At 41.1% G+C, this 72,089-nt stretch overlaps 2 protein-coding genes across 2 annotated transcripts; both read left to right on the top strand.

Moving 5' to 3' along the window:
- Nucleotides 1-24,035: 24,035 nt before the first annotated feature.
- LOC147906035 (E3 ubiquitin-protein ligase RGLG3-like) lies at nucleotides 24,036-29,273 on the top strand. Its single transcript, XM_087376131.1, has 11 exons — nucleotides 24,036-24,719; nucleotides 25,046-25,130; nucleotides 25,268-25,411; nucleotides 25,536-25,649; nucleotides 25,785-25,882; nucleotides 25,993-26,072; nucleotides 26,695-26,800; nucleotides 27,431-27,558; nucleotides 27,670-27,874; nucleotides 28,375-28,431; nucleotides 28,536-29,273. Exons 1-11 carry the CDS (start codon nucleotides 24,570-24,572, stop codon nucleotides 28,614-28,616), a joined length of 1,248 nt encoding a protein of 415 aa, XP_087232257.1. The 5' UTR covers nucleotides 24,036-24,569; the 3' UTR covers nucleotides 28,617-29,273.
- A 15,687-nt stretch (nucleotides 29,274-44,960) lies between these two features.
- Nucleotides 44,961-68,799, top strand: LOC147906034 (uncharacterized). The gene is made up of 2 exons (XM_087376123.1): nucleotides 44,961-44,984; nucleotides 65,168-68,799. Exon 2 carries the CDS (start codon nucleotides 65,185-65,187, stop codon nucleotides 67,831-67,833), a length of 2,649 nt encoding a protein of 882 aa, XP_087232249.1. The 5' UTR covers nucleotides 44,961-44,984; nucleotides 65,168-65,184; the 3' UTR covers nucleotides 67,834-68,799.
- Nucleotides 68,800-72,089: the final 3,290 nt, after the last annotated feature.

The following is a 72,089-nucleotide window of genomic DNA, read 5'->3' as shown; positions in this document are numbered from 1 at the left end:
GCATCAAACTTCTGATACCATTCTCTAGGTGCTTGCTTAAGACCATAGAGACTCTTCTTCAGCTTGCAAACTAAATGCTCTTTGCCCTTTTCTTCAAAGCCTTCCGGTTGAACCATGTAAATTTCCTCATGCAAATCCCCATGCAAGAAAGCTGTCTTGACATCCATCTGCATAAGCTCCATATCCTCTATTGCCACTAGTCCAAGCATGCATCTAAGTGTGGTCATCTTCACAACTGGAGAGAATATCTCATCAAAGTCCACACCCTTCTCTTGCTTGAACCCTTTAGCAACCAAACGGGCCTTGTACCTAGGCACATCATCACCTGTGACCTTCATTTTGTAGACCCATTTACATGGCAATGCTTTCTTTCCATGTGGCAAAGAAACCAAGTCCCAAGTCTTATTCTTCATAAGTGAACTCATCTCTGATTGCATAGCATACTCCCACTTGCGTTGATCCTCACGCATCATAGCCTCTCTATAGCAAGAAGGCTCCCCGCAATCAGTAAGCATCACATAGTCTACCCCTAGAACAAACCTATCAGGCGGTCTAGACACTTTAGATGATCTTCTCAAGGGCATTTCAGCTTGCTGTCCCACTTGCATATCAGCCACATTTGGCTCATCATTTCCACCAATAGATGATCCATCATTTACCCTTGATTGTATACCTGTGGGAGTACTTGGTTGTACCATTTCTTGCACATTTGGTGCATGGACAGCTTGCTGTCTATCAACATATGCAGGTGGATTCACATCCTGGAAAGTGATTCTCCTCATTTCCACATCCCTCATGGGTGCCTTATGCATCTTCTTCTCATTGAAGACCACATCATGGCTGCGTATGATCTTCTTTACTTCTGGATCCCAGAGACGATAGCCCATCTCTCCACTTTCACCATAACCTAGAAAGATGCATTTCCTAGACTTAGGATCTAGCTTCTTTCGAAGCTCTTTTGGCACATGTGCATATGCCTCACACCCAAATATACGCAAATGAGAGTAAGAGGGCTTCTTGCCACTCCATGCCTCTTCAGGAATACCACCATCCAAACTCTTACTAGGTGATCCAATGATCACATGCACTGTAGTCTTCATTGCCTCAGCCCAAAAACCACCAGAAAGACTTGCATTGGAAAGCATGCATTGCAACCTTTCTTGAATGGTACGGTTCATCTTTTCTGCAACTGGATTTTGCTCTGGAGTACGAGGGGATGTAAGCTCCCTCTTAATCCCACGAGTATCACAGAAATGCTGAAAGTCATGAGAGAGATACTCTCCACCATTGTCAGTCCGTAGGCATTTAAGCATTCTACCTGACTGATTCTCAACCAAGGCCAGCCATTTCTGAAATACCTGGAACACATCACTCTTCCGAGCTATAGCATAAGCCCACACTTTCCTAGTTGCATCATCAATGAATGTCACATAGTATTCAGCCCCGCCTAATGACCGTGTAGGCATGGGACCACATACATCTGAATGCACCAAATCAAGCATTTCAAACTCTTTCTTTCCCCTTCTTTTATGGGCTGATTTAGTCTGCTTCCCATAGAGACAATGCTCACAAAATTCAAAATCAAAGAAACTCAAATGCGGTACATAACCCAAACGGCATAAGAGTTTCATTCCATTCTGGCTCATGTGCCCCAACCTGCAATGCCACAAAGAAGTGCTTGGCTTCTCGGTTATTGCAACAACATGATCAAATACCCCTGATACATGTAAGGGATACAAAGTCCCACACTTGGCACCCCTGGCCAAAAGCATAGAGCCCTTCTGAATTTTCCAACTTTGAAAGCCAAAAGTGGTGTGAAAACTAGCATCATCTAGCTGACCCATTGAAATAAGACTCTTGGTCAGCTTAGGCACATGTCTCACATGTTTCAAAACAAATGCAGACCCATTTGCAAAAGAAAACTTTATGTCACTTGCTCCCACTATGTCACATGCATAGTCATTTCCAAGATGCACACAACCTGTCTTTCCACTATCATAAGTGGAGAACCATTCCCTATGGGGAGTAACATGGAATGAAGCACCAGAATCCAAAATCCAATCCTGGGAATATGCATCATCTGAAGTGGTAAGCAACTCTGCAGATAAAGTAGACATGAAGAGAACATCATTGTCACTATCATGTGTGACTGCATTGATCTCCTCGATCTTCACTTTTCCTTTGTCCTCCCTTGGACTCTCTTCCTTTTGATTTGCACCCCAATTTGCATTCTTTTTCTTATCCTTTTGCTCTCTTTTCAGCTTGTAGCAATCCTTTTTCATATGGCCCTTCTTGCCACAGTGGTAACACTCAATGTTTCGTGCCCTGGATTTGCTATGAGACTTCCCTCTTTCTTGGGACGTACCCCTGAATTGTGATCTGCCCCTTTCCACATTTAAGGCTGCATCCTGCTTGTTGCCATCCATAGACTTCCGTCTAATCTCCTCGGCCAACAAGCTACCCACAACATCATCAAATTTTAGTACTCCACCAGGTGCAGAGTTACTGACAGCTCTACGAAAGGTATCCCATGAGGATGGCAATGAACATAAGAGAAATATTGCCTTAGTCTCCGCATCAAAATTCATCTTTTGAGCCTGAAGCTGGCTGAAAATAATATTGAATTCATTCAAGTGAGAAGCAATGGAGACCCCTTCCTTCATCTGCAGCTCAAACAACCTCTTCATGAGGTAAACTTTATTAGAGGCAGTTTCCTTCTCATAAGTGGCACACAGTTTCTTCCACAAATCTTCCGTAGTCTGCTCATTTACTACTGTGAAATAAACTGACTCTGCAAGATGAAGTCTGATAGTAGACTTTGCTAATGCATCCAACTCATTCCAATCATCCTCAGACATATTTGCAGGCTTAACTTCAATCCCTGCCAAGGGTTTAATCTACTTCTTTTGAATAAGCACATCCCTTATTTGTTCTTTCCACAAAGAAAAGTTTGTCCCATCAAACTTTTTAATGCTGAAAAACTCCTTTTCAGGCATGGAAGAGGATGCCATGATGCAAATAAAGCAAAATCCCAAATGCTAGTGCCTGCAAGAGAGAATCACACCAAATACCAGGTGCACCCAAATGTGTATGCCACAATAGAGTGAAATATCACCAAAACTCAAAGCTCAAAGCATCAAAAGATGCATCTGACTCATGTGCATATACTATGCATCCATATGAGCAAATCTGACCCAAAAGAAAATGCCAATAAGTGCCAAATGACTCAAGCATAGCCACTGTCCACTGGCATATGCATTAATAATATCTCATCCAAGAGAGCATAGCACTATCAGTGCATCACCAGTAATGTGTCAAAGCTGTCCCTCAGCATAAAATAGCATCCATGTGCAAAGCGTCCATAAAAAATAGCATCCCACAAGGCAATTTGGGCCTATCACGCATCCAACAAGGACCGCAATGCATCCAAATGGCCTATAAATCATCCACTGCAACCCAATGCATACCACGAATGAGCGCACACTGCAACCAGAGTGATCTGCATAAGGTATGCTCAAGAAATCATAGTCCCACGGTAATGAGCGCTACTGAAAATAGAACATGAGATGCCTCAAAACATGGGTGCCATTGCATAATCGGACTCAATAAGAAAATTTGCAAATATCTCTCTTCTGCCAGAACTCCAAAATCCCAACTCATGAGTGAGAAATGGGAGTCAACACTTATCCACTGCCATGTGGCATAAATCTAAGGTTTCAAAACCTTAGAATGAAAAATGCATAACAGAGAGACAAAATCGAATACACAGAGATTTATAACTCTGAAAATCCTCCACCGAATCACGCAAGAACTTATAGGCAGGGGTTTTTGGGCATCCGAAACGCAATGGGACAGACGGTTTTGGAAACCGTGGTCTCAATCACTGGGTCCAACACACGGACTGAAAAACGTTTTTTGAAACAGAGCTGTTTGTAAACTCCACCGGAGTGTGAATGATGAGCAACATAGAAGTTTTAGGACCTCCTGAGTCCACCGGAACTGACAGATCTGCAAATGGTTGCTCTAAACTTGAGTTCCAACACCCAGGCAAAAAACGCACGAACTGACATAGTGAGTCAGAAATCCAATGAAATGATCCCAGATTCAATAATGAAGGTGTTTCCAAGCTTCTGAAGTGAAGTGGACACCAAAAGCAAGCAATAGTTGCCTCTACAAGTCAATATGGAGCCTCTGTCATCGAACGGAACAGGGAAAAGCTCAAAAAACGACTTTTTCTTTGAAAGCTCTTAATAGGCTCTCAAAACCACTTCGCAAAGCCAAAGTGACTTTTCCAAAGGTTTCTCCAAGGTCTCTGCACACTCGGATGCAAGTAAAGTCACCCACAAAGCTTCCCACAGAGCTTCTCCTTCCTCCCACAGAGCTGCTAAGCTTCCAGCATTCACGCACGCTCAGCTAGATCGCTCGGGCTCTGATACCAGTTGAGAGTGCTCTCAACGGAAGCAAGAACGGAAGAAGGAGAGAGAGAGACAGAGAGCCACACAAGTTTTGGTGGGTGCAGAACCACCCTAATCTTCTTTTTCATTCATTTATATATGTGTTTGAGTATTGTACATAACCGGGGTTAAGGCACAGTGACCTTTAACCCCCACATGAAGCTCCTTTGTTTATCTCCGACAAGTCAAAGGTAATGGATAAGAAAAAGTTGACGGCAAGGATGTGGAGGCCTGTAAAGTACTTACTTGATAAGTATGCATCCCTGGCAGCATAAAAAATTTTAAAGAAAGAATGGTTTTTTGGAAAAAAAGACAAAGACCACTACATGGAAGAATGCATCAATGTACAGGTGAGGCGTGATGCAGTGCATAGTGCCATCAAGTATTTGCTATCAGAGAAACAAATTCCACTTACTCATTGTAACATTGACTATAATGTGGTGAAGCATATAGCTTCTTTGTCAACAACCAAGGTAAAGCTATGGGCAAACAGGTGGATTAAAAAGGATGAAGATGGGTCGGAAATAGTAACCTCTTATATGAGAAAAGAGATCCCACAACAGGTGGCTGCATATGTGGAAAGATTAATCAGCGAGATAAGAATGCCGACAGATATGCACCAAAGCTTTCAATTCAATGTAGAGGTTACGGCAGAGTCTGGAAAGCTTATCAACTTCAGGGGAGTCTCAGAAGATGACTTCTTCAAGAATGAGTCAGCATGGGATAAGCCACAACTATTCTTTATCAATGAAGTTTCTAGCGATGATATCCATAACTTCATTGATAGAATAGTATATACCACCATTAGCAAAGTGGCGATTTGCAACATTGTCATATTTGTTGATAAAAAAGACAAAGAAGCCATGCAGGTTACTCTAGAGCGAGCATATTCATCAGATTTGAAGATCTATAGTGGTGTTTATGCAGCAAAGAGAGGCAAGAGAGAATGTGGCATAGCGATTCAAACTCTTGAATCATTCTTTCTGTGTATGCGGAGTCCCAACCCTGATCACTCCTTACAAAAGAACATAAGAGGAAATTCAAATAATTTGAGATTGATGCTAGAAGAGCAAGATATTCCCAGGTCCATACATTATCAAAAAAACAACTATGGAAGTCCTACAAAAAGTGGGAGTCTCTTGCTTACCATGATGGAGAATTTGCTGCCGGCAGGTTGGGAGGTCACCTTGTGCAGGATGGGATATTTATTTGAGGATCTCCTAAGAAAAGGCAACTCCACAAATATTATTGAAAATAAGCATTTCATGGCCTATTTCCAACTTCAAGCATATCTAACCACAGGCTATGAAAAAGAGATAGACCACAAGGACACCAATGACATGGATGATTACCTTGAAGATCATAATGTCCCAGTTGTTGATGATGAAAAGATGGACTTACATGACCCGTTCACAGAGAGGTTGGTGGATGAAGACAAACATGATGATGCCTTCTTTGATAATTATGGCTCGCAGGGTTATGAAAAAAGGCCACTATGACAATACTTAGCAATATGAACTCTCTATTTCTCAACTAAATACAATTTTTTAAATAAGATTTAAATTTAAAGATAATGAATCTAATCTCTCATATTTATTTACAGGCGATAGAGGGAGAAGAAATGGATGAAGTCAATACGGAGGCACTCCCTTCTACTTCAACAATGCAACCACATTTAAATTTGATTGAAAAATCAAATTTAGCTGCATTGGATAAAATGGAGAGCTCATTTGAAGTTAGGATCGTTTTGAAACGAGAACCTCAGTATTTAAGCTTTGGTAGAGAGGAGGTTTCAATCCTCTCCAATCCTTTAAAAGAGGTTAATGACAATGTTATCTTGGCCATTCTCAGGTAATGTTTATTTATTTATTGCTGCTTCAATAAGCTAACATTTGTTTAATTATTCACAGTTCAGTTATATATCAGTTTCCTAGTGCCAAATGCAAATCAATTCTATGAGCTAATGTTTGTTTATTTCTTGGTGCAGTGTAGTTATTTCTCAGCTTCCTAGTACAGTGCAGCATCGTGTCTACATGCTCGATGCTCTCCTTTCTTCTATTCTTAGCTCTCCTCAAAAGACTATAGAAGATGTTTGTACCTGGTTAAGCCCTTTGAATTTAGATGGGGTGCGAGTCATCTTAATGCCTTATCATGAGGCGTAAGTATCAACTCTAACCTTATTTTTACTATTTCTTTGGCAAGTTTGTGTAAAACAATAATCATTTTTATTTTGGTCGTGTAGCTCACATTGGAGTCTGATCTTCTGGGACCTTGAACTCAACCATTTATGGTTTGTGAATTCAATAGAAGGCTATCATGCCAACTCAACTCCCCAAGGTAATTATTCTCTTAATATTTTTTATACTTTCTTATTTTGTATCTTATGATCATGACATATTAATATATTTCATATGTCATGCTAGACAGTGCTGCATATCGGCTAGTATCTGCTGTCAGAACAACCACGGAGCAACAAGATCAAGTAGAATTCAAAAGACATCTGCCAGTGGAGCAAAAAGATGGACACAACTGTGGGTGGAGAGTTGCCTACAACTGCATGTTGTTTCTTAGAGAGATTTTTGATTTGGAGTTACCAGTCAAAATGGAATCATATACAGAAGCTGATCTGCTAGCATTTCGGGCTGAGAGTATTCAGCATCTAATTACTACGATTGGGAAACAACATGAAAATATGACTACATTGCAGCATGTATAAAACCTTATCTTTATACTTGTATGCTTGTTCCAGCCTTTAATTGGGCCTTTAATTGGGATGTGTAAATCTCATAACTTTTTTATATTTTCTTCCAAGAGGAGAAGAGACTGAGTCTAATGAAAGCATGCTATCTTTATACTTTTATGATTATTTAAACCATTAATTTTATTTGGGATGTGTAAATCTCATAACTTGTCTAATGAAAGCATGCTATCTTTATACTTCTATGATTATTTAAACCATTATTTTTATTTGGGATGTGTAAATCTCATAACTTTTTAAATTTTTCATCCAAGAGGAGGAGAGACTCACTCTAATGAAAGCGTGTATGAAACCTTTTTAAATTTTTGCTCCAAGCAGAGGAGAGACTTACACTAATGAAAGCATGTATGAAACCTTATCTACTTGTTTAAGCCTTTATTTGGGATGTGTACATCGCATAACTTTTTTATATTTTTATGGCAGAAGGAGGATGTGGAGGACATAGCAAGTGAAGAAGAATACGATGTAGACTACTCCCTCAATAAGATGAGTCATAAAAATATGAATCTATTGGAGTAGATTGGAAGTTCATTCACTGCTATGTTGTTAATTCGACAACAACCTCATTTTTTTGAATTTGGTGAAGAAGAGATTTCAATCCTCTTGAATCCTAAGAATGAGGTTAATGTCAAAGTCATTACAACCATCCTCAGGTTTGATGCAGCCTTTTCCTTGGCTTTATACTTTGCTTATTTTGATTAAACCCAAGAAGCTAATACTTTTTTTTTTAATATAGTAATGTTATAGCAAATTTTCAGCAAAATATATAAAGCGTTTCATATATGCTCGATCCTCGTATTTCGGAAGTGCTTAGCAACAAAGAAGAAACCATAGAGAATGTTTGCAAGTGGTTGAAGCACGTTCCTATGAATGACGCACGAGTTATTTTTACAGCATATTATGAGAAGTAAGCATCAAACCCTACTTGTTTTTTCTATTGCATTGCTAGAATTGTCTCAAACATAGTAATTATTCTTTATTGATAATGCAGCTCACATTGGAGTCTGGTAGTCGTGGACATCCTTGCGAAGAAGTGCTTCTTTGCCAACTCAATGACATCCGTCCATGGCAATGTGTTAGAGTAAGTATAGACTACACTTGTTGTCACTTCTTGACATGTAGATTGATATGCAATGCACATATTCACTATTGTTATATGTTTTGATATGCAGATCAGCTCAAAAATTAGTAGATGCTATCGACATAGTAATGCGGCAATGTGACTTGGCACAACAAATAGAGTATATAACATGTCAGGTATCACATCATGAGAATAGCCACATCTATAATTGCGGATGGAGGGTGGGCTACAATTGCTTTTTGGTACTTGGTCAAATTTTTGAGATACAAAATGACACCACACTATCAACATATACGGATTTGCATCTCTATGCATTTATAACATGTACCATTCGAGCAATCATTGATTACGAAATGAATGCCATCAAAGAGTCAAAGAGGATAGAAGACCTCAACTCTACAAACATGGCTTCATTAAAAGAATTGGGAAGCTCTTTTAATGTTAGGGTTATGATTTAACATAGACCTCAGTATCTTGAATTTGGGGGAGAGGAGATTTCAATTCTCTCTAGAGCTTCAAATGAGGTTAATAACAACGTTATGATGGCCATTCTCAGGTTTGATACAAACTTTTTCTCTACTTGATAATTCAATATTTTGATTAAATCTAATAAGCTAATATTCATTTATTTGTTGGTGCAGTATAGTTATCTCATGATTTGGTAGAGTCGTACAAAATCGTGTGTATATGTTGGATTCCCTCCTTTCTCCTATACTTAGCGATAGCAGAAAGACAATAGCTGATGTTTGTAAATTATTACAGCCTTTACATTTACATGGCGTGCGAGTCCTATTTATGGCATATCATGAGATGTAAGTATCATGGCAACCTTTATTTTCATCTTATACTGGCAACATTGTGTAAAATAATAATGGTTCTTAATTATTCGCGTAGGGAACATTGGAGTCTGGTGGTTTGGAACCTTGAAGAGAACTATTGTTAGTTTGTTAACTCGATTGCAGGCTTTCATGGCTCAGTGCAAACGTAAGTATTCTATTAATCTGTTGTTACTTCTATATTATGTACCTTATATGTGATAGACACACTAATTTTTTTTAATATGTCACGATGAGCAGGTCGATTGAGAAGTTGGTATCTGCTATCAGAGAAACATGACAGTACAAAGACTCGGTAGACTTCCAAAAGCGTTTAATAGTAGATTTTCAAAGAGTTGTGGGTGAAGAGTTGCCTACAACTGCATGTTGATTTTCAAAGAAATTTTCTCACTTAAGCCACAGATCTCATCGGAAGACTCTTTGGAGCTCAAATATTCAGAGGAGGATATACAATTGTTTAGGGCTGAAATCATTCGAGACCTAATTGCTGCCATTAGAATACAACGTGCAACTGAAGCAATATCAGAGCTTCCCTTTAAGAAAGAGGAGACTGAGTCTACTATGAAAGCACTGCACACTACAGAAGAAGTAGAGACCCAATGTACACCTACAGCACACAGCCTCCACTGGAAGCATCAGAAGAGTTGCCACTGCCTCCGCTTGCATTTAAGGAAGAGGATGCTGAGTCTACTCCGAAAGCACTACATACTACAGAAGAAGTAGAGACCGAGTGTACATCTATAGCACCACAGCCTCCATTGGAAGCATCCAAAGAGTTGCCACAGTCTCCACTAGAAGCATCACAAGAGTTGTGATGCATGTATGATGTTGTGTTTGTAGTTTTTGTTGATTATACACCAATTTGTGACTTATTACTTAAGTGGCATAATCACGATATTTATATAATTTCTTTATGCACACAATTTTATGATATGAATGTGTGATGATGTGATTATTTGGAAATAAATCCTTGTGTGATGAGAATTTTCATATGAATATGTGATGATGTAATATTTGTAATATATTTCTTCATGCACACAATTTTATGATATGAATGTGTGATGATGTGATTATTTGGAAATAAATCCTTGTGTGATGAGAATTTTGATATGAATATGTGATGATGTAATATTTGTAATATATTTCTTCATGCACACAATTTTATGATATGAATGTGTGATGATGTGATTATTTGGAAATAAATCCTTGTGTGATGAGAATTTTATTCAGTTGGACAGTCTCCACTCACTTAAAGTAGAGCATTCGCAATGCTTCTCTCACTTTATTCCAACCCTTATCCTTATCATCTCCACTCACTTAAAGTAGAGCATTCAATCTCCACTCGCTTTATTCCAACCCTTATCCTTATCATAGTGAACACATCGTGCCTCTCACTTTATTCCAACCCTTATCGTAGTGAACACATCGTGCCTTAGTGCACTTGTATTCTTCATCCTAGTCCTTCCACAAACACTCTCTTATTTCTTACATCCTAGTCCTTCTGAGTAACTTGTATTCTTCTATCCTAGTCCTTCCGCAAACACTCTCAGAGTCTTCTTTCATCCATCCTGATAACCAAGTATTCTTCTATCCTAGTTCTTCCACAAACACTCTCTTCTTTCATCCATCCTAGTGCTTCTCATTAACTTGTATTCTTCTTGTATTCTTCTATCCTAGTCCTTCCGCAAACACTCTCAGAGTCTTCTTTCATCCATCCTGATAACCAAGTATTCTTCTATCCTAGTTCTTCCACAAACACTCTCTTCTTTCATCCATCCTAGTGCTTCTCATTAACTTGTATTCTTCTTGTATTCTTCTATCCTAGTCCTTCCGCGAACACTCTCAGAGTCTTCTTTCATCCATCCTGATAACCAAGTATTCTTCTATCCTAGTTCTTCCGCAGACACTCTCTTCTTTCTTGCATCGTAGTCCATCTCCCTTTCTTTATCATCTCCCCACCCATGGATGTCCTTGGCATTGTCGAAGACATGGAGTTCGGAATTAACAATCTCAAAGAATGGATTGCTGACCAAGGAGCACAGAGAGAGGCCAGAATTCGACAAGGTTCTCCTTTGACACACATGGAGAGAGAGGAATTTGCTGCACAAAGGCACGTAGAGAGGGAGGAGACTCTCAAGATAGCAGACAGTGAAAGACTTCTAAGACGTATGATAAAAGCACGACAAGATCTATTAGACTTCTTAAGTAACCTGCGTTATCACAGCTCTCGTCATGGGTGATTTGATGCGGATGCTGAGAGAACAATAAGAGCCTCTCAGAGAAATTATAAAGAAACAATTAGTGATTGCTTAAATTTCTTCTTCGCATGTAATTATGTTGAGGATACAGCTATGGAGGCAGTGAAAGATTGGGTTGTTGAGAAGATAAGAGAGACCAATGGTGAGATCTTCTAGACTTAGATAAGAGAGACTGTATTAAGGTGTTTTTTGACACCATATGGCTTTGTATTAAGGTGTTTTTTGACACCATATGGCTTTGAGTAATATGATCTACTTCTTGTACAAATGTGATGTTAAGATGATGTTAAGAGAGACTGTATTAAGGTGTTTTTTGACACCATATGGCTTTGAGTAATATGATCTACTTCTTTACAAATGTGATGTGCTCTTTTTGAAATGTACTCTAGTTTTCATAACATGTCACACCATTTTTTCTAATTTGATTTTTTAAAATCTTACTTTTTTGTCTCTTTTAACAATGTGATGTACTCTATTTTTAACATCTCACGTCATTTTTTCTAATTTGATTTTTTAAAATCTTCCTTTTTGACTCAATGTTTTGTTTTATAAGAGCCTCTTTTTTTGAAATGTTTTATCCAAAATTATCTCACAAAATGAATTTGGACAGTGCAAGAGTCCAAAATTAATGAAATAGTTGTTTCATGTATTTTTCGCCAAAGCTGGATACTCCCTCCACTTATGCTAAAAACATCCGTGGATCAAGGCTCCCTCACTCAACAGCAATGCCAATAGGCTGTCGTGAGCTTCCACAAGCTCCTTCAGATATCCACAAACCCTCTCTCACCCATCAGCCTGGTAGGTTGATGCACACACAACTTTATGAACCGAAAACAAAGATCTCTCGAGAATATTGGCCACCCACAAAACTGATGGCACAACTAGGAACTTCACGATCTCCTCACAAACACATAGCTGAAATGAGCCAGAAGCTCATGAAAGCCTGATCAACTGCCCTCTACCTCGTGAGACGAGCAAGAAGATGGATCTGAACCAATCCCACCACCCTTCTTAATAGAGATCTAACTAATAGTTCCGTTAACCCACCTCCTTCCTTTTCCATGCAAAACCTTGGCCATTGATTGGCTCTTTCCATCAACCAATGAGAACTTATCCTTTTATCTCACTTTTCCACCCTTCTTGTATGATCCTTTACTTTTTGTTGTGGCCATTGAAAGTATACCTTACCTGTAGTCTCTTTAGGAAAGCACTAGTCCTTCTTCAATGCCTTGGTGACCACTCCCTCCATCATCCATTCCATGTGCCAATCCAAGGTCCACATCCAAAGTCCATAGGTCATCTAATCATCAACTTGGTCTCAAAGTTCTTGTCATCATCTTCTGCAATCAGGGTTCTTCATACAAGCACATAGTTATTTTCAAAATATATGTTTAATACAAAAATCATCCCAAAAAATAGCGAGGGCCAATGTCATGATATTCTCTAGCTACTATCTTCTATCCTATCCATGCTAGCTTCATGTGCACCCATCAGTGCTACTGCCTCTACACGTGAGTGCTTTTATATGTGATTTACATAGCATATTTCATATGATACAAAAAGATACTAGTCACACAAAAAAAGCCTATCACCGCATTCAACGCTGGGTTGGCGTGTGGATAATGAATCACTTCTAGTATGATCCAAGGGGTGATCATTGCCTCTTAGTGTTCCTACAGGGTGATAATATCCAATGTGCTATGTTTGTTGTACCACTAAGGAAGAAAAATCTTAGAGTTCAAAGCTAGTGAAACCAAATCTCTAGTGCGTGTTCCAGGTTTATTTTGGATGGCTAACAAGCTACTTCACTCTCAAGAGGCTGGTGGGTATTTGGCTCCATGATGGCACATTCGGTCATGAACGTGTGGTGTTGGCTAGTGAGCCAATCACCACAGTGCCCTGTTGCTACCTCCTGGTCGTTTCAGGTCAAGGGTTGGATAATCCAGTGCTCATCAAGTTTTGTCCTCAATTACCGTGCATACGACCTTTGTACCCAAGGCTATTTTCGCTCTGAACTTTCATGTAAAGTGGTACTCCAGGATCCTTCTTGAGGACTAGGCACCAAATGGGGATCTACGTTTCATGCTCCAATTGTAGCCCTTCATTCCTTAATCTCCCACCCATCCTATTACTTTCAATATTACAAATTACTTGAATTATTCAAATAATTAACATAATTCAAATAGCTTGTCCCCTGCCTTATTATTTCTCATGTGATCTACATACTTAATGTTATTGTGGATAGTATATTTAGCAGCTCCAATTATCATGGTGCTAAAGGGGGTTTAGAGTAAAAGGTCATGTATATAGATGACATATATAGCTTCCCATAGCAATGGGTTAATATCATCATTAATAACTAAGTCTTTACTTTTCTAAGTGTATAAAGTGCCACATTAGGGTATTTGCATCCAAGGCTTGTTATCTCAATATATCAACTATTGTCATATGTATACTTGCCTACCTCCATGCTTTGTTGCTCCGAACAAAAAATCCCTACATAAGGAAATAAATATACGTGCGTGTGTACCATGTTCATACACAACTTGAAATAAGAATAATAATCTTTCTAGAGACTGTTAGTGTTTTTGCTAAAGAACCCCATGCAAAGGGGGGGGGGGGGGGGTGTATGTGTGTGTGTGTGTGTGTGTGTGTGTGTGTGTGTGTGTGTGTGTTGTCTAAGTTTATCACCTTTCCAAATGATAGGTTAAGTAAAAGCTCCAAAGGCCTTGTCTTGGTCCCTTGTTTCTAAGCTACTATAGTGGATACGTGCAGTACTCACATTTTGCTATATATGCCCATGTCTTCCCTTTTTATTTTATTAACTCTTGAAATACATAAGTCGTTATATTTATCTTCCCAGGGTAAATACCCTCTATTCCTTTAGTACCTCAAGTGGGTTTCACTAGTGGTAAATACCAAACCTTGAGCAATGTCATGCATGATTATTTCTATGGATGTATTCCTTTTTTCTTTTCACATCCATATATAGTTATTTTTTAAAGGGGTCCATGTGTTTATATCAATCAAAAGCTCAAATGTTAGCATATTTCAAAGGATCAATTGCCATGTCTTCTTCTCTATACTCTAGGGTGCAATAGTAGAAAATGGTAATATTTACATCTCTCCTCTCTATCATGGGATGAGATGGGGTCCTTCCCCTTCTTGTTTCTAAACAAAGTTATTTCACATATTCCATCTTTACACAAATCAATATTGGATATTAAACCTTCCACTGTCTTGCCATATAGGCTACTTTGATAAATATAGTGTATCTCACTTAAGTAAACCCATGCAAGATAATCCGTGAAGTTCAATTTCCATTATTATTTCTAAGGTATTCCCATTAAGGGGTGATCAAACAGAGCGTAACCCCCTTTTTTTTTGTATAAAGATCCATAAGTCTTTAATAGGCTCTTAAATACCTTCACCATATAGTATCCCAAGATGACTCCTTTCTCCATATTATCGGGTATTTTTTCTATTTAATAAATCATGAAATATAAAATATAAACTTCCACGCCTCTCCAAAGCATTCAAAACAACCACATATCCTTCTTCCTCATACAGCCCACTTAATATTGCCAACCATATGATACACAAGGCATTAGTATGCATGTGTTACTAAGTGTTAGTGTATTTCAAAGGGTCAATTGCCATTCCTCCTTACTTTCGAGTCATATGGAAAAAAAGGTGTCCTTACCGTAAACATTCCCACCAATTAATAGTAATGTATTACTTCCTCCAAAGAACCATAAGGGAAAAAGTGTGTGTGCATGTGTGTGTACTATGTCCATGTAATTAATTTGAGGTATCATAAATTCTCTCCAAAGACACCTTAGTTCTAATGGAAAACCCCATGTAGGGGGGGGGGGGTGGATACACCTTACAACCTAGCACAATGCATTGAATACAACCAAGACACTCTTCATGAACTCTTTAGGCTTCTCTCCCTCTCTTTAGGTCTGGCCCACACCAAGTTGTCATTGCCCCTTATATAGGGTTCATTTGTGTGTAGTGTTCCCTGCCCATGATTAGCCTATCATTGCCCCCACGTGTTTCTTGGACTTTTCGTTGTTGTGTTAATGGTTTTTGCTCACTCCCACTTGCCACTCATTTACCAGTGTGCCCACATTGCCATGCCCTGATGTGAGTCTCTTTGTGTAGTTGTCAGGGGTCAACAATGCTCATTAATCTTTGATCTCTTTTGAGGTTTTTCTTCCATAGCAAGTGGATTGATGATAAAGTGTTTTTCATTTAAGAGAGCCATACATGATGGCCTTCTTTAAAAGTAGAAACTTGAATGACGTGGCAAATAAAAATTGTAGACTACTTTTTGAACCATGAAAAGCATCTAATGAGAAGTTGCTACCTAATTACAAGAATCCCAACCTCAATTGAGATAATGAGACTAGTGGTAAGTACAATTGTTTATCCATGTTTCAACAATTGAATATCCCCCCCTTTAGTACTCTAATTCTATCACATTATGGTATCCACTATTTGATAAGAGCCATATTGTATTGCTAAAATATGGATTGTAAAAAATGAAATATATTCAGATTCAGCTGTTCTAATAATATTATTTTTCTGTAAGAGGCACATTCAAAAATCATCACTCAAAATGTGAGAATCATATGTTTAACAAGTAGCCATGTGAACCATATCTACTTTTGATAGATTCTATTCACAAGTCAAGTTAGACATTAATTTTTAGATAAACATAAATTGAATCTTGGATTATCTCATAGGATCATAGGCAATTCGAAAGGTTTATAGGGATAAAGGGCCCATGGGGCATAAGGACTCACTTTTTTTGAAATGACAAAGACCCAACAAAGATGGCCCATGGGTTGTAAGGACTCGCTTTATTGAAGTGAGAGAGATTTCACAAAGATGAGGTCCTTGCTTCTTACTTAACAATCTATATGAAAAGAAATTATTAATAACTCTATCATAGATTTGTTTGGATCTATTGTGGAACTATTATTCAATATCTACATCATAGGCAATAATTACTAAGTCAACCATAGACTCAAGTTAGATATATGCACAATTGTTATGCAATACTATTCTATTCCATATTATTTTTTAATAATTTAAAAGCTATTTAGAAAAGTAGGGTCTCACATAAGATCCTCATCACCCAAATAAATATCCATTTTTAAGAAAGTAAAAATTGTGTGGAAAAGTTGACTATCACACAAGATGCTCATCACATATATGGAAACATGATTTTAAAATCAAGATTCACTACTATATGCTCATAGATTGCTCAAAATTATGAAGATAAAGCCGATGCTATACTAACCACATTAAAAGCTATACTCAATACTAACATAACACATTAATAAGGTATATATAACCTTGCCAAAATGCTATTAACACCTTGTCTATAGCACATTAATGCAATAAGAGACCAATATGCATCATAGGTTGTGTTGTTCATTTTTTACATTTGAAAATATACTTAGCAACATAAATCAAAGGCAAACAAAGATGGGTTCCATTATTTTAAGGCGGAGTCCATTAGGCATGTGGTTACATAAGTTCAATCGTAATGAAAGCTTATAATTATTAAATTTGAACAAAAGTTAGAAGGGTATCTACAGCATATATGTTTTGGTTATCCTTAGCCTAAAGATAAATCTAAGGTTAAAGATAGTGATCTTATGATGCCTAGGAATGCAATCATAAGCCTTGTGGAAGCCTTGTTAGTTTACATGACTTGTAGAAAGTGCTGAGAAAATGGTAGATAGAAATGCCAGAAGCCGTTTGCCCATGAGAGAAGATGGACTATTTATTGATTCCCCTCCATCGAAATAGAATGGACATACAACCACATGGCAATCATGAAAATGGCTTATGGGTGCTAGGTGAGACAACTCAACTTCTTACGGAACACATGGGACACAAAATGTAAAGGGGATGTGATTTAGTTGTGAAAGATTGTCTAAATCCAATGGCAATTACATCACGTGGGCAGACAAACAAAATTGATAGGTAAAGACAAACAACATTGATACTAAGTAGTTTAAGTAGGTGAATATAGTTTTCGTTACATGTCCCATCTCATGAATGGAGATGAGAGAGAGAGAAAGAGAGAGAACAAAAACCAGTTTATTCCAAAGCATGTCAAACACAAAGAGTTATGAAGATGAGAGCATCGACAAAATTTCTAGCAATGATACAGAGAGGATAGACACCCTAGGACATCACTCATGCATAATCTCAATTGCCCATCAGAAAAAACGTTTCAAATTCTAGAGCGCGGTCTTAGGTTAAGTTTATAATTTTACTTGCTAATCAAAATGCTCCACCTATTTTGCCAAAAAGACTTGAAATTTTAAGGAAAAAGCGTTGGCACGTGGTGCGAACATGGTTCGTTGCAAAATCTAGGCAAGAAGAGCCTAAACCTTTGCCGAGATCTTTGACAGCAGAACGTGATATCGTGACCGTGTCCAATCAATGACAAGATTAAATACAGCTTTCGAAGGGACTTAGCTATCCTGAATGGAGTTTTGCGCCAAATCAAGCTGCTTTCTTTAAACCGTTTGTGATCTTGACTACAAAAGAACTGTAAGTATGACTGATATCTTTGCTATTTAGTGTTTGAGAAGCGATTGATCGTGCGTCGTGACGCAAGCCGCGGTTTCAACTTTCCAGTTTTCAGTTCCAAAAATCTAAAGAAGCCCAAGTCCCTTCACTATCAAGCATCTGCAGTGGAGAATGTGAACGGCGGTGCAAAGAAAATCCGTAATCGCTCTTGACGAACATCAACCGTGACGTATCGTGAAGGTCTCCACTTCAGTAATCTCGCATCAGTAAAGAAGCCCAATAATTATAACTACTTTCGTTTTCCTTTTGGTTGACAGTCGACTTCTAGGTAGTCCCTCAGCATTCGTTTCTTATAATAAACTGCCATGTAAGGAGGGGTTAAAGTGATTGCAGCATTTTAATGGCCATAGTAAAGCAAAGCTTGTAGTGCTTTTGTTTTTTAATTAGCATAGGAATGCTATACTTGAGAATCGGATACTCCTTCATGAATTTCCAAATCAACTTTTGCATTTCAAGCTACCCCGTATTTTGCCTTTTTGCATTCCACATTACCCTTGCATTACCTCTTCACTTCCTCTCCGCATTCTGTATTTTGCATTTTCATTCCTCCCTTTTCCATATTTTGTGTTCGGTATTCCTCTCTTTTCATTGCGCTGTGTTAATTTGTTTGTTTATTCAATTTCTTACAATTGTCTGTTAATTCAATTTTGTTAATTTAGTTTTGTTTTTTTATTTTTTGTGTCTTTCCATTATAATAGCTATGTCTTCACATCGTTCTTTGGCATCAGAGTCAAGTCGACATGCATCTCCAAGATGATCCTTGACAAGATTGTGGGGATAGTATAGGTCCAGCTAGAGGCATTACAAGGGACTCTCTAGTCTCACATAACCTCGTCTCATGCCTCTCCAGTCTCTCCTTATAGTAGGCCTCCTCTCCCTAGTGGAGAGAGGTCACCACTCCCTAGTGGAGAGAGGTCACCTCTCCATAGTGAGGCATCATTGACTACATGGGGGGTCGAGTCGGGGAGTGTCATGGGGGGTCAACTAATGTACATGACTTGACAACGCATTCCAACCGAGACATAGTTCTTGAGACACAAGCTACCACTGGCCCCATCCCCCCACCCCAGCTACAGACTCCACCCCTCGACACTCCTCCCATCGACGTATGATCTCCACCCCTCCCAACGGCACAACTACCCCTTCTCGTAGTACACCAAGCCCATCTAGACACTTTTGAAATCCCCCCAATGAAAATGTATACTATAATATCAATAACTTAAAGGAAATCATCAAATGATAAAAGAGTTATGGTTTTGGGTTGCATGAGATAGTTTTTGCATATAACATTAGAGGGGGACCTTTATTATGATTGGCGCAAGGAATATGAAATTTAAAAAAAGTATATCCTAGACCAACTAAAGGGACAGTACCCAAACCCACCTGAGTCTGTGTTTGATGATACATTCATACTTTGATGCATGGGTGATGTACTCAAACATCATAGGTTAGACATCTGCAAGGCCGCCGCATGTACATAGGTTGGATTGGAAGACGGGAGTAGGAGTTGCTTATTTTAGCCAACCTTAGGGCATTTTGTAATTTTATATCTCTCATTCATTCTTGCACTACCCTCTTTGGAAGGGAGCTTTTGTGTACATAATAATACATGATCAGAGAGTTTTAGGCAATTTTGTGGCTCGAATGGCATGTATTCATTTTTGTACTACCTTGTAATAAAATATATATAGTGGGGTAGAAAGCCCCATTCTGTCCCCCTATTGTTCTTTTTTAAACCACATTGCTGTTGGTATTTCCGTCAGGTGTGTCAATGAAATACCAATGCTAGAACTATTATCGACCGACAAAAATAAGAACAGATTTTTTTTTATAAATATACCAATGGAAATACCGACACTTCTCCACAACCCAAAAATAAAATATTAGTGTAGTTTTTTCGTTGGAACTTGCGTCGAAAAGCGGTCAATACCTTGTAGTAAAGAACCATAGTCCAGTTAAAGTACTTTTGCAAGTTTCTTAGGTTCATATTCAATGCAAGGATGATGCTTATCAATGCAAATCAATTGCCTAACTAAGCTAGGTGGACCACAAATAAGTTGTGATATGAAGAGGGTGAGTGAGTGAGTGTTCATTGTGGTTGCAAAATTGGTAGATTGATCCAATATCTAGGGTATTAGGGTAAGGGTCAACCACAATTGCAAGCCAATGAATGTGATAAGGATTATGGGAGGCAATGAGAAATCTAAGAGGTTATACTTGCCCAATTTTTCTTTGAGATTATGGGAGGTGACAGAGATTTCCAAGAGGAGATCAAGCATGTGGCACCTAAAAGAGTGAGTAGAAGATTGAGCAATAGTTTGTGGCCTTAGGAAGTGGAGTTTTGTGCCAAGTGTGTAAGAGTGTAGTAGCACTAGTGCAAGGGTAGGTGGAGGGTGAGATGTCTCATTTTTGGGAGAGTGTGAATGAGGGAGAGCATGAGTTTGAATATGTAAGTTTGAGGTAACTAGGACATGATACTTACCTAATCTTACAAAATTGAATACTTATGCCTCTTTGCCCCTAACTCCTAAAATTAATCTTGTCATCTCTTGTAGCTAGCTCAAACCTTGTAATGTACATGACTAAGACATGGTGTAGCTATTACTAAGATGTGATGTGATGGGTATCTAAGCCACATTATATATTTGCACCAGATAATGTATGTGAGTTAGCAATTCCTCTAGCTCCCACTTCATGGGACCTCTTAGGTAAAATGCAAGCAGTAGTGCATCATCGATATGTCATCACTTAAACGGCATATCATCTTAATTTTAGGCATCCCATTCTAAATGGTGAGCCTACAAAGGGGTGCTTAGAAACTATATGCTATGAATTTTAAGTGATGGAATATCGATTGTCTATTGCTAGCATTCCACACAAGAGGTCCCATGAATTGGGAGTTATAAGAATTGCTAACTCAAATACGTAATCATATAATGGGGATTCAATATACATCACACCACATTCTAGTATAGCTACACCACGTCCTAATAATGTCAATGTTACATCTGTCCTGTCGCACCCTTACACATTATGCACAATACTCGACCTACTACAAACACAAATTATTGTTCAATCTTCTACTTAACGATTACACACTTGCCACTGCTCTTATGGTTGGAAAGAACTTTCATGCAAGTGCTTGTAGATAACTCAAGAACTTCCATGACACCATAAATGATGACTCAGATAAGGTATTTTGTAACAGAGTCTTTGGACTCACTTAGTTTTGGTTTTGCAGGTGTTCCATGGAGACAAAAATCAATAAGGTATTTTGTAAGCTTTTGTTATCCCTTTTTGTTCGGGTCTTTTCTTTTTCTATTAGGTAGGAATTACTGACCTGCAACTAAGTCTTTGGACTCACTTGCGCATTGGAAGGCCTTTTGGTTTTGGTTTTGTAGGTGTTCGATGTGCTGCTTGAGCTAGTGTAATAATATGCTACCATGTGCTTTTCGTGCTTTAAGAATGGTGCTCATTGAACTAGAAAATGAAAATGGAGACAAACCACTCATAGACCTTTGCCCCATTTTTAGTGAGAGAGACATTAAGAGGTGGAGGTAGAAGCGTAAGTGAGACATGATTTAGTTTGTATGTTTACATTAAATATCAAGAGAGAATTAGATGAGAGAGAGAGTATGACATTGATTTTCTCAAATTGCATCCCATGTCCCCGTTCCAAAATCAAACTCATATCTCCCTCCTCGCCCCCCCTCCCACACACACACACACACATGCGCAGGCACACGTGCACGCATAATTTTTAGGGTAGATAGGAGCTAATTTAGCCCAATCTGTAACCTTCGATATATTACCATGTCAGTGTTTATATAGACAGTTATAAAGATAGTTATTATTACTCTTCCTTATCGATACTTACATTCATGGTTATTTAAACGCTTTTTATCTTTTGCACCAAAAAAAAATCTATGTTGTTTCCGTCAAAATAACTATCACTAATGATGAAAATGGCTGTAGTTTCGAGTCCATTTCTTCTACTATGTATCATTAAAGAAGAACAGTACATAATAGAAACCTCATTGTTTTAACTACATTATAAAAGACATCAACCATCTAGTGAGGAAGTATAAAATTACAAACATCATTGGTGTAAAAGTAGATTAATGAAGAAGAACACACATATGATATTGACAATAACAGACATGGGCATGCTAGCTGAAGAGGCCTATGATAAAAACGAAGAAAAAAGAGATGAAATGGTCATTGTCAACATTTTTTACCAAAGTAGTGCAAAGCAAGAGGTTCATTTTAGAAAATCAGAAAAAATACATTTCTTCTTCTATTATTCAAGATCTCTCTACAATTTTTTTAAAACTAATAACTTTTTTAATTAGTGTCCTTATCTCCAACTTGTCTCCATCGTCTCTTTTTCCTTGTTTTTTGTAATGGGCCCCTTCCTCTAGACCTTCTTCCTTCTATTATTCATTATCTCTCTACATTTTTGTGGATGGAGCTGAATTTGAAGATGAGGATGATAATGCCTTCAAGGACAAGTGCTTGAGTAGAAAAAACTCCTAGTAATTTTGAATAGATTAGAATAATAAATCAAACCAAAATCCAAGAAAAGACTATAGATGAAGTATGCTACTAACAATAATAGAGATTTAGATTTAGATGGAGATGGAGATAGAGATGGCTTGGAGGCTGATAGAATAATGAAAATGGCGATTAGCTTGATAAAATATTTAAAAAATCAAGAATAAGAGAAGGAAGAAGATAAAGATCTTGGTGACCTCAAGAGACAAAAAATGGAGACAAACATTGGGAGGAGAGGGTAGGACATTGGAAATTGGAACTAAGATCTACTATTAGTGTTACATCATTGTCACTGTATTGAAACACTTTGATTCCATTTTTCATTTTCTTGGGATATCACCTTATGGCATACTATAGGCATAACTCCAAGTCCTATATAATATTAGAGAAAATGAAATTTGAATCTAATTAAAACATTTAACTATTTACAAATTTACAAGTATTAAAGGGGGTCATGATGCGTTTAATCCTCATAAATTTTAGAAATTTTCTTGGAAGGTCATTTTAGAGTTGGACCTTCTTTTGATAAAGCAAAAAGACTTGGTTTCTAGTTGGATTGCAAGTCAAATTTGCCGGTTTTCTCATTGAACGACAATCAAACATTCAAGCTAACGTGTGATAATTGATAGACTGATAGATGATACAATTTACAAAGACTAACACTTGTCTGAAGCAGTTGTATAGAGAAGCATCCGGCGAAGGTTCACACCATCCAGGAATAGGGAGTCTGTACGAGAAAGCAACCCTTGTGATAGAGACGAACCGACTAGGATCGTGCGAGGTTGGGGCGTTGCGTGAATCCTGAACAAGAAGAGGAACCACGAGGAAAAAGCTGCAGAGCGAAGGGGGAAGGAAGGACCGTGCCCCGTGATGAGCTGGTACTTATAGGAAGGTGGCTAAAGCATAGTCTGTCTCTTTCACAGCCACAGAGAGAGACAGAGAGAGAGAGAAAGAGAGAGAGAGAGAGAAATTGTTCTGCTGCTGGCACACAGAGCTTAGTTGTTGATACGTCTTTGTTGTCGAGCACAAGGTAATTATATACACACGAGAGAGAGAGAGAGAGAGACTGCTGGCACATAGAGCTGGGTTGTTCATTCGTCTTTGTTGTCGGGCCTCACAAGGAAATTAGATACACAGGAAGGGGAGAGAGAGAGAGAGAGAGAGAGACGGGGGGCGGATAAGCCTGAACATACGTCCTGGTTGACGAAACAGGGAAAGTATCCGCAAGGGCAGGAACAGGAGAGAGAGAATTGGGTTCTACTTCGGCTGGACGTCGGGGGTGGGAAACGAGGGCGAGAGAGAGAGAGAGCAGAGCGAGGGCGAGAGAGAGCGGGCTTGAAAAAGTCGTTTGATGAGTGTGCGAGAGAGGGAGGGAGGGACGGAGAAGGTTCAACGGAGGCTGGCGAGTCGCCGGAAACAACCCACCTCAGGTAGTTTCCACCTCCATCTCTCTCTCTCTCTCTCTCTCTCTCTCTCTCGAAATCATCAACTCTCGACATCATCACCAGCTTTACGTAATCTCCCCTACGACCCTAACCCGGATTCCTCACATCTTCCTCTCCAATCCCAATCGCGAACTCAAGAGCTCGCATCTTTCACGACACCAGAATCCCCTTTCCTTTGCTTTTTCACATGTTCTCTTTACCCCCAGATTGCCTTTTCTCACTTCACCTCATCTCCCCTTTGGGTCCCCCGGTTTCCTCCAGCTCCTGCCTTCCTTCCTTCTCCTTTCCGCCATCCACCTCCTCCTAGCGGATTAATTCTCCCCTTTGACCCTCTTGCCGAACCCAGATCTTTCCTGGCACTGCACATTTGACTAGCGCCTCCGACTTGCGTTTTCTTGTTCTGAACCCTCCTTCTCTCCATATAAAACCGTTTCAGCCTCCCGCACCTTTGTGTTTCTTTCGTTTTGTCCTTACCCTGATATTAGGAGTATGTATGCTGGGCAGGCTGCTCTCTCTGTGAAAGCAACGTCTACGGAATTCTCTCCAGTACCAGATACTAGATAACATGGGAACCAAGTTTTCTCGATCATCTTCATTTTCTGCGCCTTCCACCGGGGGATCATATAATGCTCGAGATGTGAGGCGTCCTGCAATTCAGAAGACCTTTTCCAGACAGTACTCGTATATCAGTGACGACTACTCCAGCATCGAACAGGTATACAAAGATATCTAGTGCATGTGCACTTGCGGATCACTCTTCTTATCTCCGACTTAGGAATGAAGGCGTGTTAAAATTTAGGACTGAAGGATATTTTGTGCAGCGCCAGTGCATTGGTTTGTGAGAGGCTGGTCAAATGCCTTTACTTGTAAAGACTGCCTCTTTTGCAAGGTCCTAGTTGCCAAGCCTGTGAATATGCTTGACAAATTAGATACATTCCTATGATTTTCTTTATTGGCGTCGATTAAAATGTATGAGTGTTTTAGCAAAAGTTCAAGCAAGCTTGCGAAGACATAGCAGCAGTAATCTCTGCAAACAAACAGGTGACAAGTGCTCTGAGGGAAGCTGGCCTTGAATCATCAAATCTCATTGTAGGCATTGATTTTACGAAAAGCAACGAGTGGACAGGTTTGTCACATTTCTCAATTGCTTCTTGCCTTAGACCAATTGCTGTCCACTTTCAGACTCCATTTTTAGAGTTCTGAATTAAGGTTATGAATCGCTGCTATATATTGGATTGTTAAAGGTGAAGATGGTTTGTGCAGGAAAAAGGTCTTTCAATGGCAAGAGCCTGCATGCAACGGGTCCAAATTTTTCTAATCCTTACGAGCAGGCCATCTCAATCATCGGCAGAACACTTTCTCCTTTTGATGAAGACAACTTGATTCCTTGTTTTGGATTTGGAGATGGTATATGGCTTCATTTTAATTGGATAATTCAAGGTTGTCTAAGAATGGTTTTACGGCGGATGCTTCACAAGCAAGTTGATGGTGGAAAAAGCATGAACTAATTTTGATCAGTGTGATTATGCAGTATCCACACACGATCGAAATGTTTTTAGCTTCTTCCCTGGTCATCGACCATGTCAGGGCTTTGAAGAGGCTCTAGCGCGATACAAGGAAATAGTTCCTCATTTGCGATTGGCTGGTGTGTATGAGTGCTTTGCCTAATGTCTGTAATGCCCATTGGGAGTACTTTTGAAACACGGAAATCATTGCCTTTTTTGTCTTCTTTTTTTGGGGAACTCCTATTAATTCTGTGACTCTTTTCAATAATGTGCAGGACCAACATCATTTGCTCCTATCATAGAAGCTGCAATGGATATTGTTGCAGAAAGTCAGTGCCAATACCATGTGTTACTAATCATAGCAGATGGACAGGTGAATGCCTTTGTTTGCTGGATTGGTGAAATTTCTGATAGGCATTCAATAGGGAAGAAGCAACTTTGTAGACCTGTGGAAAGATGATGTGCTCCTCCTGCTGCCACCAGGTTACAAGAAGTTGTGAAACTGAATCTGGACGATTAAGCCCGCAAGAACAAAGCACTATCGATGCAATTGTTGCCGCAAGGTATTTCACTTTTAACATTATATCCCAAATTCCATTAATGAGTTGTGTAGAAAAGAAGAGGGGTGAAAAGGAAGAGGGCAAGGCCATAATTAATCTAAGGGATAAAGGGGGAGGGGAGGAGTTTCAATGAAAGAATAATGGAGGGTGCATTAAAGAGGGAGCTACGTGAGATTGGGGAGGGGGGAGAGGGACCACTTATGAAGGGGGCATTAAACTGTAAGGGACATTCCAAAGTTGGGGGGGGGGGAGGGACAATTTATAATATTATAGTTATCTTTCGAAATGTTATACTACTCTATAGCTTATGGTAGAGCTCACGAGTGTAAATACAATTTCACATGTAATGTGCACCCCTCTTAGACATAGGCTTAAAAGATTAACCTATGCATAACCCATGGACAAACATAGCTTAATTAGCCTCCATGTGCCCAAAACAAAAGTTGAGTCAAGTGAGTATGTCCCCATAACATTGATAAATGTATACATACATTTATTAAGATTAAGGTGGGAAGGGATTAGGGGCACATGAGCATGAGTATAGTGACATCGAATTATTATGTTTACTTTCCTTCTCATTTCTCAATAATGGGGATTCTGACAATTGACGTTTCTTTTAATGCAGTGAATTCCCCCTCTCGATTGTACTAGTGGGTGTTGGTGATGGCCCCTGGGACATGATGAAACAGTTTGATGATAATATTCCAGAACGTGCATTTGACAACTTTCAGGTAAGTGTGGTCAAGTTGGTTGATTGTATATAGAGAATTAAAATTTTAATTTTAGTGATACTCCCCTCAATAGGTGGTGGCACGTCATTCCATCTGCTTTTCAGTGTGTGACAGTGGTAACTGTGTTGATGCAACGCTTTCCATGGAACGTATTTGTGTTGTCATCTTGTTTGAGGGACACATTTTTGCTTTGTAGTGATTCTGCACTACTTGCCTGTTTTACTTTGATGAGCAGGGGTGGCACAATATTTCAGGGTAGCGTGCATCCTGGCTGTTCATGCAATTTTTCTGTCATCTTGTTTGAGCAACCCATTTGCATTGTATTATCTCTGCAGTACTCATGTCTGTGAAAAAGTCTTTAACGTCTCTCTCTCTCTCTCTCTCTCTCTCTCTCTCTCTCTCTCTGTCCCCCTGCCCACCTGTTACTGTACCACACACAGTCAATGTTCATTGTCATCTCTCTCCTCCTGCTATTATTCGGTCTTTGCTTGCTTTTTTAGCTGCTTTTGATTTTTTTGTTGGAAACTTTGTCTCTTTTAGTATTGTTTTATCCACTTTCATGTGGAAGGCTGTGCATTGTAGTCAAATATGTACATAATTACTTATTTTCTTGGGGATGATTTGTTGCAGTTCGTGAACTTTACAGAGATCATGTCAAAGAACATAGCGACAGAGCAAAAAGAGGCTGCATTTGCTCTTGGGGCACTAATGGAGATTCCAAGCCAGTTTAAAGCATGCTGTAGTTTAAAGCTCCTAAAGTAAGGCTACATTGGAACATTGAACTTAAATGCATGCACATTGACGACAATTCTAAGCAAAGTTTTCTCTACATGTATACTGATGTTCACTCTTGCTCGTATTGCAATCAGTCGTCAGACAGAAAGAGTAACCACATTGGAACCTGCCCCACCACCAGATGGGGTCCGGCGGCATGACAATGCAAGGTCCAGATATCCACACTCCACCAGTTTCAACGAGCCCAGTTACCAACAGTCGGCTAGCAACAGATCCACTTCTGGAGCTTATTCATATGCAGCTGCTCAATCTAGGGGAGAAATTGGATCAGATCTTCAGGTATTTGCTGCTTATATTTTGGGAAAGTTTAGAATGCCATGTGTGAATGTGTGTGATATGGTCTAGTCTCTGCTGATGAACTGGTCGGAAGTATGAGTTTTATGGTAAAGGGATCTCTGTATGATTTGAGTTTTATGGTAAAGGGATCTCTGTTAATCATACGCACAATCTGTGAGACTGAAAAATTGAGGAACGGTTAGGATAATTGGCTTTGCTCTAGTGCTGGTCTGAAAATTTACTTCTATCCTCTGTTTTAGACAAGTGAGAAATAGAGGTATAAATGTGCGGATGAGTATGGATGCTATAACTTTTTGTGGAGTTGAGAGTGCCTAGAGACATGTGAGATGGAAACCTGAAACAAGGTTACATCATGAAACCTAGAATGCCTGATGATGCTTGCAATTCAATTTTAAATGAGATCATGAAAATTAGCAGTTCCGTTGACTCAACGGGGTGCTTGCAAATACTTATGTACTTGTATGTCTCTCTATTCATTACAGGTCTGCCCTATTTGTTTGATGAACCCAAAAAATTTGGCATTCAATTGTGGTCATCAGGTGCAATATCTATTTGATGCTTCAAAGTTCAATTGTTCTTAGAGAGAGAGAGAGAGAGAGAGAGAGAGGATATCATTTAGAATAAAATTTATGGTCTTTTGCAGACTTGTCAAGACTGTGGGGAGGACTTAATCACGTGTCCCATGTGTCGGACGGAGATAAAATCAAGGCTAAAGTTGTATTGACGCTGCTTGAACCTCTTTCACATAGAATAAGATTGTTGGGCACTGCATAATCTCCATGGCTGTCCTACTGTTTGCTATTGTCCTTGTATATCGGATCGTGTTCTGTTTTCATTCAGAAAACATTCCTGGCATATTCAGGTTTATCCTGGAGTTGTAAAGTCTTGCAGAAATATTGGACCTTGTTTTGCTGAGTGAATGTCAAAAAAATTGATGTATGCTTCTGGGTACCCATATGAAGGGGTCAGGGACTAATATTCTCAGACTGTAAAGGTTTGGTCCAACAGCAAGGTCAGATATTATTATCCTTCAATCTCCCCTTCCAGTGTTTATTCATTATGTAAAAGACTTGGTTGAGGTTACAAACAAGCTTCCAGTACAAGGCCTTGAATTTTTGACGCATGAGGGCATGTGAAAGCAATACTTCAAAACTGCCACATTCTTTTCTCCCTTGCAATAAGACCAGGTCGTGGTTGCCCGTTTGCGTATACCCAGGAGATTGAGAACATACTACTCTGCTTGGGTTTTTGACGGACCAAAAGTTTTCATGGGTTATGTCCTGGAGGAGATTTTATCTGAGCACTTGGCGTTGTGAGACTGCATACCGATTCATTAATTGGAAAAATGATATGATTATCTTTTGAAATTAGGAAGATTAGATTACTGTGTTTATGTGGCCACTCATATGGTATTTGATTTAGGCCATTTAAATTCAGGACTGCCATGGTTATGTTGAGACTGTATTGTTATAATAGCGATAATCATCATGGCTTTAGCATCTTATTGTTTGATATTTAAAACTCTCTATACATGCTTTGATATGATGAAAGTTGTATCAGTGTTTATGTGGCCTTTCATAGGGCATCTCTATTCAACCCATCCTATGTTAACTAGTTCCTTAGAGCTTTAAAAAGGTAGGACTCATTGTAGTCAATCACCACATGCATACAAATGGAAGTACCTATCATATACATGTATATTGAACATAAAGCACATAATAAACATGGAAACTAATCACAAAAGTAACATTGAGTAGCATTCAAACCAAATCGACATATTTTGTGCTAGAGTAGCACATTATTGGATTGCGCCACGGTTTTGAACGAGCAAAATGTTGATCGTCATGGTATTGGATTGTGTAGCATAGCGGAATTTTGGAAGCAATTATGATGCAAGGAGCAATATTTAGGATAAGGGCTAGTGTCTACGAAACTAGCATTGTCTTACATGGACAAGGGGTTTTCGCTCTTGTGAGGATGTGAGTGGGCTTTTTTTGAAAGCAGCACAATATTGGATTGTGCAACGGTTTTGAACGAGCATAGCCGAATTTGATATTTGGGGTACATTATTCAGCTTCTATGAGGCAACTGGGCTTGTTATTTTAGTGAAGTAGCAAAGTTGATGGGAGACGGAGAAAGCATAAGCAGGGATTCTTTGAAGTTGCTATCCTCCATTGAGATGTAGTTATGATCTCAATTTAACATTTGATTCATGTTAGGTACCTAAAGAATCAAGATAGAATCCTAATATTGAAGATAGCCTTGGTTTGGTACATAGCAATGCCTTCAAAATGAGCGCTCGGAAGGAGGAGGTACATTGCTTAGCACATTGGCTAAGGAGATTTGGTGGAGTTCAATGTGCATATACGAGCTTCTCTCCCAAATGCTATGTATCCTTTCCTAGACGAAACTTGCCTCATCCATTGGAATCAAGCTGGGCCAAAGGTTTCTTCCCATTTTGTAGACAAGAATGCATGCGTGCAAGTGCAATCCTAAGCATTACACCATTTTTCATCAAGCACCCCTAGTCTTGCGTGGTGGGATCCACCAGCTTGTAAGTGAAGAGGGGCACTCTTTTCAAGAATGTTCACTCTCTCCCCCTTCCCTTCTCCAAGAAGATAAGGCTTAGGAGTGGCAATGTCTAGACTCATGATCAGGATGGCTGTCGACCAAGGATACTATTCTCGTATATTTTGAGCTTACTACTAAAGAAATTGGATTTCTGGATTCTAGGCTAAGATGCCCTCAGAGCTAGTAGGATAGAAAGTGGATGAACGCCATCGGTATGTCACAATTGCAGTTTGCTCTATAGCCCTTGCATTTCTCTTCTCCATGTTTCTGCATAGAAATTGCACGGTCTCGTCCCTCACTAATAGGAACATTAGTGTAAGAGATTGTGAATTGGGCCTATGCTTTTGTTGAAGGTCTTACAACTTACATTCTTGTGACTTGCATGTGAAAGTCCGAAGGCATGATATGCTAAACAAGCTCTTGTAGTTGTTGGCTTGTAGTCCCCTCTTGCATTAGTTCCTAAGAAGTGAGGTTGCAAGAGAGAAGATGTTTTGTTGCTAATAGCTCTCGTGAAAAATTGAGAGCCTAGATAGGGCAATCGTTTGCATGCCCATGGATGAATCTTTGACAAAAGGACGATGTGATAGCTATCAACAAAAGACGCATAGAAGCACACCATTACAAGTAAACTTTCAAGATCTGAACTCAGTAAAGCGGTATAGAAGTTGAGCGAAAACAAAGCATAATCTTACAAGAGAGGGACACACTCTCATATTATAAATAATTAGAGGACGTGTGCTACCTCTCCCCATTATTTATTTTCCTCATTTTTTTACGTTTTAAATTTTCATTATTTTGGGTTTGCTTTAAAGGGGAAGAGCTTCCTATTCATCGATTGAATATGTAGAGTTCGATCTTACAACACATTCAAACTTAAATCATGATTATAGTTAACGAGCCCTCTCTTTTTTAATGCATGTCCTTGATGGTGAGCGAGCGCTAGGAAATTGAAAGAAACAACCATGGCGCACGCAAAATCAATGGATGATAACACCAATATTCATGTGATTGTAGTCCAACTTATAATATCTTAAGGGTCACAATGACTACTACTCCCATATTATTGAAGAAAGAACTCACAAGCTCATGAGAGCAATCCCTTGTTCATGTATTTGTTATGCTAAGTTTCCAACAAAGCACTAATCTTTGTCCATCACAAATAATAAAAGCACTACCCCTTATATGCATAAGGGACATCAGGGATGATGGACCTTCTGTCGCGCCTCATCTCTAAATTTTTGCTACCTCCCTTTTAAAAATGTTGAAATTATATAATCATGATTAAAAACCAAATTAGGGATTATGTGCATTAGGGGAGAATTGGGGTCTCAAAAGGGCCTCATAAGGAATGGATTAGGGAATGCTTAGTGGGCTAATGCAAGGGGCTTGGAGGGTCCCAAGGAGGCCTAACCAGCCCAACCTAGGTGGGTTAAGCCTCCCTCCTCTCTCTCCACCTCCCTCCCTCCTCCTCCCTCCCTCTCTCTCCCTCTCCCTCCCTCCCCCTCCCTCTCCCTCCATCCTCCTCCTCCTTCCTCTTCCCTCCTTCTCCAGCCGCCCTACTCCCTCTCTCCACCTCCAGCCACCTTGCTCCCCCTCCCTCCTTCCTCTCCCCTCCTCCTTCCTACAGTAACTCTCCCTCCTCCTCCCTCCTGCAATAGTTTCTTCCCTCCCTTCTGCACCAGCCACCCTACTGTCCTCTTCCTCTTCCACTTCCTCTTGCCCTGACTTGCTTCTCCTCCTCCCTCTTCCTTGCTACTCCCTCCCTCTCACTGCTCCCTCTTTGCCAGCTTCTCTCAGCCTGTAGCACTGATACCTCTCTTTGAGTACTCATGGCACCATTCAAGGACATCCAACAAGTACCATGTGAACTTACAAAATTGGAGGCTGAATATGCAAGCACACGCCATTTGGGATTTAGGGGAACTCCTCAAAATGTACTCCATAGTTTTCAATTGTAAATGAAGAAGCATCTTGACCTTTGGTTGGATGGAGCCTTGTATCCTTTAGACCTTGCCACCCACAAGATTCCTCCTTTTCATACAGTGCATGATGTTGTTCGGTTTGTTGGTGACGGACATGCTGGATTGCTTAGTTATTGCAATCGATTGAACCATGCTCAGACATTGGAAATGCAAGCAATGAGGTACAGAGAGCCCAAGCAGAAGAACTAGCACATTTGGGAAATATTACTATTGTGGCAATGCATAGTAGTATGTAGGATCTCGAATTGCAAAATAAGGGACTCAATGATAAAGCCCATGCACTGGACTTGGAGTGATAGGAATTGGAAGAATCAATACATAGCTCACTGAAAGCAAACAAGCTTTGAAAAGGTCTATCTATGGCCAAGTTCAAAGTGCTATGGAGATGGAATGGGAGAAGATAGAATGAGTATAAAAGTTGAAGTGAACACCTTTGGGATTTAAGGAGAGGAAAAGACAATTGCAATCTATGGATTCATTGTCGGCCAATAGTAGTGCCTGAAAGAGAGTACGAGCGGCAAGGTTACCAACGTTTCAATGAAATTTCTTATTATTCGTGGTGTTTCATTGTTTCAACTAAGACTCATTTGTACTCTAGTTTACGAATTTCATGGAGGATGTGATGGGAATAATGGAAATGGATGATATTGACCCTTTATATGTTTTGAGAAGCTTAATAAAGCCAAGTGATGTCATTGAAGTGTTGAAGGACCCTAGACAAAAAGGGTTGCATGAACAAGTTGCTAGAGAGGTGATGAAGGACTTCGAGGGCCTTATGCAAGCAAAGGAGGTTCTTGGAGCTTGTGATGCTATTGGTGTAAGTCGTGAAGCTTACAACTCTATTTTTTAAAATTTCAAGTCTGCTATGGAGGAAAAGTATAACATATCTGCAATGCCATTGCCAACACCCCGGTCTGTTAGGTGATAAGTACAAGGCAACATCAACATCGCAAATAATAGTCATGTAATTTTCAACAAACACACGTGCATGTGCGTGCATATAACATTGTTTATCACTATGTTGTTTGTGTAAATTAACCAACATACCTCATTAAATTATTTCCATGCTAAGAGAGTATTATTCTCCTTGGCTTCTCATGAAGCCACATGGAGGCATTTCCAATATGTGGATCAACTCAAGCTTCCTTGTGCAATTTTTACCAATGTCCTTTAGCATTTGGCCCATTATAATGGACATCTATCCAAACGAGTTCCAACAATAAGAAAAACTTGCATTCATAGTTTGCCTTCAAGCATGATTAAAGGTTCTATACTCCCTAGCTCCATGTCAACAATCTTGAGGACAGTTCTATACTACATAGCCCAATGACAACAATCTTGCATTCTCAAGCTAGGAGACAATGTGAACATTTGACTTAAAAGAAGCATTTGTGACACATATTTGTGGGTAAGTATTCTTTGAGCTCCTAGTTGGTGCACGCATGCTCATAGAAGAGAGCAATCATCATAGGGACCTTGCAGTTTTGTAAATGATAAGTACTTCCCAAGTTTCTTTGCAAAAAGGTACATGCATATAGATGCACTCATGACCATGTGGAGACTTTTCTAAGAGAGAGTTTGATTTTTCATCATGGGTGTTTTTTTTCACATGGAATTGGAGATAAAAACATGATGGATGTTGTAGTTAAAAGTCATTGTTATGCAATTTTCATAGTTTGAAAAGGTGCAAAATGTTATTTCCACAGAAAGCATTCACCAATACCATACCAAAAAAGTAAATGTTAGTGTAAAAGGCAGAGTGAAAGTGGCCAAGAATACTACTTGGTTATGTTATTCAGCTTCATACACTTGGTGAAAACCTCAAGAGGACAAGGGTGCAATGTTCAAAAAACAAATTATGCACCAAGATTGACATGCCCTTTTTTATAAAGCTAAAAGTCTTGATAATTGTGGACATTTCTAGCACACTATGGAAAAGCATAACTCTTGCAATAGGTTCAACCACTAATTGCAACATTTATCCTATATCATCGCTTACTTTTATCAATTTCAAGATATATCTTTGCCATCCTCTTTTGTTCAATGAAACTATCAGCCTTTGACAATTACAATCCTACAATCATCAATTTGACATCAAACATGGAAAAATCACATGATGACATAATATTCTTGGATCAAAACTGCAAAGCAGATGATGACAATTATAATGATTGGAAGTTCAAAGTTGTGAATAATTTCCAATTGAAGAACTATGGAACATTTTCATAGAATCTAAGAAAAGCTGAGAACCTCCTTCAACAATGTCAACAACATCCGCGATAGCTAATGAAACTAAAGATCTTAGTGAACAATAAGTAAAATAGGCATCAACTTCAATGTCAAGAACAACATGATTTCAATCATCAGAGAAATGCCATTAGTTTTGAATGCATCGAAAATATTGTACAATAGATTCAGTGCTAGGAACATGACCATAACTATCATACTTGAAAATCACCTAAGCAACACCATGAAATTAGAGTCGCAGAGACAAATCTATCTTACTGTAGAGAACTCAATCTCATCAACTTCAACCTCAAGAACACCATGATTTCAATCATCAAAGAAAAGACATTGGCTGTGAATGCATGGAAAGCATTAGAGAATAGATTTAGTTCTAGGAACATGCCCATAACTATCATACTTTAATGCCAAGAAATGAGGGTCATAGTCAAATCTAGTTTTTCAAAGATAGAAGCATGAGGGCTTGGTCATCCACCAAATCTTTAGAGAGACTACTCGTTCGATGAGTCCATCGAGTCTCCTTGTGCAAAATCCTGACCATGGGACGATTCAAAGTTTGTCAAATGGTGGCTCACAAAACTAGGAGTTTTGAGGCACTTTTTGCCTTGAGGAGAAGCCAAGCAATGATCTCCCTAAAGTGAAAAGTAAAATGAGTCCCAACATGACCATCACACTTTTGAAATGCATAAAGACTAGATTGCCTACCTAGTCTAGAGCCAAATAAAGCTATGAGTTGAGGAAGAAAGTTAAAGGCTATTTTAGAATGAATTTAGGCCTAAGGTTGCCTTTATGTAATGACATGGGCACATTGTGTGGAGACAAGGGCTTGCAATAAAGAAATCTAGCAAGTATCTTGAGTTATTTCCACGACGATTAAACCCATTTAGTGTTCTACAAGTCATGTGAATCGAGACTTTTCATAGTTAGTTCCTCTTCCACTTTTTGTCAAGGGTTCCCTCATGGTGGAGAAGTGTAGTCGTTGCTCCAATGATAATGGTGGTGTGACAATAATGCATTGAGTCAAAAGTAGACAAGTTTCCTCTTTATCTTCATGCATGAGAAAACTATGATAGAGAAAGGACTAATTGGAAGTTTCAATTCAACAATCTTTTGTTTCACTTATTGAATCACTAGCGTTTAGCAACCACAAATAAAACAAACCATTGAAATTGAGTATTGATGCTTGAATATGTCACCTCAAACCCTCATGAATAAACAAAAATAGATTAGTAGAGTTTAGCCAAAACAAAAGCTTGTTCTCCAATATGAACATGATCAACAAAGATTTTGCATGGCATTAGAATGTAGTGAAGGCTATTTCAAGTGATGTTCAATCATGTCAACCTACAAATTGAAACACAAAGTTGAATTGAACTAGAATTCACTTAGCCAAGTGCATAACTGAATATAAAGGTTCAATAGAAAAGCAAAGTGTTATGTGCTATGGTTTTATAACAATACCTTTAACCCAAAATAAGGGTTAAGGTATCCTTATAGGTGGAATTCATAAGCAACCTTGACCATGGTCAAGGTAGTTATAATTCAAATTTCATTAGGCATCTTTAGTCCATTGATTTTTTGATATGATAGGACCATATGAAACTAGCATGGGCATCTATATGTCCAATGGGAATGTTTCTATGACGTGTCATGATGGGTGTTGGACATAGCCCATGAGGAAGTTGTAACCATGATATGTAGGCTAAGGGGTATTGGATAGATTATTTAAAGCTTATATATTCTCTAAAGAGATAAATTGAATGAGACGAGTGACATATAAGTTTTAGTTCATCATATTGCATACGTAAGGCACAATCCATGCTAGGGAGTGTGATGGCCATATCCTAGGGAAAGGTAGATAATGGCCATAGCCCTAGTAAGGGAAAGTAATGGATATTAAGAGCTATATCATAGGGAAAGGTAGATAATGGCCATATCCCTAGTAAGGGAAAGGATCGATATTAAGAACTATATGCTTGCAAAGGTTCTAAATCCCCAATCCTAGACAAAGGGTATAAGGAAAAACATGTGTTAATGTTGCACTAAACATGTGCTAAGGCTTTGGGGGACAACTCTTGCCAAGAAAGGTAGATAATGGATATAGCCCTAGTAAGGGGAAAGATTTGATATTAAGAGTTATGTGCTTGCAAAGTTTGTTACACCACATCCTAGCCAAAGGATCCTAGCCAAAGGTTAGAAGTAAAAGCATTTGTTTACTACTACACTAAACGTGTGCCAAGGCTTTGGGAGACACGAACTTACATGAAAAAAGACTTGAGCTAATCTTGCTTCAATCTTACCTTGATCAAACACAATGTGCATTGTTGATTCATATCCACACATTTGAGATCAAATACATGATGCTGATTTTCAGGAATAAAAAAGGCCTCAAAATCCAAAGTTGCTCACTCCCCCCTCTTCCAAAGGGAAAACTTCCTCCCTTGGTGTGGAGGGGAATGGTCAAATCCCTTTCAAACAATATCCCAATCATCTTGAAACCACTACTTCAAATCATCACGTCCATCATGCATGGTGTGAAGAAACAAGAAAAGTGGTTGATATAAAATATTCTTCAATGGTTTAAGTATTAATCTGCTCTTCATTCTCATCATCAACCTCATTGAATATTGTGGCACTCAGGTCTCTCACTTAAGCCATTACGACCAAAACACTTTTTCCATACCTTAGCACATCCATATTTTCCATGAAGGGGGATCTCAAGGGGGCCCTCACAACACGGAATAAATAGTTGTTTGGTACAAAGGGTGAGCTCCTCACATACTTTTCCACATACATCTACCAAGTAGAATCTTTAAACTAGTGTCTTTCAATACATATGTATCTTTCACAAACACATCAGGGTAGGAGGCTATCACTATCAATTTTAGAGTTGAGGCACACTGGGACTATCAAGAGCATCAACCACCAGCACTTCGATCTTTGCAACAGTTTCTCAGGAAACAACTCATACAAAGCTTCTACATCTACAATTTCCAAAAGAGAGAAAGGGAACATGAAGGAATCAAAGTGTAGACAAACTTACCAATGTATGTTGCCTATGCATGGGACAAATGAGACATATCAGTAATTTTATGACTCCCCGCATTTTGAAGATGCATTGAGGGTAGGGGAGTCATAGTTTTGAAGCTCTTTATAGTGGAAGGAGGGTCTCTATCATTGACCTTGTAAAATCTAATTCTTTTATTTCTAGGTCAAATGTCTCTGAGAGATGTACATGTGGAGGTTAAATCACTCTAAGCAATAATGTGCGATAGGCTATCCTTGACTTATCACATGTGAAACTCTTGTATCCTTGATTTTCAAATTCATTAACCCAAGTTAAACCTCTTGATCTCCTTTGCAAGATATAAAGTTGAAGTATTAGAGAAAATAAAAACACATTTATTGGGGAAAAGGAGGCTAAGTTGAGATCGGTTAGTTTTTCATACATAGGGAGAAGGGGGAGGATGTCTAAATACATAGTCCTTTGAGATCCTCTCAAACTTCATGGAAATTACCCTTGCTCATTCCATGGTAACTGGTTATAGGTCCCTTCCACTTCATTTTGACAAAAGCTCATCAATAGCTTCATTGATGATCTGTCTCAACACATATTGATCGATTCTAAAGGAAAACCCCTTGTTGTCAAGCTATATACCCTTACAAGAACAATCACTCAATCTACATATTGACATGTTGTCTCTTCTACCTCATACCTTAATTGGGCCACCTAACATGGGGTCTTCCTTCTTGCCAAAATTCGCAAGAAGTGCTGTAGTTAATAATTACCTTAGTTTGGTTTTCATACCATAGAAGAAACATGGGTAAGATCACCAACAAGTTAAATTTGCTTAAAAAGTTCAAGGACATTCATCGTCACTTCAAGAGAATCGGGGTTCTCATCCATCCTTCCATAGAAAATTCATACCGTAGTCATACAATAAAGAGAAGAAGGTGTAAGGGATGGTATACTTAGTATCAAAAGAGAGGGAGAGGTATCTTTCACTACCAAGGTTTGTCTCTTATAATGCCATTGCTAGGACAAGGAGGTGGAAGTCTTGCTCCTTCTACTTCTCAAGCCCCTAAAGCATCTATTCTATCTCTTCCAAAGGCATTTGATTTAAAATCTTGCCTTTTCTAGGCCACATGCTTGAGGGCCTTTTGAATGATTCTCAAAGTCTCACCACTTGCTCAAGGCAAGCTAGGCATTACAGCTAAGAAGAGATCCAAAAAGCATAGACACTAAAAATTTCCCTTTCTAGAAAAAGTCATGGCAAATATATATGGACAATCACAAAAAGAGGCCTTTGTTATATAACCTAATATTGGCTAATTAAACCATCCAATCTACGAGGCACTATTTTAGGGAGAAAAATAAGCATCCTTATTATTATTCGCAATCATGGAAAAGAGAATAGAGTAGGCTAAATGTTGTTGTCCTTCAATCTTGTTTTAAAAAAAGAAAAAAAGTATAGGTATATGGTCTTGCTATTATTTTAAGCAACACACAATATGCATAAAGATAAGCCACTATTAATATGATGATGGGAGATTAACAGTCCAAAGTAACTTAGTTTGCTAAAGGATACTCATGTGTGCAAATCTTAACGTGGGGTCAAGGGATGCAAGTTGTTTGACATGATATCATGTATTTGCACTATGTGCAAGTTAGAAAAGCTCATCAATTGGGTGGACACTTATGCATGGACAAGGTAATTTAGCCTTTTGGGTGGTGGGAAGGATGAGCATTCATGTGGAAGTGTAGTTGTGTGGCAGTTAGAAGGAACTTGTCACAAGGCTTTAAAAAACATGATTTGCAGGAACAAGGAAGATGTTCCTTTAGAAAAAAAAAGAAGATTTTCTAAGGTTGTATGTTGGAGTTAGGAAAAAGAAGGGTAAGGGGTAGGGTTGTTAATGAGAGGTTCATGGCAACAACCAGACTAAAGTAATAGTGTATTACAAAGGTGTATAGTGGCTTATACACATATAGACTCAAATGATAGTTGGATTTGCTCATTGCAATAACTACTCTTCTAGTCGCTAAATAACATTTCAAGATCCCGCTAAATGTTTAAACTTCAAGTTGTCATATCCAAAGTAGCTATTGACAACCTAACAAATTAAAGGGGCATTCCAACAATAAAGGAATCTTGCCCCTTTTAAATAGTATAACTCTTGGTTGGACATCCATGTCAACGGTATTTATATATGGATTACATAGGTTAAAGAGTCTTGCTGCTAACCTATGCACATGGCCAAAACGAAGGCCGAGTCAACACTTTTGAGTTAATAGGAAAAAGGCCCATTAGAGTGTTTAAACATTGGATACGATGACTCATAAGGAAAGGCTACATTAATGGTGCATTTTTAAAAGCTCTCTTCTTAAATATGAACATCTTTGTAAATATGATGATAGTTGCCATAGAGAATTCTTGCGTGGCATTGGTGTACCTTGGCTAGATTTAGAAGGTGAGGTGAGTTATATATCGGCACACCTATGCCTCACTGTCCAAATCTAGAGGGTGGAATGGTTTGACGATTCACCTAACGTGTGTTACAATTTGCATGGACACTTGTAGGTTGCTAGGCCTTCATGGCTTCATCTTATCCAACCTCGATTTTCGCCTACAGGCTGATGACTTCCAAGCTTCGTAATCCTTCAACCAGAGTCGAAGAGGTGCCAAGGGATACGGAGGTTTGCCATCAAACATAGTGAGGAGTGGGCGCATAACTAACTTGTTGAGCAAAGTATTATGAGAGACATTGTTGGGACGATAGCTTTAAATATATTGAACCGAAGTGTATGATGAAGATCTAAATAGGAGCACAATTTAAATATTTATAGTATTAAAATGGGATTTAAAAAAAAGGCAGGTTTTTCTCTCTCTGGATTTCAGCTTCAAAGTTTCTCTCTCTTTCTGAGAGAGCATATCTGGGCTTTCTTCAGCTTTTCTTGTTCGTCTATCGCCCTCTCTTCTCATCTCCTCCCTCCAGCATTCTGCCTCCCTCTTTCTTTCCATCCTTCCTCTTACATCCTTCATGATCCCTCACTCTAGCTCTCTGCACCTCGCAGCATTGCGCATTTGAATTTTGAGATCTGTTCGCCTTCTTCTTCCCTCATACTTTGCACCACTCCGCTTCATTGGATCTAACATCTTCCGAAACCCAACAGCGCGGGTATCTTTCTTTCGACCTTTCCTCTTCATCTTTCCAATTTGCATGTGTCTCTCTGTTCGCTGCTCTGTCCCAACAGTTCGTGGATCTCACAAGCCACTGAAGATTGAACAAGCATTGAGTAATATTAATACGTGTATACACATAGCACGCGCGCAATGTTTTCAGTTATCACTCAGTAAATGCATTTGGTCCAATCCTTTAAGTCCAGGCCTTAAATTAGTTACCTGAGGGCAGGGGAGAAGTTGCGTTTTTGACAGCGAAGCTTGATACCCAGAAAGAGAACAATGCACATGAGATGCGACCTGGTCTTGCTTTAGCACTTGCGACATCCAGTAATGTATCCAATCTCAACGTTGAATGAATGTCTTTCTGATCTTCTATCTACGCTGAGAGGATATATTACTTGTTTCGTGGGCGTGCAAATTCAGAACAAACAACGACTAGTTACTAACAAATTAAAAAGGGTTAGTTTTGACTGTTGCTTACTGTGAATTCGTGCTCATTTCATCTCGTTCGTGTAGAAAATAGATAGCCGCTAAGTTACTATGAACAACACCTGCATGAACACCTACACTGGCTTGCCTGCGTAGAAATTAGAAAGCCGCTAAGTTACTCTTCAGATGCCGTAACGAAAACCGCCCTCCATTGACATAACCGATCTAGATCTACTGGCATTAAGGTATATGTACGAGTGGCAGGAAACACGACTCGGCACATTGGGTCAAATGTCACATCGATGGTGAGGACGAGCTCTTAGTCTTGCCCCGTCCATATGTGCAAGTGCCATACGGATGGCTCCCTCCGCAGCATTAGTCTGAGGACAGCGGTCATGATGTGAGGCCAGTGTTGCTGTGGTGGCCTGGAAAGACTAACCATGTAGGTTTGAAAGTCAAAACGCATCCAGAGTTTTCTGGGGAAAAGATCTTAAAGAAGTTGAATAGGATTCATCAGGCATGCCCGAATTGAAAGCTGTGAGAGAGAGAGAGAGAGAGAGAGAGAGAGAGAGAGAGTAAAGGGCTTATGTCATGAAGGGGAAAAAGGGGGGAAATAATGATGGCTATTTTGGATGCTTTTCCCTTGGAAGAGCCTAAATCTGATGTTTTTCCTATGATGCATGACATAATGATCCAAGGGAAAATGAGACATGCTATAAAGGAAATGTCACATCAATGGTTCTCAAGAGTGGGGGAAATAGCACCTTGAGGTCTAGAGCATGGAGTGCTATTTCCCATGGTCCCACCCTATTTCCCACCTATTTCCCTTCTATTTCCCACGGTGCATTTGCACAGCATAACAGAAATAGCTAACAGGAATAGCTATTTCTTACGTATTTCCCTTCCATGACATAAGGCCCTAAGAGAGAATAAGAAGAAGTAGAAGAAGAGAGAGAGAGAAAGGGGGAGAAAATGATGAGGCCATAAATGAAAATTTAGCTTCAAGCTGTGAGAGAGAGAGACACAGAGAGAGAGAGAGAGAAGAAGAAGAAGAAGAAGAAGAAGAGAGAAAGGGGGAGAAAATGATGGGGCCATAAATAGAAATTTAGCTGCCTAGAGAAAATGCCATCAATCAGGCCAATGCCCTAGGGGCAGGCCAAAAAGCTAACAAGTTGAATAAATTCGAAAGGCCTGCCCGGAAGCTGAGAGAGAGAAGAAGAAGAAGAAGAAGAAGAAGAAGAAGAAGAGAGAGAGAGAGAGAGGGGGAGAAAAAAATGGGGATAAAAATAGCAATAATAAAAAAGTTAAAAATAGTAGCTCTTACGCGGCCAATCACGAATTGTGAAATATATTTGTGAAAAATACACAATTTTCCTTTTCCTAAATGCAAACACCTTAACTTAAGCCTACCCTCCAGGGCAGGCCAAAAAGAATACATTGGAGATGGTGTGTAGGAAGATAGCAGGAGATAAAGGAAGGAGAGAGAGAGAGAGAGAGGGGGGGGGGGGGTTGAGAGAGAGTAGAGAAAAAGGTGGAGGATTTCAAGGGAAAGAAATAGAAAGTAGGGAGGTGGACCAATCATAAAATTTAGGACTTTCAAAAAAGAAAATTCTGAATTTTGGCTTTCACTGAACACACATAGGTCAGTATACCCTTCCCCCCTGGTGGAGGCTAATGAAGAGCGTGTGGATGCTCGCAAAAGATGGACCATCTTATGCTCAAATTGCCGAGAATCAACAAGTCAAGGGCCCAACAATTCATTCAACATTGGATGCATGTGCTTCTTGACTTATAATTGGTTTACTTCATTGCACTTTGATGAAATACATGCATCAAGTCTGCTCCAAGTGCTGCTGTCCATCATCTGCCCCGGTTGCTAAATGACTTGATCCCACAGGGTGCTATTAGGCTCCAGATCTGTCCTGAGTCTTCACTGTTCACTGTTCACATGCTAAACTTTTAACAACTTTTCCTTAAGAAATGATGTGATACCTTCCATCAATTCTAAGGACTTCAACTATACTTAGAAGAATAAATTCTAAGGACTTCAAGTACCAATGCAAGCATAAATGGAATTCATCCTAGTGGTCCATTTTTTATCAAGAGACACTGCTATCCCATGGTTACGTTTTCTCAAATTTCGATTGAGTGATCTTTTTATCTCCACCCACAACAAGAATTCAAGAGTCTATTTTCATGAATGATTGGTCAGACCGGCTAAGTCTTTATTAACAAAATGGCTTCGATCCTAGCATCTCTCTTCACATAAATGAAATTCTAAGAATCAATAAGATTCCTGTTTGGACCTGCCCATAAATTCATGTCATTGCTCTTAGGGATAGGAATTGACTTATTTCATTGCTCTTAGGGATAGGAATTGATTCTCATGTGGCCAATATCTTTCAATTCCTGTACTGAAAAGTATCTTTCAATTCCTATACTTAAAAGTAAACCTTGTGTTGTGGTTTTTTTGGAGAGGTTTTGTGACTGCAGCAGGGCTAAATCCACAACCAAGTTAATACATAATTTTTAAAAGGCGGATCTAAAGCCGGGTTTTCATTTCAGGATCTACAATTGCCAACGTGCACTATACTACGAAAGACTTGATCTTGCTCTTGTAGGCTCTGCACCTCTGTATAGGTTCTGCCAAATTGCCAGTGCTCATACTAACAACACGTTCCCATCTAGTACGTGTTGCTACTGTATGTAACCAATTGCTCAGGCCTTTTAGCTGCCTATGCTCACCTGTGCATTGTGCATGTTTACCTATGCCTTCTAGCACAGATGCAAGTCTTGTGTGCATGTGCAAGTGCTACGGGATCTAACTCTATGTTTTTGTTGTGCACAGTCTGTGAATCCCAATTAAGTTAGGTTGTTTGCAACTATAACCATGAAACTAAGCACCGTCCATGGTGTCACACGCATGTCAAGCCCCACACGGTCTATAGTTTCCTCTTCGAAATTCGTGGCTCCCTCACCTTTCAAACTTGCACTGGACTGCCAATCTAAAACCACCTTACAAGGGGCCTGACCATCATTTGGGCTCTGTCAAGAAGTCTGCCACGTTGCCTCGACTGTTGCATAGTCCAGAGATCTCACAGGCTACTCTGTGGGATTCCTGAATCATGGAGCATCTGAAAAGGATCTCCCGTGTGGTTCCTGGTCTACCCTGACTGATCCCCGCAGACTGATCCGTGACTGCTCTACATCTATGCTTGGCCTACAATTGCCTTTTGGCCTGCTTTCAAGCCCCCCTTGCAGGTGTAGTCCTAGGTCACGACATAATTAGCTCTATAAATCAATGCACTGGTGGCTGTCCACAGTGGGCTGCATGATCCACAGTTTGCCCCAGATTGCTCATTCTAGGAATTCACACATCTCTTCAAAGTCCTCTGTAAACCCAGGCCCCGGGAACCTTAGCTGAATTTGGATTTGTGCGACTGCACATGTGTGTACATTTTGGACTCACTGTTTGTTTGTGCAGGAATTTACCCCTGTATGTGCAGCTCCCAGAAGCTTCAATCTCCCTCGTCATCACACAAATCAGCAATAAGCACTGAGCAGTGCCCTTCAGAATCTGATTTCCTGTTTTCCTCCCACGGGTCTGCCGCAGGATTTTCTGGTCTGTCTGCGACTTCAGATATACCTGGTCCCTCCTTGGGCCTTACAGCCCCTACTGCTCTGGTACGACTGGAGATAACTTCTGGAGCAGACATTAGGCAGCCTGCAGCAGAGTACTATTTTGAGTCTCAACTAAAGCAAAAAAAGCATAGACCCTTGATTCATGGCTGTCGTCCTCCGTTTACATGCAATGCCAAGGTCTACCATCTAGTCTGATGCCCCTCCTTCACATCTATGCAACACATCTACTTGCAGGATCCAAGGACTTGCGGGCCCAATAGGCTAAAGCTGTGGTCCTCTTTGCCAGTTTTGATGTTGACAACACATATATTTTTATATATGGCCATTGTCTTTCACGCTTGGCAAGTGTGACCTGCATAGGTTTTGGAAGTTGGGATTATGCAGTCCACTGCCTGCTTTCGTTGTGTCTGCACATGGATCTCATAAGGTCCTTACAAACGCCCCAACTTATGGGAATACCCATAATTTATGGCATTTTAATCTTCATCACCTAGTAGCCCAAAAGCTCTCTATTGCACACTCATAGCCTGCGATCTCAGGGTTTGCAAACAAGGTCAGGAGTACTCGCTTTGGATCCTGTGCCAGACCATAAAACTCACAGAGTCCTCCATTGCTTCGAGGCCAAGTCTACTGATAGGTCTTACAAAACGAGACTATGTAATGGAAAAACATAGCTTACAAAGTTTCTTAATCGAACAACCAAGAAAGACACGACCACTCACATCCAGAAAGCTTTGTCCGCTCTACTCCAGTTCTCATGCTGAAGACTTGCTCTGAGACATTGAAATGACTCCTCAAGTCAGCTACCCTAATCATCTTTTTCGAACCTGACACTAGGAACCAAACCACAAGAATCACCATTTGAAACACAGCACTAAACTCTCATGCCAATATATAGCTTAGGCCATGGCTAAATATATCATGAAGGCTTTTTACCCTTTAAATTTCTTTTAAATTTCTTTGTTTGTAGAATTTTGGACTTTAGAACAACAAAAAATCTTCGATTGGATATATTCTAGTCTTACAAAGGTATATTTTTCTATCACCTTAGCAAACATGCAAATTCTTTGAATTTTCGTCCAAGTGGTGATCAACTGTTCAACTTACGCGGGTGTAGAAGCCCCAACAACTAAAGATTCTCATTATTTAATATGGATTATTCTTTTCATTTTGTTTAATCTTTTATTGTTATTTTTATTTCTTCTTGTTATTTCTATTATTTTTTAAAAATTTCTTTCTTTGTAGAATTTTGGATTGTAGAACAACAACTCTAAATTTGTGCGACTGGATATATTCTAGTCTTACAAAGGTATATTTTTCTATCACCTTAGTGGACATGCAAATTGTTTGAATTTATGTCCAAGTGGTGATCAACTGTTCACCTATATCGAATTATCTTACACGGGTGCAGAAGCCCCAACAAGTAAAAATTCTCATTATTTTATATTTTTTTCTTTTCATTAAAAAAAAAACTGTTCTTCCTTTTTTTTATATTTTTTAAAAATTTCTTTCTTTGTAGAATTTTGGACTTTAGAACAACAAAAAATCTAAATTTGTACGGTTGGATATATTCTAGTCTTACAAAGGTATATAATGTTTTTGACCCTTTAGACCTCTAATGCAGATGATATTTCTTAACCTTAGCCCTAGGACCTTCCACCCTAGGCTAATAGCCCCACCCTCTAGGGGTCTTCCCTAATGGTCGGGCTATATACTGGGAATCCATCGTTAGTGAAGGATGTAATAGCTTCCCTCTGTGCAGCCAGTCTACCTCCCCCATGTGACGTGTCCTCCTCATTTGGGGGCTCACGATGGGGATGACCCCAATAATCCCAACACCCCCTCTCACCAACCCATTGGTCGATGCAAATGCGCCATCAGCTCCCATGAAGTTGGCTACAAAGGTTTTGAAGCTCTTTGGCAACATCTTGAGCACAAGCGTTGGCGATTGAACCAGGTCCACCTTATGACCGATTGCTCCGAGTGATCTCTCAACACTTTCGCTTTCGTGAAATAGTCACGTATGGTATTCCCCTCCATCCTCATGGTGAAACAGTTGATTCTGGAGGTTGAGAATCCTTGACACATTGTCTGTTTCATTTTGCTGGTTTTGGATGCTCCATGCTTCATTCGAAGTATCTTCCGACTAGATTACAGAATTACTTCGTCTATTGTCATCGTGATGATCATTGACAGGGCTTTGGCATCCTTTTCTTCCACTCTTTTACCTTGTCTGCACCAGCTAGTTTTGTCACCTTTCCTACCGCATCTTTTCATCTTCAGGTTCCAGATCCTCTCTGTCGTTATCTTCCACAACTTCTTGACAACAGGTGGCTTTCCGAAGTTTCAGCTTCCAGATAGGGCAGCTATCCCCAACTTGCCGGCTTCTCCAAAGTTTGCAAAGGATTGAAGTTCCTGAAATAGACTCAACAGGCACGCCTGTTTGAATCGTGGTCACCTTTCTTTTCGTAAAGGTACCTGACCTTTAGACGTAGGAGATGATTTCCACAAGTCTGACCTTTAGACGTAGGAGATGATTTTCACGAGTCTGAACTGAGATCTCCTTTCACAGGTTCTCACCTCCAAGCTCCAGGTACTTGTGAAACTTCCTCAGGGCTCTGATACCATGTTAGAAAACAGAGATGTAGGTCGCTTGCCATATAAAGCCAACACTCCCGCAGTAGAAGAATGTATAAAAATGTAACCCAAGAAACACAAAGTGCTATAGACACAGATCTGGAACACAGCATGGTAGAGAAGTACATCAAATCTTCTATGTAGATTGCTCCAACATGAACAAAACCTGATAAAAAGGTGTGCTCAATGTGGCACCATCTAGCAGATAGGTTACTGCCTAGATGTGGACCCTTGGCACCTTAAAACTGTCGTCTACCTCCTCTTGCCAGAGCTTCAGTAGGCTGCTTGGATACCGCATAAACAGGTCTCCTTGCTGCTCTGTGGTGAGACTTTGTACACCTCTCCTTGAACTCTATGCTGCTGTGGATGCAGCCCAAGTGTGAGGCACAAGGTGAGCTTGATTCCTGGCCTTCTTGCTGTTCTAGTATGCAGCCAGTGAATAAGTGACTGCCCCCTCATGGGGCCTATTTGTAGGGCTTATAGCCCTCTGACCTGACCGACTTGCCGCAGACTGGCCAACCATTTATCATCCAACCACAGACTGGCCAACCCAATCTGCCCTTCCTGTGATTAGCTGACCTGTTCAAGTGCCTATTTAGGGCCCTGCTCCAGGCTCTCTTGCTGGGGCCTTCTGCAATCTTCTCAAGCCTTGTACCCGCCTAGCATGCCTGCAGTACTTTGTTGCACCAGTCGACTGTTCTTACTACTGTCGACCATTGCCACATGCATGCAACTGGCAGTCTGTACTGTATATTCACTGTACTGCCGACTGGTCCTGTGTGGGCCTGATCAGTCCTTCCTTTGTACTGCTCACTCCAGGCTCTGTCTGCAGCCTTACACGTAGGCCCTTCTGCCCACCACTTTAGGCCTACCAACGGCCTTCCATGAGCATTCAGAGATTGCCCATGTGGAAACTCTCTCTTCTCTCTCAGTTTTGCCCCTGTGGCAGCTTTCTCATCTGCCCATGTGGCTTCCCTCTTAGTCCAACCATGCTTATGGTCTAACTCCCCCATGCCCTCCTCGTTTGGGGGTGACCCCAATAATCTCAACACTATTCCTATCAGGTTCACTTGATTCAGGCTGAATAGTTATCCACAGAAGAAAAGACTTCATTCGAGTTGTCTTCAAATAAACAATTGTCATTCCTCAACTAAGAGTTTTTGGTTTTGGAGATTATGTGCATGTCATCAAGGAAATCAAGACCACAGTTGCCAAGGAAGCACATCTTTATTGGGCACAGATAAGCCCTGTCATGTGCATGGTGTACGTAGGGTTGGATAGCAGGTTAACGTGGGTTACGGGATAGCATAGGGCTGGATGGCTATTTTTAGCCGAGATTGCTATATATAGAGATTGATTCATATATAGTGCTCGCTTTATATGGAGGGAGCTATTCATAGCATTGTGCTATCTATAGTAGGTTTCCTTCTATATAGAGGGAGGGCCAGTGCTATTGTGCAGATGAGTTGAGTGCTCCTCAACTGATGGATGGGGCTTGGACCCAGGCCGGGACTCTGGCCATCTACATGGCGGATCATAGGGGGTGTATCGAAGGTCCTTTGGACGGGCTCAGGTGGTATGGGACGCCTGGGTTAGATACGGGTCTATGGATGAGTCGAGCTATAGCCCACGTGCTCGGGGGTGGTCGGGAGGATCAAGGCGCCTGCGCTATGATTCTAGTTGGATTGAGGACGAGATTCTAGGTCAGTGATAGGGTCAGATCCTGCGAGGTCGTGTCATTTGGTATCAGAGCTGTCCTATCACAATTGAATTCAATGCGAGGTATGGAGAAAAGATGTCTTCTAGGTACGCTTTTTGAGATTGCTCTTGCAAATCTAAATTTCCGCTCATGTATGGGATGAATTGTTGGCTGATGATGTGCGCTCATGATTGGGAGAGTTGTGGAAGAAATAGAAGTCCATAGGCTGTGTGCTCTCATTCGGTTGCTACGTTTTTGGAAATCGTGATTCCCTGAGAAGAGTAGGCGATGAGAAGACTTGATGCTCGTTTCTAACCTATAACTTCCCACGCTTGGGTTGTTGATGTGATTGGCTGTGTGGGGACACGTGAGAGTGGGCTGGTTAGGGAAAGAATTCGCTCTAGGTTCTCAAGGATGAGATTCCTACCTTAGAGACCTAGATTTGCTGCAGTTGAGAAGTAGGAGGAAAGAGAGAGCGTTCATAAGCCTAGAAAGCGGCTTGTTTGGGAGATTCGGGCATCAGAGATAGGGGCGATATGATTGGGGCAGGTGCTTCTTTGGGAAGGAGCGTATGGCCTGATTTTAGCGCATTTTGGCTATTTTTGGCTGACTGGAGAAAAGTGGGATAGGATCTATTAAAAGCGAGACTGCTTTTTTTTGTTAAAAAGCAGGTTGCTTTTTTGTTTTTCTCTAGCAAGGAAAGCACTTGTTCTAAATTTAGCGCGTTTTGGCTATTTTTGGATGGCTGGAGAAAAGCGGGACCAGATCTATGAAAAGCGAGACTGTTTTTTGGTTAAAAAGCAGGTTGCTTTTTTGTTTTTCTCTAGCAAGGAAAGCACTTTCTCTAAATCAAGCACCCATCCTAAATTCGCCTAGCTTTTGATGGCCCTTCCTGGCTATTTATATACCCGGGATTTCTCTCTCTTTCTCACTCCAGCACTTCAGCGCATGAAGGTGAATTTCCCACCCTCTTTTTGTCTGAGATCAGCCTATCAGATTCCGCCATCTTTCTTGCTGTCCTCTACTCGCCTTCTTCCTTGATTCCACGTAGCACCAGATTCTCTTGTGGGAAGAGCACGTGTTTGGACGCAGCTGTTTTTCTTCTAGTCCCTCTCCCGTGTGAGATATTTTCCAGCCATGGAAGGACATCAAAGTAATGAGACACCTATGTTGGATTACTGTTTTATTGAGATGGAGGATGAGGCTACATCGGAGGTTATTCCTTGTAGACATCATGACCTGCTACGAGAGATGGATTCCTTGATGGATGAACTCTGGGCAGCTCTTCACTACTATAAAACCCCTCAGTACAAGAAATATATTGAAGAAGGCTCATGCTGTTCTAAATGTAGACAGCTTGTTTTAGAGTCTTTATACCGCTTCCGTGCTATTGAGAAGCGATGAAGAGGTTGAAATCCTCAGTTTTAACCGACACCCAATTATTTTTGGCTCGACTGGATCTTCTGAGTCACTTTTGGTTCAAGATGTTCCCCAATTTTGTATGAATTGTAAACTGTCTTGTTATTAAATTGACCAGGTTTTGGTTAACTTGGGTTTGATTTGTAACTAGTGGCATCTATAGTTTGATGGTTTTTTTCCAAATTATACTTTTCTTGCATATATCTTGAAGTTTTTTAGATATATGGTACATTGATGGTGCCCGAGTATTTGTTACATATTAGACCGGATTTAACAAAGGCAATTGGATTTCCCTTTCTCGAATCTTGGTGCATAGGTTTCAATTTGAAGTTTTGATCTCGATGTGATTGTGAGTTATGGTGTTTCTTCGAGTCACCGTTTGGACATATGAAGGTTCTTATTGATTAGACCAGGATGAGTCTTGATGAATACCTTCTTTGAATCATGTCCCAAGGCTGGGTCATTCTAATTCTCACTCTTTTAGCCTGAGGTCATGGATAGTCAGGATTCAAGAGTTCTTAGGGATACTACCTACTGGGTTTTCTTCTTTGACCTATTGGTTGCGGTATTGTAACACAAGGGGGTCATATAATCACATTAAGAAAAGGATTGAGAACGGATTCGCCACCCTGACTCAATCTGGGATGGTCTGAGTAAAGAGGGATTGGCTAGCCTGATTCACTCATATTGTCCACTGAGTTTTTTATTTGCAGTATACATTGGTGGTATGGGACACTAAGGTATGTTACACTTAAGATTCTCTGAGGTGGTGGTATAATCCAGCGTGAAATAATACCCAAGGACCTCTAGGGTGAAGTACAAGTAGGCTGAATTGAATTGGGAGCAACCTGATTAGATTTTTTACGAGGCCTGACTAAGATTCTTTACCCTAAGAGAAGCCATGTATTTTTTTTGGGTTCAACCCTGAGCTCCATAATCTAGACTCAATCTCGGGGAGGGTTACCACATCTCTTCTGATGATGGTCTGTCAGTGCCTTGTTTGGAACTTGATGTTCCTAGATAAGAGATCCTAAGAACTGGATGATCCTGTGATAGGAGCGGTTTATTGTGCACAAGTTTATACAGGATATTCGGTAGTGGATCTTATTTTTAGAGATTTCAGATTGTATGTTTCCGTAGTCTTTGGATCACATAGGATGCTATTCCTATGATGGTTGACGATATACATGTCTAGAACAGTACCATTGATTGGATATAGCCAACTGAATTTTTACTGATTATCCTCATTTAGCGGCATTTCGAGGATAGATCAAGGGGACCATATCTTTGGTCAAGATTTTGCCCATTGATACTTCCATGAAGATTCTTCCATCATGAGTTATGAACGGATACCTAATTGTTTTGCGATGGAAAGTCTGTCATGTATTTCAACCCAAGAATTTGAATTACAAGGGTATTCCGTTGAGGGATTTTCAGAATACTAAGTAATTCAAGAATTAGGGTTGATAGAAATTGCAACCCAGAAATTGACCTCAAGGGGCTCAATTGATGGGGTTGTTCGAACAATGATTCCTCGATCTCAATCTAAGATTTTTGAGTTCAAGGATATTCAGCATGATGAATATTTTTTCGTGAATTCCCAGTTAGAACTCAATAGATAAGGTTGATAGAATCATTTACCTTCATGTACGGATTTTACCATGCTTGTGTACGGATATGTCAACGGAATTAACTCTGTGGATTCAGGCGTTACTTGATTTCTCGAGGAGACTACTCGACAATATGTAACCTTGTTTAGATTGAGAGATTTACTTTCCTTGGGTTGGTTATCAAAGCTTGTGGCTTTGGCCTTAGATTTTCTTTGATTTGAATCTCATGGAAAGTATAGCACACTCAAATTGATAGTTAGAGTATAGTTATTGGCATTGACTCATCTTCACAGAGAGTTTTCGGGCTTTCTAGTGAACTCAGGAGTGAGTTCTTAGAGGAAGGGGAGTATGTCATGTGCATGGTGTACCTAGGGTTGGATAGCAGGTTAACGTGGGTTACGGGATAGCATAGGGCTGGATGGCTATTTTTAGCCAAGATTGCTATATATAGAGGTTGATTCATATATAGTGCTCGCTTTATATGGAGGGAGCTATTCATAGCATTGTGCTATCTATAGTAGGTTTCCTTCTATATAGAGGGAGGGCCAGTGCTATTGGGCAGATGAGTTGAGCGCTCCTCAACTGATGGATGGGGCTTGGACCCAGGCCGGGACTCTGGCCATCTACATGGCAGATCATAGGTGGTCTATCGAAGGTCCTCTGGACGGGCTCAGGTGGTATGGGACGCCTGGGTTAGATACGGGCCTATGGATGAGTCGAGCTGTAGCCCACGTGCTCGGGGGTGGTCGGGAGGATCAAGGCGCTTGCGCTATGATTCTAGTTGGATTGAGGACGAGATTCTAGGTCAGTGATAGGGTCAGATCTTGTGGGGTCGTGTCAAGCCCAATGCTTATTGGTTGTACAATCCTCTGCTTGTTCTTGTTGCACCGTCAAAGGTACTTAGACTGGCGATTTAAGAGGAGGATGTGGTAGAGCTAGTCAAAAAATTAGATTTAGAGATTGACGAGCTAAAGCCACCGAGGAAGGCTCCTAGAAAGGTGAGGACTATTCCCAGATGGTACACAAAGACCTTTGAGGATATGAGGATCATCAACATTCCTAAGAGCAACTCGATAGAGATCGTCGATTGCAAGAGTCAAATACCTTGAACTTTCAATTGATGGCTTAGATTCAAGAAATTAAGGAGCCGAAGTGCTTGAATCAAAGTCTAACCAAGGGTGCACATCTGGTAATGCAGGCAGAAATGGAAGACAATTGTCAAGGCTAAGTATAAATATGATGGCATTTTGGCAAGTGTAAGGCCTGATTGTTTTACAAAGGCTATGCATAGGCAAAAGGTCTTAAATACTATGAAAATTTTGCCCCAATAGCTAGGATGGCCATGATTCGAAGGGTTTAGTGGTGTGAAGTCAGCATTTTTTCCCAAAAGAGGAAATTCACGTGGAGCATTCACAAGGAATTTATTTCCTAGGACTGGGAAAGCTGTATGAAGCTTTCATAAAGGATTGGAAAGGGACCTGAAGTTAGCATCTCTAAAAGTGGAGGAGGACGTCTAGACACACAGAGTAGCCACAAGGCTTTCATTTGCCAGGATGAGGAAAGAATGTATGTAGACTTCGTAAAGCATTGTGTGGGCCAAAGCAGGCCACAAGAGCGTGGCACTAGAGGATCAATGACTACTACACTATGCTAGATCTTTCCCATAATTCATCGGATGTCAACTTGTATATTTTTTTAGAAGGGACAAAAGGATATCATTATCCTTGATGTGGATGACTTGATCATCACACCTAGAGAATCTAGACGGTAAAGGGTGTACTCAAGGAGTTTGAGAATCCAGAAGGTAAAGGGTGTACTCAAGGAGTTTGAGATAACACGTTTGGATTCTTCACTATTTGCTTGGCATAGAAGTCTGGTTGAAATCAGGCATGATTTAAATCTGAAAAGTACGATCGCGAGAATATGAAAAGATTCAAGGGAGAAACTCACTCAAGTGGTGACCTCAATGGAGGGTTGAGCATGAGGGCACATCTCCGCTTGTAGTACTACCAAGTATTAGTCATTGATGGTTAGTTTGATTGACTTGACCAATACCCAACCAGGCATGAGTATTTCAGGGAGTTACTATGGCAGCTCTCATCCAACTTAGGGTGGCTAGGGCCGGCGTAATGTTACTCATGTATCTCAGGTACATGCGGTTATGGAATTACCTATCAAATGGGAGCCTAGTGTCTCATGTGCACTCGGAGCACATCGAGGTTTAGTACCATTTCACCAAGGAGTTAATTTAAGATGAGGCAGTCAAGCTTGTGTCCTACGTAAACTGCAGAGAATGCATCTGATGCATTCACAAAGGTTTTTCCTACAAAGCTGATGGAGCATCTCTTATGACATAGCCTCTGCTCCCACAGTCCTGTCATGGAGAAGGGGTGTTAGAGGTAGTCATTGCCCTACCCATGAGCCCTATATGAGGACTTAGGGAAGCAGGATAGGATGTAGTGTAAGCTGCGTATGCCTATGGTATATTTAATAAGGCGTATTGGGCTGTTTTGACAGGGTAGGATAGGCAGGAATAGCAGGCATACTGTTTCAGGGAGGCCTGTCGGTTGACATTTTCCTTAATTATGTTTTGGATAGATGCAGTTCTGATAGAAGATTTTAAAGCTTTGTAAAGAAGAAAGCTGCTACTTGTATAGAGTGAATCACCCAGGAAGTCTGTTTGCTCGGTTCACCTATGGTTGGATACTCGATGGTTGGCTGGCACTTTTGGAATGCATAAATGTGCTGATTGTTTGAGCAGAATGTATGATATGGGCTTGCGTGAGGCACTTAGGCCTCAAATTTTAGGGATTAGCGAGGAATGCCAATATCCAGGGACATCATTTACGGGCTTCTGCAAGCTTGCACCAAAGGAAAGGACCTGCTTGCAGGCAGGCGGGTACATTCGCTTATGATCTGGAATGAACTTGACACTTTGGCAGTTCTGGGGAAATCTACATTCCAGTGGGGGAGAATGTATAAAATGCTCTCTTGAAAAACACCAAAATAATGCATTTCCTTGTCTTGGCTCCTTTTGCTATTGTCCTATGGTGACCTGCTGGGTCTATGGGACAAAGTACGGAATCAAGTAACTCATACAGACCACCGTGGGCCGGGGCAAAGGGCTCACTAAGGCCCTTGCTGAGTACTAAAATGCTAGACTAGTACAAAATAGCCAAAAAGTAGCAAAATAGCATGAGGGTGGCATGAAAATATCAAGTGCTCACAGCTAGAGTCCCAAGTGCATGAACCGACTACTCATATCCAGGTTCCATGGTGGCTCTCTGATGAGATGCAAAGAGCTCATGTATCTGCATCTGTCGGGCTGTCTCCCGTGGTGGTGGAAGGCGTGGTCTCCTCGATCTCTGGATCGATGGGCTATGTCAAGGGTGACGCATCGCCTCAGTCGATCTCCCGTGAGGAGAGCTGAAATAGGTCGAACCTCAATCGTGTGTGCTTTGGTCACTTGGCGCATCGTGTACAGTCTCTATGTCCCTCGTCCAACGGCGTTGTGTCGGCTCTCTCCATCGATTCATACATTTCTCATGTCGGCTAGCTCCTCCTCTACCCCAGAGTGCCCCGGAGCTAAGTCAAATGCATAGAAATCTGTGACGTGTCTCGGCGCTCGGTCTACCTCAGTGCTCTGTGGTGTGGTGGTCCCATCCTGTTGCTCTCTGATATGTCGTAGTAGCGTCTCTCTGTGTCGTCACATCTCCATCAGGTAGAGCCCAATACAGACCTGGTCCTGGAAGTGGATCAGTCGTGAGATTGGGCCAAAGCCGTGCCCCTCCTGAAAAAGGCAGTGGTAGCGCCCTCGGATGCCATAGTAGAATGAGTAGACACATAGAAAATGCTCCTTTGTCTCGGCTGTCCCCATCATGCACAACCTACAAGCCCTCTGCTCTCTGGGTATGCCTACAACTCTCCCTGCCTCGATCCTCAGCTGATGGGGCGAGACCCGCATCTGTTCGATGGCAATCCTTAGCGCGTGTGAGACTCCTCTGTCCTCGAGATACTAAGGTCTGATGATGAGCCCATCCTTTGATATTCTCAGGAAATGGTTATAGTAGAGCTGGATCTTGGTGGGAAACTCCTGGTCCCCCCCCCCCCCCCCCCCCAAAGTGCGAGATGTGTGGAACTGAAGGAGATCTAACCGCATGATGCGGTTAATCTCATCCCGTGGGATCAACTCGGGCGGTGCATCCTTGCTATATTGAAACCGGGGAAGCTGGTCCATCTAAATGCCATGATTGGCCAACCATGCGGTGATGGGTGCATACCATGTTGTACTGACCCCACTCTTTGCTAGTCGTATGGAAGACTCTAGTGCCAGTCTCGGAAGTCTCTTGCGAGGTAGGTCCCAAACTCTATGGAGGAATGTCACTGTTTGAAAGATGGCATCAACTTGGAGAGGAGTCATGGCAAACTCTGCTTGTACTATCTGATGGGGGACCAAGGGCTTACTCCGAATCATCCTAGAGCCCATAATCACTTGAAGCCGCTCAAATCTCCTCCATTCTACTGCTGAAAGATCACCCCCCAAAAAGGTGCCGCATACATGGCAGTCGGCCTCACCAGAGTGTCGAAAAGCCAACACTTCGTCGGTGGATCTTGGAAGTGTGCCTGGAAGCACTGTCGCTATAGTTGGGCCAAAGCACCATGCCCTCGTGTGAGTCGTGCTCTGGCTGCGTAGGTCATCGTGAAAACTGGCCATGTGAAAACTGCGCCCAAGTATGTGTAGGACTGCACAATCTACACTGGCTGACTTTGGTATGTAAATCTATGTCGGTGAAGCATTGTGCAAGAGGTGTGGAAGATCATGACCTTGGTCTTCCCAAGGTTAACCGTCAGGTCTCTCTCTTTGCAGAACACCTCTAGGGCATCTAGATGTCTGTGTAGTCCCTGTGCCGAAGATGATAGGAGGACTATGTGACCTGTGTATAGTAGAATCTGTATCATCAAGTCAGGTAGTGGTGCTCCCTCGCCTCCTAGGTGGTATATGAAATTTGTGATCTCATCAATGTAGAGCCCGAAGACAGTCGATGAGAGAGGGCATCCTTGCTTTACCTCGATCATGCTCTAAACCCAGTCTGATAGGCCTCCTGGGGCACGAACTCTTCCTCTGATGGACTCACATAGGCTCATCAGAACCTTTGGAATCTACATATCTTGTAGTCTCCTGATCATGGTTGCCTTCGTTCAACGTATGGAACGTTCCGTACGTTCCGTTCTATTCCGTATGATCCGTACCTTCCCCCCCCTCCCTTCCCTCTTCCCGGTTTGTTTTGTTTGTTTGTTTTTGTTTTTGTTTTTTGGGTTTGTTTGTTTTGGATGATTGGTTTTGTTATTGGTGGTGGTTCTGCGAAACTGATTTTGGCCCTCCCAAATGGCAAGGTTCCATATAAAACCTCTCTCTCATCACTATGATCTCACATTAAGCATCTACCTCCGACTCTAAGTCTCGACTCTCCCTTCTCCATCCAACAAGTGACGAGGCTCAAGCGGCATCAAGCATCTTCATCTCTCTCCCTCTATCTCCATCAAGCACCTATATTACATGTTTTGTACGAGTACCTACTCCAAAACTCTAAAATCTGTGTCTTTTTTTTGGGGTATCGAATGTACCATCGGACGTACGCCTAAGATTTTTTAGTTTGTTTAGTACTATACCAATATCGAACGGTATGCATCGAACGTGATCGCACGTGTCAACCATGCTCGTGATCATGCAAGATTGCGGGACAGTGTCGAAGGCCTTCCGAAAGTCTACAAAACAAGCGTAGACTTTCTGGCGTCTCGACCTCGCCTCCTCAATGATAGTCCTCAGGGTGAAGATGTGGTCTAGTGTGGAGTGTTGTCTCTGGAAACCTGCCTGCCCTAGAGCACGCTGCCCATGTGTTTCTTGCAATGAAGGAGACAAGGGGGCAGATTGGAGGAGGGAGGAATAGGAAGAGGGATAAAGAGAGAGAAGGGTGGAATGGGGGAAGAGGGAGAGGAAGAGAGGTTGGGGGAGGAGGGAGAAGGAAAGAGAGATACAGAGATAGAGAGATAGGAATAATTTGTCACATCAAAAGTACATAGTAGGGGGTGGATAGGAACTTATATAGTCCCTCCACATTTGCCACCTAAAGGGCCTCTAACTTGGCCCCTTTTCCCCCTTCATTACAGCCATCCCTTCCCATAGAATTTTGGCCCTCAAAATTTCACAGCATGGCTGTCCCAAAAGTGCAGCAACAGCAACTACTAACCAATCCGGTAGGAGGTAGGGGTGGTCTTGGACGATGCTTTCTGGCTGCCATGAATTTTCATCCTCAGGGAGTCCCCGCCACCACTTGATAAGATACTCTACGCAGGCCTTGTTTCAAAGTACATGGTCTTTGAAACCCACGATGCGCTCCGGAACATAGAGGATGTGGCCCTCTTCATCCATAGGTGGCAACTCTGGAAGAACATGGACATGCTGTCCAACATGTGGTTTCAGCAAAGACACATGGAAAACATCATGGATCTTGGAGGTAATGGGTAGCTCCAACTGATATGCTACCTCTCCAACCTTGTGGATGATCCTGTAAGGACCGTAATACCTATGAGCAAGCTTTGTGTTGGTATTACCTTTTCAACGAGGCATAACGGTTCTTATGGAGACACAAATGCACATAATCTCCCCCTTTGAAAGACAAATATCTCTTGCGTTCATCAGCATATTTCTTCTACTTGGCTTGGGCATCCTGCATATTCTTTTTTGCCAACTGCAAAAGGGCATCCATCCTCTCCAAGTCATTCCGTGCTTGCTGATTTTTCACAGCCATGCCCGCATGTCCAGCCATGGGAGAGGAGTGCATTTCTTGCAAAACCAACTGACGGTATTTTGAGTTTGGCAGTAAATAAATCATGTCTTGGCACCACAACAGCCCATTATGCAATTTGAAATCCGAATGACCTTGACTAGAAGGCTTCTGCAAATCTGAAAATATGGGAGCTGCCTTAGAATTCTGCATACACTCTTCTTGAATGCCATGAATCCACTCTTGATATATGGTAGAGATAGCAAACAAATTGCAACCACATTTTCCTTCCCTTTCCAGTAGTCAATGTCAAAATCATAGGATTGGACTACAGCCAACCACCTTTTCTGCTTATATGACAAATTTGGCTGGGTGAGGAAGAATCTGAGTGTCCTATGATCTGTTTTCACCTTAATTTTACTTCCGTACAGATAGTGGTGCCATTTCTTGAAAGCATGCAAGATAGCCAGCATCTCCTGATCATAAACATGCAAATTTATTTCTTTGGCATCAAACTTCGTGCTTTCAAAGGCTATTACCCCGTGTTCTTGCCTTAGAACAGCCCCCAATCCTTTGCCACTGGCATCTACCTCCACAATGAAAGGATGCGAAAAATCAAGGCATACCAAGATTACCACTGGCATCTGCCTCCACAATGAAAGGACACAAAAAATCAAGGCATACCAAGACAGGTGCATTGAGTGAGAGCAAATTTTAGGTCTTCAAAGCTGCAATGTGCTTCCTTTGACCACCGAAAAGCATCCTTCTTTAAAAGGTCAGTAAGAGGAGCTGCTCCCTTGACAAATTTGTGAATAAAGCGCCTGTAGAAGGAAGCAAGACCTAAAAATTCTCTCAATTGGGTGGGATTTTGTGGCTGTGGCCAATCTTTGATGCATTTCACCTTTGCGGGATCCACCCGAATGCCAATTCTACTCACTATATGTCCCAGGTACTCAACCTCCTTTGCCATAAAAGTGCATTTGCTAGCTTTTGCATAAAGCTAATGCATCCTCAAAATTTCCAGCACTTGCTTCACATGCTTAATGTGCTCTTGTCTATCCTAGTTGTAAATGAGGATATCATCAAAGAAAACTAGCACGCATTTGAAAAGAAGTGGCTGCAATATCTTGTTCATCAGTGCATGGAAGGTAGCCGGTGCATTAGTCAACCCAAAAGGCATCACCTTGAATTCACACAAGCTTGTTTTGTGCGGAAGGCCGTCTTGTTCTCATCTCCTTCTTTCACCCTGATTTGATGGTAGCCAGACCTCAAATCTATCTTCGTGAAAAATTGAGCACCTTTGAGTTCATCCAATAGGTCATCTATCTTGGGGATTGGAAACCTGTTCTTGATAGTGGCCTTATTTAGATCCCTGTAGTCAATAAACATGCGGTATGATCCATCCTTCTTCTTCACTAGAAGCACTGGAGAGGCAAAGGAGAAGTGCTATCAGAGATGAATTCTTCTCAAGCAATTCCCGCACTTGTACTGCCACTTCCTCCTGCTCAACCTTAGAGAGACGGTATGGGGCTTTGTTTATGGGCTTACTGCCAGGCTCTAGAACAATGGCATGATCTACATCCCTCTTGGAGGAAATTGGGGTGGCATATCAGCAAATACATCAGCAAACTCCGATAGCAACTGTTGCATATCACAATCCTCAACACGGGGAATGCTACCCCCCTGAGATACTGACACATTCAATTCGTAGAGTGCATGCTCCTTCCTGAGCTCTCTGGCCAACTGCCTTGTTGAAATGACCTGCAATTTAGGAGTGGCAATGCCATGCAATGCTACATTTCTACCCTTGTGGACAAAGCTGATCAATCACCTTAGGCTTCTTCTCAGCCTCATTTGCATCCTCCTATGCACTGCCGGCTGTCATCTTATACTTGCTAGCATATTTGGGCTCAAATACCTCTGCCAATTGGGCTGCACGCTCAATTGTTTGAGGATTATGTGCCTTCACATCTGCAGCAAGAGAAGGACTCAATCCCTAGATGAAACGCAGCAAACTTTCCTCTCTCAGATACATCCTGTACAAATAAGGAAAGTCTCCAAAAACGTTGCAAGTAGTCTTGGACAGTACTGGTCTGCGATAATGAATAGAATTCAGCCAGATATTGCTCCAGTATGAGTGGGGATACAAATGTGGTGATCATCAGCTCCTTGAACTCTTTCCATGTGGCTGGCCTCTGAGGCAAGTCCCTCATATAACGCCACCAAGTATGTGCATAGTCTTGCATGTGCATACCTACAAAGATTATGCGATCCTCACTTGCTTTGGGTAGAAGCGGAAATAATCTTCCAACTTTGTAAGCCACTCCTCCAGCTCATTAGGTGTGCGGGTGTCCCCTTTGAACTTATGCATTGTGAGTTTGTCCTTGATATCCTTGGTTGTGTAATTCTTGTGTGTGGAACCTCCATAAGTGCGGGCATCATCACGCTTGAGGCTCACATAATCGGAGAAGGTCATCTCACGTTTGATGGCCTCAGGTAGGGCCTTATATGAACACAAAGAATCTGCCAGTATGTCATTAAAAGTGGCTTGCTGCCCACCACCAACCCCTACTACGTAGTAGCTGCTGCCATCTGATGCACTGATTGAGTCTAGTTATATGTGCTCATTGGCGGAAAGATAGGTGCATGAATCCCGGGCTGGGTCTCTCTGCCAAATGCATCTCTCCGAAATGATGGCATACCAAAGGGCTGAGAAGAGAACTGACCTCTCTCCCAAGGGTGTGGGCTGCCATATAAACCCAAGCCAGCTCGAAGCATACTCGCTGGTGCGGTGAAAGGAGCACCAACCGGATGCACACCAACGGGTCTGTCCAAAAGAGACGGCTCAGCTTGCATAGATGCAAAAAGATGCTAACCAAAAGAGGCCTGACATCTTGCAAGAAGGTGCTCTGTGACACAGGAAATGCATCATCTAAGTCCAAATACTCCCCATGCTGGCCCCATGTTGGGCTACATGCAACAGTCCAGAAGACTGATGCTCGTAGGCACGGCGGGCATCTGCCATAAAACCCCTGTGTGGAGCAGACAAAGCATCCTGACTGTCTGAGTGGTCCCCTTGCTGGGGTGCGGGCTGCTTGCCCTTGTCCTGTTTAGCATGGCCAATGTGCTGCTTGAGCTGTTGTCCCATCTAGGCAAGATCTGTATCCTGCATAGCCATGGCCATGGTAAGCTAGTGGCTGAACTCTTGTCCCATTTGGTAGATGGCACGCTGGAGCATAGAAGCAAGGTATCCAAACACTGTGATTGCACTGCCAACGCTTCGTGAGATGCAAGAGCGAGAGGTTGGGTTGCAAGAATATCTGTACCACCAATGGATGCACCCACTGTGGAAGGCAATTGCTCATGCTGAGCAGCCTCATCAATATCATGCAATCTATCCCGTGGGGCACGCTTGGGTGGCATGGTGGTTGGGAGCAGCTCGAATGCAGGCAAGGATGAAGTGTATTCGGAGAAGGAGATAGCAAAACCCTGCTGTAATGAGCACTTGATATACTGTGTAGAACCACAAAAGAAGGCCGATGGAGAAGCTTGGAAGAAAGATCAATGAAGAGACTTCAAAAGGGAGCCAAAATGGCTCCAAATGGGTTGTGAAAGGCCCCTAAAAAGAGGCTGAAAAGTGAACCCTTTTTTTTTTTTTTGGTCCCTATGTCACCTAGGACTGTTAGGACAGCACTAACCTAAGACTACTAGGACTGTTAGGACACCGACTTAGGCTAACCTAACCCAAATGTTTAACCCTAGTTAGTAATAACCTAACCTAGCCCCAAACTAATTAAACCTAAACCTAACCTGCTAACTAAACCCAACTTGACTAACCCTCGTTGGACTAATCTAGGGTCTAATTAAGGTAATTGTAAGGTTTTTTTTGCAAGGCGTCGACGGCGGCAAGGGCATGGCCACTGGCGGAGGCGGCGTAGGCGTGGCAACGGACGGAGGCGCCATGGGCGTGTCGACGGGCAAGGGTGGCATAGGCATGGCGATGGGCAGCGCAGGGGAGGCGGACAATGGCATGGAGTCTTTGTGTAGATGATTGAATATCTGCACAGAGAAGGCACGGGACGACGTTGATGAAGCGACCAAGGCTAGGTTGCAGTGATAGCGTATCGTCATGTGCGTTCTTCAAGAGTTTTTAGCCTTCCACTGTTGTTTGGGCAGCTGAGTCGCCATAGCGTTTGCTGTTGCTGCTAGTTCTACTACTCAGCCATGGTTGCCGTCGAATCTGGACAGGCTACTCGAGGGTTCCTTTCGTAGCTTTCTGGAGTAGTGCTTGAGGGTGCCCACGTTCTCTTCAAAGCTATGATTTGCCTTATGGGCTTGCCCTCCAATAATAGAGATTTGGGACCTTTTTTTTTTCGTGGATGAGTATTGGGATGATAGCGTGAAGCTTCTGTGGGCAGGGCATTTGTGAACCAAGCCTAAGAAAGTGCTCTGATACCAATGCAATGAAGGAGACAAGGGGACAGATTGGAGGAGGGAGAAATAGCAAGAGGGAGAAGGAGAGAGAAGGGTGGAATGGGGGAAGAGGGAGAGGAAGAGAGAGGTTGGGAGAGGAGGGAGAAGGAAAGAGAGAGAGATTGGGAGAGAGAGTGTAGGCAGCACGCAGGGGGGAGGAGAAGGGAGTAGATAGGAATTAGATGTCACATCAAAAGTACATAGTAGGGGGTGGATAGGGACTTATATAGTCCCTCCACATTTTCCACCTAAAGGGCCTCTAACTTGGCCCCTTTTCCCCCTTCATTACACCTCTGTGTGGCTGCTGATCGCCCTCTCTAGTACCGATCCATAGATCTTGGCTAGTGTATGGCCAATCATGAGAGTGCGATAGTTCCTAGTATCCATGGGGTCACCTGCCTTGTGTATTGGTACAATGGTGGTGGTACTCCAGGAGGGTGGGAAGCCGTGACATATGGCGTGGTTGAACATTTGCGCTAGGACCAGAGCCAAAACCTCTTGTCCATGATCGAAATACTAATTTCGTAGCCCCTCATGGTCTTGTGCTCTCCGGTTATGAAGTCGGCTGAGTGCAGCCCGCACATTCTGTGCAGTGAACAAGTGGCAAGTGGTGGGCCTTGGCATAGTGGACATATCAGGCAGTGCCTACATCGGAACATCATAAAGAGGGCATGCATAAGTGTGCCAAACACCTGGGTCTTTGATGGGGATAGGCGGCTTCCCCTCCGATAGAAGCCCCCAGCCAATGGTGGGATCCCCCCCTCGAAATGAATTGATGACCTCGTCCATCCTATGGGTGAGGAAGGCCCGCCGCTTATAGCATGTCAATTGCCATGAGATCTGTTGTGCCTCAGGTGATGTCAAGTGGCCAAGGGCTCGCTCACATGTGAGGTGAGCTCTCATCTCTTTGCACTCATCATCATGCCAACTCTATGCCATCTTCCCTGGTGAGGCACATGCAGATCGAGTCGTGGGGAAAGACTTGATGGCTGCGTCCATGACCATTGTGGCAAGGGTGTTTGAGGCGTGGGCGAGGTCTACATCATCTCCAAGTAGTAGGGCTGGAAGCCCTTGCACTAGGTTGCTCACATAGATGGGGTCCAGGGCACGATCAAAGTGAACCTATACATGAGTGGGCGTGGGGGGGACCCTTCTTGTGACTGGCATAGTGGCAGAGATACAGAAGGCTAAGTACGAGTGATCAGCACCAAGTGGGGGGAGGGGCACAATAAAGTCGTATATCGGTGAGGTAAAGGCCAAGGGACCCAATAGGTAGTCCACTGTGCTCGTCCCTCTGCCATGCGGGAAGCAAGTGAGCCCACCAGATGATGGCCATCTCTGCAGACCATTGTAAATGATCAAATCGTGGACAGCCCCTAGCTCAAGTAGATGTCGTCCATATGCTGTCACTTGTCGTGCATCTGCGGAGTGTCTCACTATCTCGAGCTCAAGTTCATCTAGCTCTGGTACTATGAGGGAATCCAATGCAAAGTCCAGTAGGCCCACTTGCCTGTACCCTGTGCGGGCATTGAAGTCACCAAGAAGGAGAGAGAGAGAGAGAGAGAGAGAGAGAGAGATTTGCTAATCTTTATCTTCTTTCAGGTAAATTGGACAGAACGATGAAGTTTCCTGTAGTGCCGTTGCTTCTGCTTTGTGTGATTACTTCATGCAAAATGATTTCCTGTGAGCCAATTCGGAAAATAGGTCCCAAGGAAATGAATGGGAAGGATATGAGGAGCCCAATTCAAGATACCTCTCTGCTCTCTTGGAGAAGGCTGTTGGCAATTAAGGATATGAATGGTGATAAGCCAAGCCTCAACGAAGCAGAAGGTAATCTTGAGAAGGATGGAGAAAAGGATGAGTCTGCTGTGGTTCAGAAAGTAGGAAAAGGTGAGTCTGTTGAAATTGAAGGAGAATCAAATGAGATGGAGACTGAGCTAATGCTGCCAGAGGAGACAGACGATCAAAAGCCTGAAATGACACATGGTGCAGGTAAAACACTTGAAATAGAGAAAAACCAAGTAGAGCAGGAAGAAGAACGGGTAGAGGAACAACAGAATGAATCCATAACAGAAGAGGAAGAGGTGACAAAGGAAGAGCAGAACTTTCAGAAAAAAAGAAAACCCAAGGAAAGTCAGCTGAAATCAGAACTTACAGGAGACAGAACAGAAACTTCCAAAATAAATGAAATTGAAGCTGGAGAGGCTGGATTGAAAGCTGAGAACGAGCTTGATACTGAGCATGCTTTTGATCAAAAGGATCCTGAGGATGAAGTAGACTCTCTCATTGAACAGGAAACGACTGAAGATAAAGCAGTGGTAAACCTCCAGGAGGAAACCCTGAGTGAGAGAGGGAAGAAAGGAGGCAAAAGAAAAGAGAAGAGAAACACAAAAGATGTGGATGCTGAAAGATCAAAAGCATCTCATAAGGTGACTGAGGATACAGCTGGGCAACAGAAGATTGATTTGGAGAGCCAGTTGGAAGGACAAAATTTTGAAACAGAAGCAGTGGCAGAGGAAGTAGCGGCCCTTCAAGTGGAAGGGTCCAAAGATGGCACAACATCGGATATGACCCCAAAGGTAAAGAAAGGAGGGAAGAAAGCATCGGAGCTAGGAGAAGCAAAGAATGAGAATGATGTGGTAGCAGCAGATCTACAAAATAAAGCAGAATCAAAGCCAAGGCAATCACCAAAGATCCCAAAGAAGGATATAACAAAGGCGAGTCCAAAGGTCACCAAAGAGGAGAAACCTCCTAAGAAGAAAGAAGGAAAGGATAAGGTTAAAGTGGAGATGGGAGACATGGATGATAGAATGAAAGTGAAGGAACCCAAATCAAATGACACGATGCCAAAGTCAGCAACAAAAGCAAAGAAGAAAGGAAAGGAATGGTTGGACTCAGCATCACAGTCAGTAAAAGGTAGGGACAACACAGCTGAAGGGAAATCGGAAAACAATGCAGGAGACACTTTTGACATAGAATCACAGCATCGGGAGGCTCAAGCAGAGTTGGATAATGATATGACAAAGAAAATTCCTAAGAAGTCTAAACAGAGGAAATCTCAGAAAGAAAGGAAAGAGAAGGAAAAGTCTAAGGATAAGGTACAAAGCATGGACGAGGAAAAAGAGTTGAAAGAATCAAGACTGGACGGTAAAATGCTAGAGACAGTGAAGAAGGCAAAGAAAAAAGGAGAGAAAATGTTGGATTTGGAGTCAGAGTCAGAATTAGTGAACATTGAACGTCAGACCAGCAAGATTGAAGAGGCATCAAAAAGTAAAGCAGAAGAAACTGTCGATGCAGGATCACATAATGCAGAAAGACAGATAAAAGATGTAACAAAGCATAATAATCAAACTACTGAACGGGAGGAAGCTTCACAGAAAATCAAAGGGGAGGAAATGTCTGAACTTAATCTTCAGGCTATGGATAAGGAAAAAGACACAAAGGGATCCAAGGAAGTTGGCAATGTGGATGCTCAAAAATCTGACAAGGTGGAAGGGATGGTTTCTATAACATTGCAAGGTAATGATGATGACGATGACGAATATATTGACTTCATGCAAGACTTTGCTGGTTTCCCTTTCAAGATCCAAGATACAGCACAGAAGGTGGCTGGGCATCTGGGACCAAACATTCAGAAAATTACAGATACATCAAAGGTCTATTTTAAGAAGGCTAATGAACAGATAACTGAAAGCTTCTCACCTTTGGTTGGAGCACAATATGCTCCATTTCTGGCATCCCTAGTTTCTTATGGTCTGCTACTTATCCCCCTTGCTTTAGTGATCATTCTTTTTGAGCACATTCGGGCACTCCTTTCTCTAAAAAAAGTACTGCTCTGTGTGAATATCTACCTTGCTGCCTACTTTTTAACTCTTCTTTTGGCAACATTCCTTATTGGCTCTGAACCTATGACTTTCTTTTATAAGAATTCCACCTCTGGCTACATACATCTCCAGCTTCTCCAGGCATTTGGCTACATTATCTACCTCATTCTACAGACAATCGATGTTTATGTCTCTTGCTCATCAGAAACAGTGTTTGCCAAAGTAACTGTTATAGTGCAATGGTTGGTGGCTATTATGGTAGGCTTGCATTATTATGCTACAGTTTTCCACCGAGCAATGGCTACGAAAGCACCTCATACAAGCTGGAAGATATATGGCATGTATAGTATTGCTTTTTTCATCCTGTGCCTGTTTGCAAGGATAACACGGACAAAGAAGGGATATTCTCCATCAGGGGATGTGAATACAAACAAAAAGAACTAGAAAGGATGCATCGGACACCTGCTCAACAGAAGGGCCTCAATAATGGTACAAGGAAGGTTGCATTTTTGCTTCAGAAACTTGTTTGAACGAGTTCGTCTCAATGATCGAAGCTTCTCCCGTGTCAGCTCATGCTACTGTTCATCATGGATGAGGCTTTTTTTCATGTCTGGAGAAGCAATAGAAACTGAGAATGCTGTTTTATGTATGGACTAATAATTGATACATTCTTATGCAGATGGCCTGCACCTACCTATGGATATGTTTGTCATAGCATATAGTGTATCCTATGCAGAAGGAAGTTCATGGTTTAAAGCTGTATGAGCCGGCTATTGTGGATCCCACATTTTTAATTTTAATTTATGATTCTAAATCTGTGGAATATATTTGGGCTTTTTATTGGGTCATGGTATCTCAGCATGGAATATATAATATCTATGAGGAGATATCACATCTACGGTGCAAGTATTCATATGATGTTTGACATCTACTGTGATGCTCATCGACCTGTTGATGTCAGTATTGCAGCTTTGCTAAGGCCTTCTACTCATATGGCCAAGCCTTGTAATTGGAGAGGCCCGTTAGGCACATGTATGAATGTTAGCCAAAGGGAGAGAGTTATTGCTTGCTTTCTGGATGCTGGAAATTTTTCTTGGCACCAGAAAGTGAGATATTATCCATCATGTAATGAGCTTGTGTTGACCGTCTAAAAATGAGTATTTACAGAAGTGACATTATGAAAACGTAATGCACTTGTGTTTGAGATGGCCAAACACGTAATGAACTAGCATTGGCCATCTAAACTGTTCTGTTTGCAGAAGTAACTTTATGATGGTTGGTGGCATCTATTGGAAAACCTTCCAGCGTTTTTATGCTTTGAAAGAATTTGCAAGCCCACAAGATCCCCAGGAGCATTTCAAGGAGCGCATATTTCGCTAGGAAAAAAGCATTGTCTTCTTGATGTAGCTCCCCTATTGTCAATCATTTTTGAGAAACACATCAAAATTTAACTCCTTTCTTTTGGATTTTTGGGCTGAATGGTTTGAAGACAATCTGGGACTCTGTTAGCATTGATTGCTTGCAAAGGTCCCCTGGCAGCAATTTAGGCCTTTTGTGTATCATCATTGCTTTGCACATGTCGGGGCATACAGTAAGCTGCTGCCAGGAAATTGTGGTCTAAGATCAAACATTGGGTTGCCTTAAATTCATTCTCCCTTATGTAGAGATTAGAGGATTGGGTTATTTAAATCTTAGTTTGAAAAGACTTTTGTAATCAACCCAACGTGCTTCCAAACATCTTATGTAATTCTGTAAAGCCCAACTCATATTAAACTGGAGGTATTTTCGTCTTTCGACAGGAAATTATCACCATGTTCTTTCCTGTTCAAGTCTACCATATAAAAGGTAAAGCAGATCCCCACGAAAGAAAATGTTTGACTAGTTTTTCAATTCACATATTGTATGCAAGTTTGGCACATACTGTAAAAAGCAAAAAATTGATGGAGTAATGATTATTTTTCTATATCCTCAATTTATTTTTAATTGGTTAGCAACTTGGTAGAATATTTCAACTTTACAGCATAAGGCCTTGCGAAGGGTAGCTTCTCTAGGTCAAATGTCACTGAGAGCTGCAGATGTTGCATAGAACAACACATTAACATAACTACCTTTTAATGAAAATGCATGTTATTGCTATTGTCCTTTTTAAAAGGGGTGAGGGCTTAAGAAATTCCACTCATGAATCCACTCAATTGCATGGAGAATTGAAGCACGGTTGTTGGGGTGGTTTTACCTCTATGCATTGACAAAGCAAGTAGTTTACTTATATTATTTTTTGTTGTAGGAATGTGTAGCATTCTTATCATGCCAAAAGTGTGGGTGTTTAAACTATGTTGTCTTCAAAAAATTATAAAGCATTCAGTTGTGCTATACCTTTAGATAGTTTTTTATAACGTTTCCTAGACAAAATTTGCAAGAATAGACATCAAGATTATGTTGTCTCCCTAAAACAAGAAAGTATTCAAAAATAATGTTAGGATATAGAAGAAATGCAATCTTCAAGATTAACATAATAAACTTAGAAATTAAAATGCCCTTCAAATTGAAATAGGACTTTCCCACTCACACTATTCAAAAACATATTGATGTGTTGAATGAGATGTAGCCCATGTTGCAAGTTTTCAAATATGTTTTGTCACATGCAAGTAACCAAATCATATAATCTTGCTCAATTAATTTGTTGATGGATACTTTGCTTGCCCTCCTCATTTACCTCTCTCTCTTTCTGTCTCTGTCTCTGTCTCTGTCTGTCTGTCTGTCTGTCTGTCTGTCTGTCTCTCTCTCTCTCTCTCTCTCTCTCTCTTTTCTTGCTTATCTCACTTTCTTGCTCCTATTGGAAGTAAGGATGCGGATCAGAACCATTAGGAGAGATTTAGGGTCTCAAATGGGCTTTGAATTAGTGTTTCAATAATTGTTAGAGATTAGGGAGCATTTGAGGTGGACCAATGGAGTGTGCTCCTTTCTGTGGGCCAATACCATGTTAAGGTGGCACATAGGCATTCATGAGGAGATTGCCCATTGGCTACTCCACTTACACAAGGGCCCATCCAACCTATCTCTCCTCCCTCCCTCAATCGATGATTGGCCCTCCCAAAGCCCCCTCCCACTTGCACGTGCCCTAGATTAGCCCCACCATGTCTTTCAATGGATTGTGAGCCTCTGTGGATGAGATACTCCCTCCATTTTTTGTATTTGAACTTCTAGCACCCTATAGCACCTCTACCACCATACTCTGCCACATGTTGCATTTGCTCTATTGTACATGTATTCGCTCTACTACAATTGCTGCATTGGATCTATTGTACTTGCTATTCTTTTGCAAGCTCCTGGCTTTGCTTTACTACACATGTGACTCTTTTGCAAGCTCCTAGTTTAGTTTCTCTACTATTACAGAAACTCAATTGTAAGATCTTTGCTCCGCTAGACTATTTCAAGATCCTTGCTCTACTACACTTGCTCCTCACCTACTACTCTTTTAAAAGTTCCTTGCTCTGCTGAAATTTTTATACTACAACTATTGCAAGATTCTTGCTCTACTACTCTACTACTATACCTATTCTCTTGCTATACTCCACTCCATTGTTACAAAAAGTATTTTTCTTGCATAACTTGCTTAGGATATTATAGTCATGTTGACTATGGCAAATAGGAGTGCACCAGACGCCATGGGCGTTCTTGTGGATCCTTTGTGTAGTTACTTGGAGATGCCTAACTGGACCTATGTACTGCCATGTTGGATGGTCGATATTGTGGGTGAGTCCCTGTTAATGCTAGTGTAATCAATGTTATTGGTGTTACGTTTGATTATTATACGTTGAACGTAATCATATTGGGATTAATTGTGGAGTGCAATCATATTGGGATTGGTTGATCCGGTGTTTCGTTCATCTTGAGTACAGATGATGGAACTGATGACAAGGATTGGAGATAGTACTAGGATATCGATCGAGGTGTCGCACGGTGCATTTCATGTGCCATAGGTTAGTTTTTATATTTATTGATATTGTATGCCATGGAAAATGCTTTGTTAACTCGACAAGATAGCTAAGCAAGAGGGTAATACAAAAAGAAACCATTCTCTCTCCCCCCCCCCCCCCCTCTCTTTAGAAAAATACTTTATTAAATATGAAAGACCCTCCCTGAGAAAACTCAAGGGAGGAAAAACATCATGTAGTACATGGAATACACCCTAGATGGGCCAAAAATAAATTGTTAAAGGGAACAATGAAATAACCAAGCTTGAGGCTGAAAAGCAACCATTTTGAAGGAGAAGTAAGTACAATTATCAAGGAATTTTGAAAATGAAACGTCTCATTAATGGAAAAATAGGGGTTTTGTTTAGGTTTTACGTTTGCGTTAATGTTTCATTCATGATCATCATCTTTGGTCCAAAATAGTGTGAAAATATCATTATTATGCTCATGACTTCAAAAATTCATTGGTGAATCGGATAAATATATTGTCAATAATACAAGCGGCAATGGTCTAAATATTGGTACTAATGGTCCAAATACCGATGGGGTATTGGAGTATTACTGGTGGTATATGGTAGTAATGGTCTAAATATTGGTGAATTGGATAAATATACTATCAATACTCTGGAGCAATACATGAAGTAATGGTCTAAATATTGGTAGTAATGGTCCAAATACTGATGGGCTACTAGAGTATACTCGTGGTCTATAACCTATTACTATGGG

The sequence above is a fragment of the Dipteris shenzhenensis genome, chromosome 1 (assembly GCF_047967505.1).
Source record: "Dipteris shenzhenensis isolate YYH24624 ecotype China chromosome 1, Dip_SZ_1.0, whole genome shotgun sequence".
NCBI classification, from domain to species: domain Eukaryota; kingdom Viridiplantae; phylum Streptophyta; class Polypodiopsida; order Gleicheniales; family Dipteridaceae; genus Dipteris; species Dipteris shenzhenensis.
This window is presented reverse-complemented; position numbering and strand designations above follow the sequence as displayed.

Coding starts and splice junctions, on each gene's coding strand:
- LOC147906035 (XM_087376131.1), top strand. CDS start 24,570: ATGGGAACCAAGTTTTCTCGATCATCTTCATTTTCTGCGCCTTCCACC. Junction 25,883..25,992: donor TAATCATAGCAGATGGACAG/GTGAATGCCTTT, acceptor TGCTGCCACCAG/GTTACAAGAAGTTGTGAAAC. Junction 27,875..28,374: donor AAATTGGATCAGATCTTCAG/GTATTTGCTGCT, acceptor TATTCATTACAG/GTCTGCCCTATTTGTTTGAT.
- LOC147906034 (XM_087376123.1), top strand. CDS start 65,185: ATGAAGTTTCCTGTAGTGCCGTTGCTTCTGCTTTGTGTGATTACTTCA.